The sequence below is a fragment of the Erpetoichthys calabaricus genome, chromosome 1 (assembly GCF_900747795.2).
Source record: "Erpetoichthys calabaricus chromosome 1, fErpCal1.3, whole genome shotgun sequence".
Classification (NCBI taxonomy): Eukaryota; Metazoa; Chordata; class Cladistia; order Polypteriformes; family Polypteridae; genus Erpetoichthys; species Erpetoichthys calabaricus.
In genome coordinates, this window is record NC_041394.2 from 24,611,241 (window position 1) to 24,683,329 (window position 72,089).

At 40.4% G+C, this 72,089-nt stretch overlaps 1 protein-coding gene and 1 non-coding gene across 4 annotated transcripts; one reads left to right on the forward strand and one right to left on the reverse strand.

The window, feature by feature from the left end:
* The first annotated feature begins 17,902 nt into the window (after nt 1-17,902).
* Nucleotides 17,903-17,975, forward strand: trnak-cuu (transfer RNA lysine (anticodon CUU)). The gene has a single exon. It is a non-coding gene; the product is annotated as a tRNA-Lys (tRNA).
* Nucleotides 17,976-34,877: 16,902 nt separating this feature from the next.
* On the reverse strand, nt 34,878-57,248 carry sertad3 (SERTA domain containing 3). 3 transcript variants are annotated; one of them, XM_028796403.2, is made up of 2 exons: nt 57,170-57,248; nt 34,878-38,684 (listed from the first exon to the last, which is right to left on the reverse strand). In XM_028796403.2, exon 2 carries the CDS (start codon nt 38,674-38,676, stop codon nt 37,780-37,782), a length of 897 nt encoding a protein of 298 aa, XP_028652236.1. In that variant the 5' UTR covers nt 38,677-38,684; nt 57,170-57,248; the 3' UTR covers nt 34,878-37,779. The 3 variants fall into 3 exon arrangements, with proteins under 3 accessions (XP_028652236.1, XP_028652221.1, XP_028652229.1); XM_028796388.2 differs by lacking the exon at nt 57,170-57,248 and adding an exon at nt 55,705-55,912; XM_028796396.2 differs by lacking the exon at nt 57,170-57,248 and adding an exon at nt 40,625-40,875.
* Between the last annotated feature and the right edge of the window lie 14,841 nt (nt 57,249-72,089).

Here is a 72,089-nt window from a genome sequence, read left to right on the forward strand (position 1 = left end):
TTTTTCACAGATGTGTATTCTTGATTATTTTTTTTTTTGTTATCACTGGTGCAGTATATAGTAAGTTCACTAGTATTATGATTTTTTTTTTTTTATTTTATTCATTAATTTTATTGTAATCATTCCATACAAATAGATCAATTTATAACAAAAAAAAAAATTGAAGACAAATCAAACCCCACCCCTGAGAAGGAGAGCTTAGCCAAAGGAGAATTGCTTAGGGCTTTTTAATAAGGCAACAATAAACAAAAGAAAGGAAGAAATATATATATAGGTAAATAAAAAATGGAGAAGGGAATTAAATGCGGTAATAGTTATTTCTCTTATTCTAAAATAATATTGATTAGATCCTGCCAGGTTTTTAAAAAATTCTGTACAGTACAGTAGTATTATGATTTGTTTGCTGTGGGTTTTCTTTTTTGTTGTTTTCACATTGTTGTTTGTTATAAGATTCCCAATTCCAATCATTATCATGGTTAGAACTGACTGTAATAAATAATTATATTTTATTTCTGGTGCTCCTATTGGTTCTTTTATTCATTTGAACTGGACCTATTCAGGGTGGATTAAATACTTAATTCAGCCCCCAGTTGTTAACATTAACGTTAAATTCAGATACATATCAGCTTAATTTCAATAGAATATCAGTTTCTCATAGTTACTTAGATTATGATATGGTCTCTTACCGCCTGTAAGTTAACACGAAACAGAACATTCTTAACTATACCTGAATAACAACAGAGTGTTAATTAAGCCAGTTAGGAAACAGTGACACTTCTGGAAGCATTGACTTTTAGATACGTTTGCAAATCTGATATTGGCATAAAGTTTTCTGATTGTTTTTGATATGAACATTTGAAACTATGACTATATGATCAAATTTAGTTTGAAATGAAACAAAATACTGCGGTGGGTTGGCACCCTGCCCAGGATTGGTTCCTGCCTTGTGCCCTGTGTTGGCTGGGATTGGCGCCAGCAGACCCCCGTGACCCTGTGTTCGGATTCAGCGGGTTGGATAATGGACGGATGAAACAAAATAAGCATGCCTTAAACAGAACTTTCTTTAACCAAGAACTTTTCTTTGTAATACCTTTTTTTTCTATATTTTTGTGTGAGCTGTTTTGCTTTGAATTTTACTAAAACTTTTAAGACAAAGATATTTAGATTATGGAATTATTTGAAAACGCATCCTATTATTGCCTGAACTGTCCTAAGAAGTAAGCTAAAAGCTGCAGAACTTTGGTAATTTTGGACAAATGCAGCTACACTATGAAATAAGCTATTAAAAAATGTACCACTTCACGTCTCTGCCACTCACGTCGTGAAAGATGGGGTGGGGGGTTGGGGGGGTAGGATCCTGAAAGCACGCCAAGGATAAGCGGTCGGATCATCTTCTGGCTTTCTCCTGCTGGCAAGCTGCGTGTTCTGTTTGTCACTTGTCGTTGTTTTAAGAGCTGGGAGCACATAATGTCTGTCTGCCAAAAGCATTCCAACAACTGTTTGGTTAGATGTCCGTGAACTTGTTTTAAATGTTGTCTCACTGCCTTGTCTCACGGGATGTTAAAGTGTCTCTCGCAGGACGTCAAATTGTCTTCCGAGAAGATCACGTCTCGTCACCCTAGTCTCCCTCCCAGGATTTTTTTTTTATAATAGAGAGATATGCATAGGAGCAGAGAAATATTAGTTGGGTGGGATACTGTTTAGGATTCTTGAGATAATGTTCAATAATAAATGCACTATAAAATCACAAGGGTAATTGTTCAGGTCCAATTTGGAGGCCTTGTGTTACTCAGTAAACTAACATGTAAAAATATGGAAGTCCTGGGAGGCCAAGTTTCTTGGTGGAACAACACTACATAAAATCAAGTATGATGTGGTGTCATGTTCAAAAGTGAAATTTAAATTTTCTGGAGTGACATAAAAATCTATTATTTGGGTGACCTCCAATATCACCCCCACCCAAACCCGCTGTATATTATATAAAGCCTTAGTTATTAAAGGTGCACAATGCGTTTGAGGCTTGGTCCAGAGATGGAATTGGAAGCCAACGACATCACGATTCATAGAAAGGAGAGACTTCTAGGCAATCCTCCGAATACCGGTCCCAAATTATTTAACAACTCTTTTCCTATAAAGCCGCGAAAAAACATTTATTGCAAGACAATAACATGTATTTCTAATATTTTGTATTAATTCCAGCACAACAGCTGCAACGTCTCTTAGTGGTAACGGTTCAACACGGAGCAACTAAATGTTGTAGTTATCGCTGAGCAAATGCATATAATTGCCGAAAAGATTGCGTGGCAATCCGTTACCACTAAGAGACGTTGCAGCTGTTGTGCTGGAATTAATACAAAATATTGGAAATACATGTTATTGTCTTGCAATAAATGTTTTTTCGCGGCTTTCAGTGTAGTATTGTCCACTCGATAGGAAAAGAGTTGTTAAAGAATTTGGGACCGGTATTCGGAGGATTGCCGACTTCTAAAAAGAGCACTTACAATCAATGGCTGTGTTAAAGGCGCCATAAAAGTTATGGACTGCTTGACTGTGGCAATTGCCATTCTCTCGTCTCTAGACATCCATCAGTTAATCCATTTTCTGTTTCTGGTTTGCCCAGTTCAATAAACTATGACGGCAGCATTCAGAATACTGTTGGGACATCCCATGGCGCACTCGTGCATATACCCGTATGAACTCACAGCGATTGGACCAGATGACCTTACCTGTGCGACACTGAAATGAGGTCAAAACGGCTGTACACGCCAAACATTTGCGTTGGAGAGAGAAATATCTAAGTAAAAGAAACTGAATGTCTGCATTTTTTTTCTGGGAGATCCTGCTCATAGAAGATTTTTTTATCTGACAGCTTTGACAACGGGAATTATACCACTATACGTCAGGCGCCCGCGTCGCCATGACAACGGCCATACAGAGGCGTGGCGCATTAGGCGCAACGTTGTCGTGCTGACTCTACGGTGACTGAAAACAAAGTGCAGAGGTCGAAAGCGGCTGTGAATTGTAAGTAATATACCAGAAATCGATAAGACGGCCTTGAGTTCGAGTCCTGCAATAACCGCGCTCTGACTCTAAAAAAATGTTGCTGTTTATTAAAATGAATAGAAAATATGCGCTATAATGAAATAGTTACAACGTGGCAGACACCGACTGCACTCATGTATTTTTTTAATATATGACTATACCAAACAAATTGTAAAGTTGTATATTTACAAAAATATCGGTAAAATGTAATCATAACGAAAAATGAAACTGTACAATAATGAAAGGGTATTTTCATAGCGGGCATAGGAGGTGATTGGCCCAGGCAAAAAAAAGTTAATTTGGCCACCCAACTCAACCTCCCCGAGCCCCCAACATTGTAAAATGTATTACTATTATTTTAGTGAAAAGTCTAAATTAATAAGATAAGTGGGAGAATTTAATAAACACAAATCCTTTATTTAAATTTTATGAAATACATATAAATAAAATGAACACATTTGTATAAAAAACAAAAAAAAAAATGAAAATGTAAATAAAGTGCAAAATAAATGTAAAGTGCATATGGTAATAAAAAAAAATTAAAAAGTTGACATAGTAAAATTTAAAAAAAAAGGTATATTCCGCACTATAGAGTTGCCTGTTATGGGCATTTTTTTTTTGTTCTCAGCTACGAGAGATGCGCTGCTGAGTGGCAAGTATTTGTTCTGGGTTTGAATTGGTGACGTGGGTTGTTGATACTGATTTTGGTCATGCACTGGCAACTATGGAACCTGGAGATACTGAAATTGAATCAAAAATGGCCAAATGGTCTAAACCAGGGGTGTCGAACTCCAGGCCTGGAGGGCCGCAGTGGCTGCAAGTTTTCATTCTAACCCTTTTCCTAATCAGTGACCAGTTTTCACTGCTAATTAACTAATTTGCCCTTTGTTTTAATAGCCTTTTTTTTAAGGATTCAGTGCTCTGACTTGATTAATTTCTTCATTAAATGACAGCCAAACAGAAATGAGATGTGAAACGAACCAACAGATGACCAGCTAAATTGGGTCTTCAAACCAATTTCACTCCAACCGGTTAATTAAACTCGTTCTTTAATTCCTTGACTTGTTGCTGCTTTCATTCTGCCACAACACACATTTCCAAAATTGTTGATTTTCTGTTTTTTCTAAGAACACCGTCAAAATGTTTTGGTGATCTGAGAGATCAGTCTTACTGAGACCTTCACCTTTCTTTATTTTCAGATATTGTGGATAGCTTTCGTGTGGGCAGCTCGTTTTATGTCTCATTATTGCTTTGCTGCTAATTAAGGAAAAAGAAACAACAAAGGAGCTGAGTCAAGTTAATTAAAATTAAGGCAAAAGAAGTTAATTAGCAGCAAAAAACTGGTCACTAATGAAGAAATGAATACCTGCAGCCACTGCAGCCCTCCAGGACCGGAGTTCGACACCCCTGGTCTAAACAAACTTGAGTCAATCCAGTTTTCAGTTTGCCTAATTGCTGTTAGATTTCTAATGCACTCCTCCACGTCATGTTTTTTCCAAACCAACTGTAATTAAACATTTTGGTAGGCGAAGCTGTATGTACTAACAGCCGGAATACCCAAGTTGTAAATGCTGGATGACACATGACGTATGACCGTGTTGTCACGAAAGAGGACGCTGTCGCTAACATTATTGTCTTCCTCATCAGCTCGGAGAAGATGCCCAGTAAGGACAACTAACACCGCCCCCTTCGGGCAGCGTCCTATAAAGCCGGACATCCCCAGACAGAAGTGTCTCATAGTGACAGGCGAATCTGCTGATCTTCTTTTTGATCTGATACCAGGTGATACTGAGGCCAGTATTGCTGATACCGATACCAGTACTGTTGCAGTCAGAGTGTTGTCTTGCAAAAATAGTTAATCTTCTGTAAAACTTACCATATGTGTGGACATCAAAAAGTTACATTTTATAAAGATTTTTCATTAGTAGACTATTACATATAATGCCAAAGATCAGACTTCTTTGCTTCTTTATTAACAGAAATTATTAAACATGTTCAGTTCTTGCAAACAATTCGAGGTCATAAAAAAAAATGCTCAGAAATGACATTTTTATTTCTTACTGTAAAACATGCAAAACAGTAAAAGTACACAGTCAGAAATGTAGAAAGTATAATGATGCAAATACCAAGCATCACTTTCGATTTCACTGTTCGTTTCAATTTCACTGACTGAAGACAGATTCACTTCGTCATCACTGCTGATGAGAAGCTCCTTAACGTCACTATTTGTGTCACTGTCAAGAACATGCAACACTTAGACTATTAAAAAATGTTTTTTATGAGACCCATTTTTACTAGGCACGCCTACAGGGGAGAGGTGAAGACGCAAATATACCGTTGCCCAAGTAATACTCGGAACCACTGCTTTTAGTATTGATTTTGCAGCCTGAGTGACACTCAGGTCTGATTTTTGGGAATGGGATTTAAAGATAATATTGAGTAATCCTTATTTATTTATTTTTTTTTACAAAATGTACATAATAAATTAAGTTTGAAAATGTGTTCTAAGTATGTCCATTTATTTAGCTGTAAATGTAATATACTCCTCCCTAAAAACAGACATTGATTATTTTCTATTCAAACAATTACAACAACCTTGCATCAGATTACAATACTAACATTTCCTGGGTGCTGTCTGCTTTTATGGAAGACTTCTTTAAGAGTAGACTGCAGCCTGAGTGTCTGTGCACTCTTCTGATCGCCTTTGTTGTAATGTAACTCTGTGTGTTTAGCTATGTAACTGACTTTTATATGTTTTACTAGGTTTGTTTTGTTGCCACAATAACATACAGTCTTCTGACACGTATCATATTTTGCTTCATTATTGTTCACTCGGTGTGGTAAAATAACTTCAAACAATGCTTTGCTTTCTTTTTGCCATTGCCTCACATACACAGCTCCACTACTTTGGCTGGTGGACTGCAGCACTGCCAGTGCGAATGCAGGGCGGTAAAAAATGCATAAGGAAAAGCAGCTCCAGTTTTACACAATATGATACGTTTAATTTAATCATGTTCTAACCATCAAATGCTTTTTAAAAATAGTTTCAATAACCTTGCATATTATTGAAAATGTCTAATATTGATACTTCTATGGTGAATATCGATGTTTAAATTAAATGGTCAGGAACAGAAGCATCTCTGCCCATCCCTAGTGTCTCACTTTGGTACAAGCCAGACCCGCTCAACAGAGCAGCAGTCACGACTTAAAAGAAGGCTAGCTAGTATTTTGTTATTTGATGCCATCATGTGGTATTTTTTTGTATTCAGGCTTTTTCTTTCAGTTAAAACAGGATGATCTGGTTGCCGTTCCAATATTTTTGGACGTGATCATTATTCCTACCCAAAGACAGTGCTCTCAGTAGGCAGAGAACAAATGGCACTTACATTTAGCAAGTTCATCATTGCCTAGTGTTGTCAGTTTCGTCTGTGCCTTTATAGTTTAGCTATTTTGCAGCCAGACACTCGGCTCATCGGTTTGTTCTCCTAGTTCAGTGGTCCTCAATCACAGTCCTGGAGGGCTGCAGTGGCTGCAGGTTTTTGTTCTAACCCAGTTGCTTAATTAGAAAGCAATTCTTGCCAATAATTTAATTTCATGGCTTGCTAGCGCTTTAACTCTGCTATGTCAGGTCATTCTCATATCCTAGATTTTCTTCCCCTTTCTAAGGATATCATCCAAATGATTTGAAGGCTAAAATGGAGTAATTCTCAGTGTTTTACTTTTTTCTCTTCACTTTTCTTCTAAGTATTTAATTAAGCCAATAGTGCATGATAAATACACAGAGGTGTAAATGGTACAGGCTATATTGAGAAATGCTGGTCTCTTTTGTCATTTACATGTTATTGCTAATTAGTAGCGATTAAAAACCAAGAATACAGCTGTTTAAGACTAAAATAAGCAATAAGGGCTCAAAGTCTTAACGAGCGAGACCACTAAAGTGAAGCAGAAGTGTTACTTGAGCAATAAGTGCTTCTTATTAAGCAACTGAGTTAGAGCAAAAACCTGCAGCCACTGCAGCCCTCTAGGACCGTGATTGAGGACCCCTGTCCTAGTTGGATGTCACCTTTTATTCCAAATGTAATGTTTTATTTTTCTTACGGATTCAATTGCTTTTTTTTGCTCCAAATACGTTATCAGCTCTTCTCTTCTTGTTGCTACCATAATCACTCTGTCTATTCATTAGGAATGTTTGAGATGCTTCTGCATGGGCATACTTATTTGAATCAACATTGCAGGTTTTCAGGATTAAGGGAGCTAGTATGGTTCTCCTTTAAAGTTAACTTGAATATGCCACCTTTCTTATTTTTTTAAGTAAAAGCACTGGTTCATTCACTGTTATTGATTAATAATTATTTAAATGTAAACATTGAATGTTTGTCATCTGTAGATTTTTACATTTGCTTTAAGTGGAGGAGCAAGTGTTAAAGGGGAAACCAAAAACAAATCACAACACATTCAGCTTCTGGGTAAAAGCCCTCATTTCAAATCCTGAGGAGGGTGACTGCTTGTATAAGACATTTTACACCAGTTCTGCAACTTGTCAGTTGTACTAAAGGCAGATCTTGCTTTAAATAAAAATATAAATTAAAGCACATAATAAACCTTTACCTCGTCCACAACACAGTAAAGAAACGTGTGTAGCTGATCTTAATCTGCGCTTGTGTTTCCTCTAGGGGTTGCTAGTTCCCTAGTTGGAATAAGTTCTTTGTAATTGCGGAGTTTTAAGTAACCTGAAACTATACAGATATAATATTAAAAGGCGATATCCCTCCCATAGTGATCTGGTGATATAAAATCACATAAGAGAAAATAACTTAGCTTTCTTTAATGACAATTTACGCGGCATTACAAACGGAGGAAGCCAAATGGCAAAGCGTTTATCAAGGTGGGATCTCGGTGTATACTGTCTGCCATTTTCCATTGCTGCGCTGGAAGGATTCTCAGGACCGGATGACCATATCCCCTATCCGTCCATCGGCTTCGAAGACTTGGCTGCTGTCCAATTCTTTTATACTGTTTTCTCCACGTGCAGGCCCTTACTTAGGTTCCAAACAAGGCAAGGAGAATATTCAGTTTCATCTCTAACATACAGAAAGAGTACATTGCCCATTCTCACAGTTGTACCTTTCTCTCTTCAAATGCTTGCCTAGCAGTTCTAAATGCTGAGAGCCCTTGTGTGCTAACTTTGGCCAGGCCTGTACATGTAAGTGGATTTATAAAATAATTTTTGTACAGAGCACAGTGACATTAAATTTATTATTCTGATTACACCTTGTGCCAATCCACTGGAATGAGCCATTTCTTAAATTGTAGTGAGTATTGTGCCTGATGTTTATTCTTACTTTCACAAAAGATTCATTAAAGTTTTTTTTTTTGAATCAATAAATAAAATAAAAGGTTTTTATTCATATCACTGCATAGAACACACAATGGCTGTGGACTTGCATCAACATATGGGGTAGAGGGCAGTAATCAGCTGTAAACATTGACAGAACACCCTCTTACGTTATAGTTTGGTTGCATTTGCGAGCAGTAGGCAGCTAGCGTTATGTTTTACACTGGGGCCGCTATTTCAGGTGTCTGTTGCTGCATACTCTGACTGCTGTCGCCTACGGCTGCTGCTGGCTGCACAAAGACAGCTGGTCAAAGATGGCCACCACTGGCTGCGTGAAGATGGCTGATCGAAGATAGCCACGCAAAGATGGCTCCCGCCAGTTACGTGAAGACGGTTCCTGCAGGCTGTTCAAAAACAGCTGATCAAAGACTGCCAACAAGGACTGTGCAAAGACGGCCGCCTCCAGTTGCCACAGCGGTCACAGTATGCAGCAACAGATGCCTGAAACAGCGGTGCCAATGTAACACATACTGCAAGCAGTATAATGTGGCAATGCACACCATTGGCTGCTTCTACCATTACCAAAGCTTATAGGACTATGCTGTGTAATAGGTATGTAAATTCACATAGTGTAGAGGCTCCAGGAACATAAAGCACAGGAACATTTGTCATAAGTAAATATTTTATATTGATTTATGTGTAAAACTATGGCTTTGTGTGCTTTTCAGAAAACTGAGTTTTTTGGAAAACTAGGGAGCTTTGCACCCCTGCTCGCTTCGCTCACCCACCTGCCACTTGCGTTGTGAAGAGGGGGGCTGAACGCACCCCAAGGAGACGCGGTCGCTCCTCCGAAATCCCCTCTTAAACGGTGATACAATGAGAAACACATACAGTTTTTTCTTTTACCTCCTCTTTGCTCGATCAGCTGCTGGCTTGATGCTACTGCTGTCATATCACCTATGTCCATATATTCGATCTCTTTTCATTTTTACATTTTCATCAATATCGCATTGAATTTTGATTCTGTGTTTGGAATTACATTGTGACAATGCAATGTATAACTGCCCGAGAGTGAATATCATTTCTTTCTCTCTACAAGAAATGTGTCTGACGTAACCACGCAGGACTTTTCCAAATCTCTTTGCATAAGCCCTTGTCTCGTGGCTCTTCTGTTCCCGGGCATGGTTACATCACTTGGCATGAAGACTCGTCTCATGGGACATGATAGTGTCTCTGAGACAATCACGTCATTTCTCCTTCCAAGATTCTTTTTTATAATAGAGAGAAATATTCAGCCTTGGGCTAAAATACAAAAAAAAAATTAGCCCTCAAAGAGTTAATACAATAAATGGAACATTATTTGTTCCCCAGGGTAAATTTGACTTAAATACTGTAACTCAACACACACATACATACTATGGTATGAAAAATCATTACAATGACTAAAAAGAAAGAAATGTTCTGACTTTACAGTCCCAATCCCAGTGAGGCATTATGCAGATCTAATGCTGTTGGTATAAAGCCGTCCCAGTTGCGTTTCTTGACACACTTCTGCTGAATAATTTGTTGGCTGAAAGTCCTCAGTGTTGGTGTGTCAGTGAGTGGATGTGCAGCATTGATCATAATGACATTCACTTTTGTTTTCATTCTCTTATTTGCTGTGACTTCCAGTGTGTCCAGAGTATGTCCCATAACTGAGCCTGCTCTTTTAATCCGCTTGTTGATCTAGTGGGCCTCTGTTGAAGTGATGTTACCGGCCCAGCACACCACACTAGAAAATGAAACTGGCCATCACAGAGTCATAGATGTGAATAATTTCACTACCTACATTAAAGGAACACAGTTTGCTAAACAAAAAGAGTGTGTTCTGCCCTTTTTGTATTGTTCCTCAGTGTTATGAGACCAGTCCAGACTGTCATTGATGTGAACCCCTAAAACATTGTAGCAATGTGCCATGTCTACATCCACTCCCTGAACAGTGACTAGGCGTAGGGGTTCTTTGTTAGTGTCAATAAGCACTAACTGGTCTGCTGGTGTTCAGTTGCAGACAATTCATTCTGCATCAAGAAACAAAGTTCTCCCCCTGACCCCTCTCCTCTGTCTCATCCCCCTTATCAATACAAGAAGTACAGAATTAACTGAGACATTTTGCAAGAGACATGACGTGGTGATATATTTATAGTCCGAGGTGTACAGAGTGAAGAAAAAAACAGACAGGACAGTTCCTGGTGGTGCTTCAACGTTGCTCACATCCATATTAGAGGATGCCCCAAAAATGGGCAAATTATGAAGTTGGCAACATGGTATTTTCAGTACTATACAGATGATCCGATTGTTATTAACAAATGTAACAATATTTTTTAATACAAATTTGCCAGCAAGGGTCAAGTTTGCTACCATAATTATTCGAAAGTTCAGATTTTCCATTTACTCTTAAATTCTGGCTATTTTTTGTTTGTATTTAGCCAGTAGATGTCGCTAAAACTCTACTCTTGTGCATACTAAATTTTAAAAGTTGTAAAGAAAAGCCAAGCAAAATGACACCTTTTATTGGCTAACTAAAAAGATTACAATATGCAAGCTTTTGAGGCAACTCATGCACCTTCTTCAAGCAAAATTTAATAAAGAAACTGGAGTGCCCTGTGTTTATATGCACACTATGACAAGTAACAACATTGGTAGATCTTTAAGTGAGACATCCTAAATGTAAAAAATTGATAGACCCCTTCAGGCTAAGGTTCATTTAACAAGAGAGAAGAGCAATGTATGGTCAAGATCTTTGGATAAGATAACTGTCCAACAAAGTCTTTTGAAGTTTCTGATGAGATTTCCCATACAATGTGGATCTATAGTCAGGTTGTCTGTGTCAGTCTGAAAGATGCAAACTATCTTAATATCTGGCCACAAAACACTTGTCTCTATTCAAGCCATGTTGTAATGTATTAAATTTTAGCATGAGTCTGACTTCCCATTCTTCTCTTTCTTGCTGTGTTCTGAAGTTTCCCATAAGGACTGTGACTTTAAAGTCCCTCTCACAGTGTCCATGGCTGTTGAAGTGGGCCGCTACAGGAACATCTGTGTTGCCATGTTTAATGTGGAACCTGTGTAAATTCATTCTCTGGTGGAGTGTTTGTCCAGTTTCTCCCACATAGAGTGCAGTGTCAGGACATTTCATGCAGAGAATTAGATAGACCACATTAGATGATCTGCAGGAAAATTATCCCTTTATGTGATATTCTAGACGGCAGTGTGGTATAACTATACGGTCTCTATTATAAATGTGAGCACACTTTTTACATCTTTTCTGTAGGCAGGAGATGTGCCATTTTCTGTTGGTTCACTTATGAAGCTTCGGACAATTAGTTGCTGCAGGTTTTGTTGTTTGTCTGTATGCCAGGAGGGGAGGTTCAGGAAATACATTTTTCAGTTTTTGGTCATTGTTTACAATTGGCTGAAGTTCTTTTATAATTTTTCAAAGTGCTTCAAGATGTGGGTCGTAGGTGACAGCAAGGAGGATGCGGTTCTTGTTGACTTTGTTTTTATATTCAAGAAGGTTGTCTCTGGGTATGGCAGTAGCTCTTCTTATTTGAGTGTCTATTGTTTTGGGGGTATAACTTTGCCTGATGAAATCTTGTCTGAGCTCCTACAGTTGTTGATCCCGGTTTGTCTCGTATCGGTTTGTCTTTGTATCGTATTGCTTGGCTGAAAATAATGGAGTGCCTTATATGCTTGGGGTGGAAGCTATCACTTCTCAGGTAGGTCCGTCTGTCTTTTGGTTTGTGAAAAACAGAAGTTACAAGGGTGTTGTCTTTCAGTTGAACGGTGGTGTCAAGGAAGCTGACTTCTGTTTTTGAGTAATTCAGCTTCGGCTTTAATGTTGGGGTGAAAAGAATTATATTCATTATGAAAATGGAGGAGGCCCTTCTCACTGGCAGTCCAGATTATGAAGATGTCATCTATGTAACGGAGATACAACATTGGTTTTAAGACGCACATTGACATAAAATCTTCCTCCAATTTTGCCATAAATAGGTTTGCAAAAGTTGTAAACTAACACAATTTTATCATTTGCTAGGGAGTTGTTGTTTCTTTTTGTACACAGTGAATGACATTGGGATATTATTAATACATGTGTGCCCCATTACATGTTTGCTCATTACAAGGATTTTGTTTTATCTGTGGTCCTCTGAACATGACACGTGTGAAAATTCTGCTAACCGACACGGTATCAAAAGGATGACATTGGGATATGGATCTACTTTACACATGTGCTTCATTACGTGTTGTTTTGATTTAGCACAGCTTTCTTTAAAATACCACAATGATACATGCGGAGTTTAATTCCCGGTCCGTTATTGCAATGTAGGATAAACTTTCTAATATTGTTCAGATTTACCGGAGGTTGTGAGAAATAATTATGAGGTATCTTCTTAATAATAAGTAAGTAAGAGAGCACGTGAAACTGTGGTTCATGCGAGATTCAAACTCGCGCCCATCGTGATAATGTGTGCTAAAATATTTAGCTTTAAAAGCGGTTTGCGGCAGACAGCTAGAAGTCCAAGTAATTCTTGGAAGCGAGAACCAATCAAATCAAGTTTCACCACCAAGAAGTGAAATCACAAAAGAACTGAAAATTGAAAGCTCGGGCCAATCATAACGTATCTGTACATTGGTCATCCTCGCTGCTGTCATATGTTTCTTTCGTAAGTTTTGCGCGTGTTTTTGTTCTTTATGTGTTTATTTGCTCTTTTGTTTATCCCAAAATTACATATTTAAGCCTGCCAATTTCATGACGATCGTTCATTGCAGTCTTTAGTCTGTCACACATTATTTATATATTCCTTTATTTTTAACCCAAAAGTGCATGGGATATGCAGTTGTTATTTACAGTGCATCTGGAAAGTATTCACAGTGCATCACTTTTTCCACATTTTGTTATGTTACAGCCTTATTCCAAAATGGATTAAATTCATTTTTTTCCTCAGAATTCTACACACAACACCCCATAATGACAATGTGAAAAAAGTTTACTTGAGATTTTTGCAAATGTATTAAAAATAAATAAATTGAGAAAGCACATGTACATAAGTATTCACAGCCTTTGCCATGAAGCTCAAAATTGAGCTCAGGTGCATCCTGTTTCCCCTGATCATCCTTGAGATGTTTCTGTAGCTTAATTGGAGTCCACCTGTGGTAAATTCAGGTGATTGGACATGATTTGGAAAGGCACACACCTGTCTATATAAGGTCCCACAGTTGACAGTTCATGTCAGAGCACAATCCAAGCATGAAGTCAAAGGAATTGTCTGTAGACCTCTGAGACAGGATTGTCTCGAAGCACAAATCTGGGGAAGGTTACAGAAAAATTTCTGCTGCTTTGAAGGTCCCAATGAGCACAGTGACCTCAATCATCCGTAAGTGGAAGAAGTTCAAAACCACCAGGACTCTTCCTAGAGCTGGCCAGCCATCTAAAGTGAGCGATTGGGGGAGAAGGGCCTTAGTCAGGGAGGTGACCAAGAACCCAATGGTCACTCTGTCAGAGCTCCAGAGGTCCTCTGTGGAGAGAGGAGAACTTTCCAGAAGAACAACCATCTCTGCAGCAATCCACCAATCAGGCCTGTATGGTAGAGTGGCCAGACGGAAGCCACTCCTTAGTAAAAGGCACATGGCAGCCCGCCTGGAGTTTGCCAAAAGGCACCTGAAGGACTCTCAGACCATGAGAAAGAAAATTCTCTGGTCTGATGAGACAAAGATTGAACTCTTTAGTGTGAATGCCAGGCGTCACGTTTGGAGGAAACCAGGCACCGCTCATCACCAGGCCAATACCATCCCTACAGTGAAGCATGGTGGTGGTAGCATCATGCTGTGGGGATGTTTTTCAGCGACAGGAACTAGGAGACTAGTCAGGATAAAGGGAAAGATGACTGCAGCCATGTACAGAGACATCCTGGATGAAAACCTGCTCCAGAGCGCTCTTGACCTCAGACTGGGGCGACGGTTCATCATTCAGCAGGACAACGACCCTAAGCACACAGCCAAGATATCAAAGGAGTGGCTTCAGGACAACTCTGTGAATGTCCTTGAGTGGCCCAGCCAGAGCCCAGACTTGAATTCGATTGAACATCTCTGGAGAGATCTTACAATGGCTGTGCACCGACGCTTCCATCCAACCTGATGGAGCTTGAGAGGTTCTGCAAAGAGGAATGGGCGAAACTGGCCAAGGATAGGTGTGCCAAGCTTGTGGCATCATATTCAAAAAGACTTGAGGCTGTAATTGCTGCCAAAGGTGCATCGACAAAGTATTGAGCAAAGGCTGTGAATACTTATGTACATGGGATTTCTCAGTTTTTTTATTTTTAATAAATCTGCAAAAACCTCAAGTAAACTTTTTTTCACGTTGTCATTATGGGGTGTTGTGTGCAGAATTCTGAGGAAAAAATGAATTTAATCCATTTTGGAATCAGGCTGTAACATAACAAAATGTGGAAAAAGTGATGCGCTGTGAATACTTTCCGGATGTACTGTATATAAAATAAACATGTACAGTCGTATAACAACTACATATATAGCAATATTGCATAATAATTAAATGAAATAATTAAAAAAAGACTGAAACATTATATATTACGTTCATTATGTGCTAACTGTATAAATGCATATTTCAATCTTTCCATTATCGTATATGCTTTTATATTAAATGCATAATACATATACATTCATATGCATAATACATATTATTTTGATCCCTCTGTTATTGTATAAATTTAGATTTTATTGCATTAACATAGCCTATTATGTACCTAAGCATTTTCTTAAGTACAGTAGATCCAGCAGCAATGCAGGATTCACACCTGGGCCCGTTGCTGCAGTTTGGGGTAAATCGTCTACTTTTTAACATGCGGCTCCAGCATCCTTTGATGACTGATGATTTTTTCTTGTTTTAGCAATATTTTTTTCAAAGCAACAGTGTGGTCCGAGCGGGATTCGAACTAAAGTCCCTGTTGTAGATTGTCCACCAGCAATCGCAGCCACATCTCCGAATAGCCGTGAGTCAAGGTAATTCTTTGTAGCGAGATCCAATCAAATCTCTTTTCACTACCAAGATTCTACCAGGAATTGAAAGCTCTGACCAATCGTAGCCCGTAACGCCTACCAGGAATTGGCCACTCACAACCCGTTTCGGCTACCGAGAATTGGCCAATGACTGCTCAATCGGCTACCAAGAATAGGTGAATTACGGCTCGTGTCGGCTACCAAAAATTGGAAGGGGCGATCCAGCCTTTTGGCTATTAATATATTTTGCAAAAGCTTGTTCGAGTCGGCACACACATGCTTTGCGTTTATTTTTGAGCTTTCAAAAAATGTTATTCACGAGTCTCGTTTTGTGGAGATAACTACCCTTAAGTAAAAAATGTATATTTAATTTTGTCATAAATGTATTGATTATTGTTTTTTAACCACCCATTGATATATTTTTACTTATGTGACATTTTGTTTGTAATCTGGTAGTCTAAATGGATTAGAAAAGGTATCTACTTCTCAAATTTTATAAATACATACAAACACATGGCTGTGCACTATTATTTATTCATTCTTATTGTGCTTTCATTTTTATTGTACCCCTCTTGTTTATCTGTGCAGCTATCTGAGAGCTTGGTAAAAGTGTTATATAAGTAAGTGAAATGCATTATTATTTGTTGTAATCCTGATTCAGTAGAATGGGTAGGCAGTTTGTTTAAGCATGATGTTCAACTATACTTGTTGTTCATGTGTTCCTTTCACAAATCAGTCATTCATTAAATGATTTTGTTTAATCAAACAGAAAACTAAACAACTACCTATGCAATTAAGGATTTAAAGCATCGTTCGTTGACGAGAATTTTTTTTAATTTTAGAGATAATTTCTTACATTCAGCAATGTGCCGCGAGCGGGATTCGAACATGTATCCGTGCGGTAATTTGTGTCCTCTCTCTCTCTCCCTCTCCCGAGCAGCCGTGAGTGGAGGTAATTCTTGGTAGCGAAAACCAATTCGATCGCTTTCTGCTGCCAAGATTCTTCCAAGAATTGAATGCTCGGGCCAATCGCAGCCCGTATCGGCTACCAAGAATTGACCATTCACAACACGGTTCAGCTACCAAGAATTGGCCAATGACGGCTCGTTCGGCTACCAAGAATTGGCGAATCACGGCTCGTGTTGGCTACCAAAACTCGGAAAGGGCGGGACAGCCTCTTGTCAGTTAATATATTCTGCAAAAAGCTTGTTCGAGTTTGCACACAGACGCTTTGCGATTTGCGTTTCATTTTGAACTTTCTAAAAATGTTACTCACGAGTGTCGGTTTGTACAGATATATTTACATTCACGTACACATTTTTTGAATGATTTTTTAACCATTCTTGGTGCAGTTTTTTACTTTTATTAAATATGTGTGCAAAACGTTTAAAGACGAATATAATAATGTATAAATATAATAAACATTGAATTGTATAATCATTGTTTCATTTTTTATACTTAACACTAATTTCACAAATCATTCATATCAATGCTAATACAGAATAATAATTATTAATAGTTATACTCTATATTAACATTGATGTTATAAAATATGTTTATAAAATAGACCTACACCTTTAATACTCAGACGATTCTAATCGTGCTGTAGAACAGCATATATATATAAGATGATCCGTTGTGGCAATCCCTAACGGGAGCAGCCGAATGAAGAACATATATATATATATATATATAATTAACCAAATGGTGTGTGTGCTGTTTACTATAAGTATATAAACATTTCCCTTTGCAATATTTCCAAATATTTATTTTTACATACTTCAAATTAATTAAATGTCAGCATCAACTAGAATATATTACTTCCCAAATTTTATAAGTACATACAAACACAAGGCTGTGAATTATTATTTATTCATTCTTACTGTGCTTTCATTTTTATTGTACCCCTATTGATTATCTGTGCAGCCGTCTGAGACCATGGTAAAGGTGCTATATAAGTAAGTGAAATGCGTTATTATGTTATAATTATGATTCAAAAGAATTTGCAGGCAGTTTAATTGTGATTTTAACTATGCTTGTTGTCCACGTGTTCCTTAACAAATCAATCATTCATTAAACAGTTTTTGTTTAATCAAAAAATAAAAATAAACAATTAAATCTGCAAAGTAGAATTCAAAGCACCGTTCGTTGAAGAGAAAGTTAAGATAATAATTTCTGGTAGATAGTCTCTCAAGAATCGCAGCTATACCTCGACTAATACGCGATATCCTTGTCTGAGGATTGCACATGTTAGTCGAGGTACTGTGTGGCGGCGATTGTTGGTCAGCCGATAGAAGAGAACAGCGATTGACGCGTCGCTGTTGTCCGCTGTGTCTTTGAAAATGCAAGCACCGAGGAGAGACAAAATCGCTACAGGTCCAGGACAGCTTGATTGATTGCAAAGCAGAATCTCAATATCTTCACAATAAACCGAAAAAGTTTATTAAGCAAATGGAAGGAACATTTACCAGTGCCCGGCTAGCTCAGTCGGTAGAGCATGAGACTCTTAATCTCAGGGTCGTGGGTTCGAGCCCCACGTTGGGCGAAAGTTTTTTTTTTCTTTTTTTCGTAACTAAAGCCCGACCAAAACAAAAATCACTGATCACATTAGTGTATATGTCCAGTTTTCATGTTTAATATCGTATCTGTAAAATGTTTTCAACAAATCGGAGCACTTAGGTGTCAAATGGAGCACTTTAACTTCCTGTTTAAGAAATTTAAAACATAATTTAACAATCTATATTTGAACTCACTTAACCGCCCCTTATCACTGGGTATTTTGTCAGGTTTTTTATACCTGTCAAATAATCGTCCTTTCCACGTTCTATGGTTGGAGAACAGGGAGCGCCTACGTAAATCCGATGTGTACCTTTTGACTTTTTTCTGATTCAACAAGCATTCCCCGAAACTGGAATTTAAGAACATTCCGGAGCAAGTTTCTTTTAATTGCGTAATTATCACTTTGAACTAGGCACAATTTAACAATTAATTAAAATTAATTAATTAATTAATGGGCAAAAATGTCTGTTTTCCATGCGCGTCAATGGAAACACAATGTTTTCTGTGTCTTTACGCAAGTCAATATACTAATACTGCATTAATCATTTACTTGCATTTTACCTGAAAACTTGTCCTAGCGGTCTGCGATGAAAAGCGCTATACAAAACTAAACTGAGTTCATTTATTGTCTGTATTACAAAACTAATTTCTATATGTAAGTTGCCAGTTTGATTGTTTACCATTTTGTATATCGTTTTGGCAGGATAGCACGTTTTGCTTTATTGTGCTTTCACACTTTTCCAATAGTCTAATGCACAGGATTTTGTTCATTTTTGTTTAGCGCATTTTAAATTTGATCTCACCTTAGATACCCTTCGTTTTTTTAACGCTTTCTTTTGCTTTACTCATTTTTTTGGCTGTATCTAGTCTATTTATCCTACTTTCGTGTTGCCGTTGGTTAATTTTATAATCTCCAAGATTTTCCAGTACTGACAAGTACTGCCTAATATTTTACCGGACCGTCTGATGATGAGCCCAGACTACCACCATGGTTTGTTTTACAGATATAATTTACGTCTTTGTTCTTTTGCCTTTTTGTCACTTAGGTGCATTTATTAAATTTCCCGATGTATTGACTTCTTATCGTGACGGAATAACGAATGCAGCGGGAACACGAGAGAAACTAAACATACATTTGCTGCATTTCTCGGTCCAGTTTACGCGTTCAGTTGTTTTTCTGTTTACTTCAGTTTCATATCTTCATTTCATAATGTCATCACTACCGAGTCATTTGAGATTAAAGATTCCCGCGTTTTATGTGTATAGTACTGTATTTGGTTTGTAATTTTAGTCTGCATTTTGTCCACAGTGTTCAGAATGTTTTTTGAGAACGAAGCGCTTTGAAATGGGCTTGTTAAAGAAAGACGCAATTTCCTGAGCGAATCGCGTAACATCCTTGACGTATAATGTAAATGAGCGCGAATGTGTTCGATTTGATTGGCTCCTCCACGGAGTGGAGCTTTGAAAGGCTGTCGCAATACGCTATTGGCCGGTATTGATGTTTTATGCTAGTTTTGCAGAGCTGCAGCGCATTGACGCCGGTTTGCTTTTAGATGCTTCTGGGTTGTGTAGGTTGTACATGGAGTAAAAAAGCCCACGAATTTTCTGTCTTCCTCCAAGCTATTTAAATTCAATGGCGAACGAGTGCTGTTTGACTAAGCACAATTCGCTTCGAGGTGGCGTATTCTGACCTAGGTGATTGCCTAAACAGTAGTATTATGTTTATTAACAAGCTATTGGATAATGAAGGTTATCAGTTAGCCCATTCTCATTTTATATTAAATATTGGTGTTCCATTAAGGGCACAAGTTTGATCTTGTGAGAGAGACCCCTGCCTTGCTGTCTTTTAAATGTGTGTCTGCAACAATCCAATCTTACTCGAAATCCTCTTGGATTTTTCATTGGCTGTCTGAATATTGAAGATATCAAAATTGATAATGTCCATTGCTTTCCAAAGCCTGAGGGATCTGTTATGAATTATTAGATAAGATGTGTCCTGTTAACGCTTTCTGGTCAAAATTGTATTAAAATATGGAAGTTAGCTATTCATTTTCTATTCAGACACTGAAACATTGCAACATCTTTTCTTTCATTGTTACCTCACCTTGTGTTTCGAGAATGAAATGACCAGTCTGTTTACCTAGGCGTCTGCTTGGCAAATGTTCTTATAAAATTATGTTCAATCTTTTATGGACATTGGCAATTCTTTATTAACAAACATAGTTCAGAATATTTCAGCTAATAAACAATAATTTAATTATTTGAGAATACAGTATGCTGTTTATTGTAAATCTCAAGTCTCAGAAAGTACCATAATTATGTAAAGCCTTAAACAAAATACTCAAATGTATCCCCACTTAATTTGTTTTTTTATTTCTTTCCTGTTTTATATATTCAGTATACCCCTTGTAATTTTGGTATCAATATATATATATGAATGCTAAATTCGATCTGGAATGCAAACAATGTCTCTTCATTCAAAATGCACACACAGTGAAAAGATGCAGCAACAGATGGTGTTTATGTGTGCCGAAGTCGTGTCTCGCTCTTGCTGTGAAAGCATCTCTTGCGTTACACTCATGTGTTTTCAGTGCTTTTTTCTATTTATTTGCAGTGTGCTTGGTTACATATACAGTATAACCCCTATCTATTAACCATGACATCCAAGGGTGACTTCCCTTCCAAACAGTAACCTTTCTCTTCCTCCCCACCAGCCACGCAGGATATCACCAGTCCTCAAAAAGGTACAGTACATGCAATTTTCATTTTATTATACAGCATTTATGTATTTTATTTTTTAATTTTGTGCTTTAATTTATTATTTAGGGCATTTCATTGTTATTTTAACCTTAAATTATGTGTATTTTCTGTTTAAGTTTATCGAAATGGGTATAGTTTTTGGTTTGGGAACGGATTAATTCCATTATTTCTAATGGGGAAAATTTTATTTGGAATTTGAACAATTCAGAGTTTGAATGGCCTCCTGAAATGAGTCAAATTTGAAGTATGAGGCACAGCTGTATAGGTAGTATTCATGTACAAAAATAACTAATAAAAATTTTGTAATGAACCACACCACTTCAGTTTTATTTAACACCTGTTAAAATTAAAATGCATGAATAAATAAGTACATTCAAAGACTGATGCTGTACTCACTGCTTTCTTCAGCTTCTACACACCAAACTAAATAAAGCAAAATGAACAACACAGATAAGTATTTTGTTTATTATTAATTAAAATAAAATGTATTTCACGTCTCTTCAGATCGTAGGTTAATTTGAAACTCATTAAAATAAAATGTAAATGGATGATGGCAGCTAGATGGCAGCTCCCCTGGAGTGTAGTAGTGCCCTGGGATCCCGCAGGGCATCCTATGACTTGGAGTTCTGTTTCTCAGTCCAGTTGGGTGCCATGGGTGCCACTAGAGGGAGCTGTCGAAGGACCCGGAGACTCATCCTTTCTCTATAGCCCAGAAGTATGAGGTAGTCACGAGTATTTCTTCCGGGCTGAAGAAAAAAGCCAGTTCTTTATTAGTCCCAGAAGTGCTAGCTTGTCATGTGGTTGGAAGGACAGGAGCACTTCCGGGTCAAGGACTATTTAAAGGACTACTGGGAACCAAGCAGGCGAGCCAAAGTCGGGTGGAGGTGGGCAAAACTTGCTGGGAGGTGTGGAGAAGAGAATTGAATTTATTATTATTGGTATTCGTAATTTAATTGTTTGATTATTGTGGCTGGGGTGCTTAAGGCACTGTCGCTAAGAATACTTCTTGGGACTTTTACTTGATGTCCAGTGAGTGTCTGTTGGAGTTAATGGGGCAACATCGATGCCTAGCGTTTACATTATATATTTAAAGCAGGAGATCCACAAAGGGAGAAAATGAATCACGTATCATAAAGTAGTTTTTATTCCTGAGCTTTCAGCCCCTACCAGGGGCCTTCATCAGAGGATAATGCTTAGACTTACAACAATCAAAGGCAATATATAGCAAAAAATTACGTGGTTCTACACGCATACTAAATCAACAGGATATACATTTAACTGGGACAATGTACATGTAAGATTTAAGGCCAGTACCAAAAGTGCCAGAGAGCTGGCTGAATCTTGGCTATCAAATGAGAACGCCATCAACAGACACTTGGACATAAATCCAGCATATGCAAACTTAAGAAGAACATGTTCATAATAAATAAAATCTTTACAACCAGTAACCCCCCCTTCACACAATGCGCTCGTGCGTGACTATATATATATATATATATATATATATATATATTTATGGAAGCAAAGGTCTGTAATACGGTTTGCATATTTATAGCTAGTAATCCACAAAGGGAGAAAATGAATCACGCAACTTAATAGTTTTTTATTCCTAAGCTATCAACAACCTACCAGGTGTCATCATCAGAGGAAAATGGTTAGACATACAGGAATCAAAGGCAGTATATAGCAAATGAGGGGGTTGCGGTGCAAGAGGGGGGTTAATCAGTAAGGTGGGGTTCAGAGAGTGTTGGTCATAAAGTCTTGTTTATCATTTAGATGTTCTCCTTTTTAAGCTTGCATATGCTGGGTTCTTCTCCAAATGTCTGTTAATGCCGTTTTCACTTGAAAGCCAGGATTCAGCCAGCTTTCTGCCACATTTAGTATTAGTCCTGAATTTCACTTGCACCGTGTCTCAGTTAAACATGTGTCCAGTTGAACTTGTATGTGCGTATATCAGAGATCATGGGTCCTTCCTTCTGTCAGTGTTGCGGTGTTCTTGTATGTATATTGCAAGTAATTTTAGATGTTTGTGGCACGTATACAGATGGGCATGCACTGCACAGTATACTGTATACTGCGTTCTATGTCTCTGATGTAGATGTCTTGCTTTTGGCATTAAAAAACCAGTCTGTAGAATGTTTGCAGGTTTATAGGCTATTTTGATGCCTGATATGGAGAGAATGTGCGCTGTGCTTTCTGATCCACCACTGTGATAGGGAAAGGTGTGCCAAGTAGGACATGAGATCAGGTTAAAGTTGATCCACGGCAGGGTCACAGAGGAGTTGAGGCCTATTCCTAGCAATTGTCGTGCACAAGGCAGTAAGAAAAACATCCAGAGAGGGTGTCAGTCCATTGCAGTGCTAACACACACAGCAAGTGTCAATTGAACAACACCAGTCCACATAACCTGCATGTATTTTGACTGTGGGTTAATGCCAGAGGAAATCCACGCTGGCCCAGGGGAGAACATGCAGACTCTTTGTAGTGAGCATCCAGAATGTGAACCAACACTCCACCGCATCTCCTGCTGCGAGACAGTAGATCCACCTGTGCTCCACTGTAATAAAACTTTATTACTTCATTGTAAAACTGGTTTTCTGTTTCAAAAATGGGTCTACCATCAAGCAATTAGCCTATTATTATTATGTTACATTGTTATATTTATGTATTTATTATTTATGTTTACACATTGTTGTCTTTGGCATTATTTGCCAAAAATAATTGTGAAATTTATTCAGACACATATACATTTACTGATCACTTTATTAGGTAGACCTCACTAGTACCAGGTTGGAGCCCCTTTTGCCTTCAGAATTGCTGTAATTCTTCATGGCATCGATTCAACAAGGTGCTGGAAACATTCCTCAAGGATTCTGGTCCATATTGACATGACAGCATCACACAGTTGCTGCAGATTTCTCAGATCTATTGTGCAAATCTCCCGTTCCACCACATCCCAAAGGTGCTCTATTGGACTGAGATCTGGTGACTGTGGAGGCCATTTGAATACAGTGAGCTCATTGTCATCTTCAAGAAACCAGTTTGAGATGATTTGAGCTTTGTGAAAGGGCACATTATCCTGCCGGAAGTAGCCAATTGGTACTAAGGGGCCCAAAATGTGCCAAGAAAATATCCCCCACACCACTACACCAGCACCACCAGCCTGAACCATTGACACAAGGCAGGATGGACCCATGCTTTCATGTTGTTGAGGCCAAATTCTGACCCTACCACCCAAGGGGCACAGCAGAAATTGAAATGTTTTTCCAGTTTGCAGTTGTCCATGTGTCGTGAGCCCATGCAAATTGTAGCCTCTGTTCTTAGCTGCCAGGAGTGGCACCCACTGTGGTCTTCTGCTGCTGTTGCCCATCTGCTTCAAGGTTTGATGTGTTGTGTGTTCAGAGATGCTCTTCTGCATACCTCAGTTGTAGTGAGTGCTTATTTCAGTTGCCTTTCTATCAGTTCAAACCAGTCTGGCCATTCTCCTCTCTCCTCTGGCATCAACAAGGCATTTTTGAGCAAAGAACTGCTGCTCACTGGATATTTTCCCCATTTTTTGGACCATTCTCTGTAAACCCTCAAGATGGTTGTGCATAAAAATTCCAGGAGATCAGCAGTTTCTGAAATACTCAGACCAGCTTGACACCAACAACCATGACATATTCAAAGTCACTTCAACCACCCTTCTTCTCCATTCTGATGCTCAGTTTGAACTTCAGCAGGTCATCTTGACAATGTCTACAGTTGCTGCCTTGTGATTGGCCAAATAGATATTTGTGTTAATATGGATTTGAACAGGGGGGTATTTTCCGTATGTCGTTTAAATCATCCGAGATCAGATGCCTCATCTTGGATGAGTTAATGCCAGTGAAATTCATCCGGGATAAGTCGGTTTTTCAAATGCAGCCGTGTAATAGATTAGTCTAGCTGGATCTAATCATCCGATATGAATGCGCGCCCGCGCCGATTGAAAAGCCCATATATATTGAATCTAAAAAACATGATCAATAAGTCTTTGATAGGCTGTAACAAAGTGACGACAGAACGGGCGCATTTTTTTTTTTCACACAAGCGGAACAAGACCTTTTATTCGAAGGACATGAAGAATTTTAAGATTTAATATGCACAAGGCGTAACACTGCAAAAGCAGCCCAAACCAGAAAAGACGGCTGGCAAAAAGTGGCCGACAAATTAAACGCATGTGCACTGTACTTACTGAAAGCAGCGTTTCATTTCCTATGTGTGAGATTAATTATTATCCATCCAGTTTCCAACCCGCTGAATCTGAATACAGGGTCACGGGGGTCTGCTGGAGCCAATCCCAGCCAACACAGGGCACAAGGCAGGAACCAATCCCGGGCAGGGTGCCAACTCACTGCAGGACACACACAAACACACCCACACACTAAGCACACACTGGGGCCAATTTAGAATCACCAATCCACCTAACCTGCATGTCTTTGGACTGTGGGAGGAAACCGGAGTGCCCGGAGGAAACCCACACAGACACGGGGAGAACATGCAAACTCCACACAGGGAGGACCTGAGAAGCGAACCCAGGTCCCCAGGTCTCCCAACTGCGAGGCAGCAGTGCTACCCACTGCGCCACCGTGCCGCCCTTAATTATTATTTAATATGTCATAATTCCAGATCAAACGTGAGCACAAGGAGAACATGGGAACAGATTAAAGTGAAGTCCAAGAATATACTTCAAACTCGTAAATATTGGTATATAACTATTTAAAGAATTGTTGACATAAAGAATCATATATAATGTAAAGAACATTCATTTTAAAGCTAATCAGAAGGCAGACAAGCAAAAAATAGGTGGAGGTCCATGCGGTCCAGACCTAACCCCTGCAGAAGAGTTGGCTCTCCAGCAAAATGCCCATCTCCCTGTTTCTGAGGGCATTCCAGGGGGAAGCTCCTCCTCAGAACCAGTGGCAGGATGCAGTGGTCACTTCATTTCAGGTAAAGGATGGTCATTGCATATATTTCTCCTCAATGTGTGCCATAGGTAGGTTCCATATATCCCTCTTTTTTTGTTGGGTCAGTTGCAGGGAATGTCATATCCCTAGAACCTGTGTCTGACCAACAAGATATTGACAAAGGTCAAATATTTGATGAAGACACTGTGTCTGATTATTCATCAGGAGGAGAGGTACATTTTCCAAATAATGTTTGATCAAACTCCACTGTGATCAGTCCCATGTGCCCCAATCACATTTGGAAATCCTTGGGTAATGAGAATGTTAGGTTGATTGTGAGATTCTTTATGGAGCTGTGGGTGTTTTTATCTGTGTATTACCTACCTGCAATGGCATGAAACGCCTCTTTTGTCTGTACACGCAGGTGTCCAGGAAACACTATGAAAACCTGAAGGAAATATTTCAGAGCCAAACAGACTTTACGAATTGCCTGGCAAACTGTACTTTTAGACAGATTTTCCGCATCGCCTACAGTATATAAAAAAAATGCCGCTTGCAAAAAACCTCAAAGCAATGCATACTGTCTGTGTGGTTGTGAGAGCCCGACTTCGTCAAGTTTGACTTTGAATATAAGGTGCTAATAAATTTTTGAGGTACAATATTCCCCCTCGGCTAAAGCGGTATCTTTTGAAAATAATTTCCTCATGGAGCAATAAAGGATCTTGCCGATCACGCAAAACCCTCTCTATATGAAATTCTCTTCTTATAATTTGCGTACCGATATATCAATTGGTCGCTCATTCATGTACGGTGAAGTCATGACTAAATGAATTCCACGCACGGACACTGATTAAGTGTGTGAGCTAATCCTTGTTTACATCGAACAAACCTGCTCCGAGCAGGTTTGAGGATTAGGATGTGTTGCTATGACAACACATCCAGCAAGAGTTTCGAAAAACCGACAGATCCAGGATCAGGCCAAATCATCAACAATTACATCCGGCTAAACGAGTAATCCACGTACGAAAAATACCCCCCAGGTGTACCTAATAAAGTGGCCGTTGAGTGTTTAACAATAGTTCAAATAAAATGCACAGAAAGACCAACAACCAAGCACAAACTGAAGGCAGCTGTAGTTAAAGGCCTGGCAAAGCACAGGTCTGTGAGTGTTTCCCCATTGTTAAGTTTTTGTTATTTTAGCCTTTTACCCAAAAAGCATTGGCCTTGAAGCTGTGCAGTGATTGTGGGCTTGAAAGCACAGACTGAGGGGGTTGACATCCAAGTTGGGTGAATGGTTTAGAAATTCCAGAACTTTTAATGTGTCATCCTTTGCTTCTCAAGTGACCAAAACTAACTGAATAATTGACTGAGCAGCTGTTCTGTGGCAATGTATGAGCAGGTCCCTCATTATTTTATTAACAATTAAGCAAGTGAAAGGTTTGGAGATTATTCCAAATGTGGAATTTGCATTTGGAAGCTGCTGCTGTGAACTTTCAATATGAGGTCAGAAGAGATGTCAGTGTAAGTATATAAGTAAGGCAATAGTTAGGTTGTGAAAGCAAAACAACCCCATCATAAGACATACCTAAAACTATTGGCCAGATCAACAATTTGTTACAGAAGGAACAACACCAAAAAGGCCTGGATGATTGTAGAAATTGTTTTCTTGGTAAAGAGGAATACCCTCACAACACGTCAAACAAAAACTCTCTTCAGGGGGCAGGTGTATCACTGTCAAAGTCTTCAATCAAGAGAAGACTTCATAAAAGTAAATATAAAAGGTTTACCGCAAGGTGCAAAACATTGGCAAGCCTCCGGAATAGGAAGGCCATGTTAGACTTTGCCAGAAAACTTCTAAAAACATCTCTTTTCAGTTCTGGGACATTATTATTTGGAGAGATGAAACAAACATGAACACGTACCAAAATGATGAAAAGAGAAGAGTATGGAGAAGAAAAGGAACGGCTCACAATCTGAAGCATACCACATCAACTGTGAAACAGTTAGGCCACCATATGGACTCCACACCAATCAACACGTTCATGATGGCTTATCGGTAGTTCAAACACAGACACACACCACAGCGCTCTGATGTTAAGTCTAATTGAAGCCAAGGTCAAATGAACATGGATGCCCCATTGCGGGATTGCACCTTAGTTGAACAACATGTCAAATAATGATCATTTAAAAAATCTGTTTTGTGTTTACTCAGGTTGTTTTGTTGTACTCTACTAAATTTGTTTGGAGATTAGAAACAGTTAAGTGTTAAAAGAAAAATAAACAAAAATAGAGGAAAGCAGTAAGGGGGCACATACTTTTTCACAACACTGTGATTTGATGTATCCCAGCAGTGGTGAAATTCTACAAAAATATGTAGCTGTGATGTTGTCCCTCTTTCTGAGAAGTGTCTGCCAAATAAAGTGTATATCCCAAAAATATTTTCTTTTACAGTGGTATAGAAAAAAAATTTTCTCCTAACATCCTGATTTTGCATAATTTACACAATGAACGGCCACAGACCTTTAGTCAAAAACACAGTATGAGAGAGAAGAAAGCCGAGTTTATTTTCTCTCCATTTTTAAATATTCTTTATTGAAGGAATCCATCAGCCCATCATCCATGTGCAAAAGTTAAGTGCCCTCATGGTTACCAATATGTGGTTGCATCTCCTTCAGCTGCAATCATCACTCTTTCCATAGTTTGATGTCAGTCTTTCACATCACTGTGGAGGAATTTTTGTCCACTGTTCTTTGTGAATTCGGACACATTGGTGGGTTTGTGAGAGTGAACTGCTCATGTCACGTCCTGCCACTGCATCTCTTTTGGATCAGGACTCTGACTGGGCCACTCCAGAACATCAATTGTGTTTCTTCTCATTTGTGTTCAGAAGCCATTAAGAAAACTAACAGAATGTCAGGTTATATAGTGATGTGTGGAGTACAAGTCCCAGGAGGTTCTGCTGACGTTTTATAACTCACTGGCGAGGCCTCATCTGGTGTGCCGTGTGCAGTTTTAGTCTCCAGGCTACAAAAAGGACATAGCAGCACTAGAAGAAGTCCAGACAAGAGCGACAAGGCTGATTCTAAGAGTACAGGGGATGAGATATGAAGAAAGATTAAAAGAACCGAGCCTTTACAGTTTAAGCAAAAGAAGATTAAGAGGAGACATGATTGTAGTGCTTAAAATTATGAAGGGAATTAGTCCAGTGGATCGAGACGGTGACTTTAAAATGAGTTCATCAAGAACATGGGGACACAGTTGGAAACTTGTTATGGGTAAACTTCTCACAAACATTACTAAGTTTTTCTTTACGCAGAAAACCATAGACATATGGAATAAGTGACCAAGTACTGTAGTGTGGAAGACAGTAAGACTTTAGGGGCTTTCAAAACTCGACTTTTTTAGAAGAATGAAGTGGATAGGACTGGCGAGCTTTATCAGACTGAGTGGCCCATTCTCATCTAGATTGTTCTAATGTTCTGAACCATTCAGTTCCAAACTTGCTTTGGTGGTTTGGGTTCATGGTCCTACTGAAAAACACAATGACACTTCAGCTTCAGGTCACAGACAATTGCTTCCTTCAATAATGGCAGGTCTTCCAGGTCCTGAGACACCAAAGTATCCCAGCATCATTGCACTCCCATGTTTTATTGATGGCCTGAAGGTCTTACTGTCAAAAGCCTGACACTGTGGGATTTGTGTTGTCCAAACAGTTCTACTTTTGACAAGAACATTATTACTCCAAAAGTCAATGGAGGCTCTGAACGGGGCTCTCAAGAGACTGAGTGTCTGGGCTTGCAAGTGTCCTGATAAAAAGCCAAGATCCGGGCCTTTAATGACCTCTTGGGCACAGCCATCAGCAGTGTGTGTCTGTCTGTGGGGAGAGTGTCGATTGAATCGAAACGTCTACTTACCTCAGCAGAGACATTTATTTCTCTGGTGACTCTTCTTATGAAGTCAGTAGACTGATTAGGAGAGCATGGGTTGGGGGGGTTCATGAGGTTACTGGAAAGGGGTATGTGGCACTCCTGATATCTTTTCAAATGGATGAAGGTCCAAGTCTTTAGGGTCCTGGTGCTTCCTGTCTTGCTATATGGTTGCGAGACATGGATGCTATCCAGTGACCTGAGATGAAGACTGGACTCCTTCATTGCTGTTTCTCTTCGGAGTATCCTTTGTATCAAATGAGCAGTTGCTCATGGAGTCCTGAATGATGCACATTACTTGCATTATACGGGAGCATCAGTTATGGCCCTTAAATGTTTAGCCATGTGGCACGATTCCCAGAGGGTGTTCCGGTTCACAGGATCATCTTTGTTGGGGACCCGAGTGGCTAGACTTTGCCAAGGGGATGCCCCCGTAACATCTGGCTGTGGCAGGTAGGTCATTTCTGGTGGTGTGGGACTGGACCTTATGTTTGCCTGGGGGGTTGCCAATGAGGATCCAGAGCTATTCAGTTGTGTGGTGGGTATGGCCACAAGCTGTTACCAGTGCGGGCGGCACGGTGCTGCAGTGGGTAGCGCTGCTGCCTCGCAGTTGGGAGACCTGGGGACCTAGGTTCACTTCTCGGGTCCTCCCTGCGTGGAGTTTGCATGTTCTCCCCGTGTCTGCGTGGGTTTCCTCCGTGCGCTCCGGTTTCCTCCCACAATCCAAAGACATGCAGGTTAGGTGGATTGGCGATTCTAAATTGGCCCTAGTGTGTGCTTGGTGTGTGGGTGTGTTTGTGTGTGTCCTGCGGTGGGTTGGCACCCTGCCCGGGATTGGTTCCTGCCTTGTGCCCTGTGTTGGCTGGGATTGGCTCTAGCAGACCCCCGTGACCCTATGTTCGGATTCAGCGGGTTGGAAAATGGATGGATGGATGTTACTAGTGCATTCTCCCCAACCTGACCTGATTATTCCAGAAGGTTTGGGATCATGCAGGTGTTTCTTTGCGAATGTTAGATGAGCCCTGATGCCACTCTATGATATTAGAGGTTTCCACCTTTCTACTCTCCCATAAATCCTTTTTTTTCTCTCACAGTCTCTTTATCATGGAATCTTAAAGTAACGCAGCATTCCATTTGAACGGAGAAAACTAGCAACTTGTATATTCCAATTGGAACATTCCCACAAGTCAGATTTCCTACTCGGAAACTTGGGGCTGGTCTGTTAAGTCTGAGTTTGTCCAACTTCAGATTATGACAGCAATCCAAAATGGCAACATACAGCATAAACTTTAGTGAAACCTGTAGTTAATATACTGTATATTATGACTTCCATTCGTGTTTCATTAAATCAGTTGTACACATGAGACCTTACAGCCTCTTATCTATGGATATGTTGTTATAGTGCTTGGATGCACACGAAAAAAGAACATGCAATGCATTGTTCAGTAATACTTCAAAGCACAACAATGGTTGTCTCGGAGGCACTGGAGTTCTGTTTCTGAATGTTAAACTGGAAGGAGGACAACTCAGGTGTGACATCATTCCCTACTCCGACATCAGAGGAAAATGGAATACAGCAACTGACCTTAGCTAAGGTTAGAGAGGTCTGTAGAACTTTGGATGTTCTTTTGGGATCCTCTGTAACTTCTTGAATGAGTTATCACTGTGCCTTTGACGTGACAGCCTATTTTCAGGGAAAATACCCCACTTTGCCAAAATGTTGTGTTCTATACTTGGAGATGATTGCCCCCACTGTAGGGCAGTGGAGTCCCAGAACCTTAGAAATGGCTTTGTAGTTCTATGTATGTAAACAAAACATCTAAAAGGGTTTAAAATACTGGGCAACCAATTATAACATTAAAATATCAAAACTGTATTTAATAATTTGTCAATACAGTATAGTATGCCAGTCATATAAGAGGAGATGCTGCAGCAGATTTGACAACTACAGCTATTTCGTACTTACAGATCTTCAATGCCCAGTAAAGGCTTCTTTCAAGTGATTTCAAAAAATGGAAATATAAAAATTGTGGTCTGTGTTTCATGTAATATAAAACAAAACACTAGTATGGTGTTGAAACATAATGGCAACAAAATTAATTTGGCATCAAATGAAATACAGTAGACCCCCGCGAAGATGAGGTTCAGGGTTCACGTCCTCAGTTGTTTGTGGATTTTTCCTTAGAACCAAAACAATAATTGTTAGCATAAACTGCAAATATCCTCCGCAATTTTGTATGGCTTTTTTCATGTCAGTACTGCACTGTAGAGAGAATAGGAAGCAACCATAGAGGAAAATGCGGCTTGGGGTGGTGGAAGTAGCCAATCAGAGACCGTATTCTACTAGAATTTGAAACTGTAACTCCCAGCAGTCCCTGCAATGGTTCCGATTGGCCTGCTGAGGGTGCAGGGGCTGTTGGGTTCAAAGGATGTCAGCGCGGCTTTTACAAAGGGGGCCGGTGACCAAAAGAAAAAAAAAAGTTTTTGTTATTTGTGTTTCAAGTTCCTGTCTCTCTGCCTGCCTTCTGTTGGGTTACCTGTACTTATTTGTTTTGTCCTGGATTGTTTCGTGGTTGAGGTCTGGATTGTCTGCCATGATTGTGGATTTCCCCTTGGGATTAATAAAGTATCTATTAACCCTAACCCTATCTATCTATCTGCCTGTGTACATGAGGACTGTAAGTGGATTCATTGCTATCCTGAGAAGAAAGGAGCACCCCTGAACCCGTCCACCCGTCTTCACCATTTCAGGAACTAGCAGTAGGACTATCTTTACATTCCCATTCAACGTGCGGATCTCTGGACTATCTTCATCATTACATTTCATCCCTTGCCATTTTTCATGGACTTTACTGTGTGTGTTTTGTGTATTTAATGTATAATCGGCGTAAGGGGAACAGGGGTGGTATCGTTTTCATTACATTCTTTATTTACTGTTTGCTTTGTTTTTGTCTCTGTTTGTGAGTGCGTGCGGGTCGGGTCAAGGCTGGGTGCATCCCTGGAATCTCCACCATAAAAATAAATAAATCACTGTGTTCTCAACGGTGTGAATTTTAGTGGCACTGGACCGCTACAGCGTTATTCATTTCTCCTTGCTGCTGATTGACTGCAGCCCTGTGATGCATCTCCAGCCGAGTGTTCTTGTGTTTTCCGTTTTGTTGTTCTTAATCCTTAAACCGCCGCAACTGGCTGTAGTCATTTCCCATTGCCATTTGCCAGCACGTTGGAGCCGAGTATATTTGGCGACGTACATTCATTGAACGCCGCAACCAGCAATTGTCAGTTCCCAGTGCAGTTTACCAGCATGCCGGAGCTGATCAGTCAGTGCCGTACATTCGTTGAGCAGCCAGCTCATGACCACTGCCGGCCCCTGCAGTCTCACTGTCCCTGGGTTTCAGCTGCTGCAGTAGACTAGCCTGCAAGTATTAGCGTTTACCTCTGAGTGCTTGCGCGCAGCCAGTTCAAGCGCAGTTGGCTCAGTGATTTACTGAATTTCATCCATGGCGTCAGTTGCACTTTGTACATATTGTTCCAGTAGTTTTTTTTTTTTTTTTATATATAAATAGTTTTTACAGTTCATTGGTAGTGTGTAAAATGATCAGTGTTGCAGTAATTGTGATGCTCTTTGCAGGAAAAAAAAAATACATGTTCCATTAAAATTTCACTTTTTCTTTGTGAATTGTGACGTTTACTTAAAGTGCAGCAAAAAAGTATTTGGCGTCCAGGATGCATTAACCCCCAAGTATGTGGCAGTTTAAGGCTTAAAGCCCCAAGATGCCGTCGAAACACCCTACACCTTCTAAGGCGTCTGGCAATGAAAACACGCTTGCGTGAATTACAGTACATATAGCGGTAACATCGGTATTTTACGTTCTAGCACTGCAGGAGACATAGCAGTACAGCACTGTGCAGTATACGGGTTTACCTTTTTTTTTTTTTTTAGGTAATGTAGTAAGAGGAGGTTGAAATGAAATTAAAAGTGTTTTGGGGGCATATTTAGGGCTCGTTTATACTTCACGCTCAGAACGCGTACGCGCCCGTATCATGGCTGCCTCGCGTTTGTTGCGTCCTCCGAGCAGGAACTCAGAAATTAACGCGACACGAGTTGCAGTACCAGCAAAAAGTCGGGGGGCGCAGTGTGCTAAAAGTTGGAATGTGATGTCCGAGTCTGTTTACTATCTACATGGGACAGAAAACTTTGCGGATCCTACGAGATCAGTGTCGCGCTTCGATGTTTGATGAATGGTTCAATGTGGTGAAGCAAAATGCCGACATACAGATGCATTCGTGGTGCTTTTATATTCAAGCGTCGCATATTCCTGATCATAATGACACGATACGTTTTAAAAGTCTCACATACCGTCTTCTGTGCCGTCTTTTTTTCTAGGGCTTCCATCCGGTCCTGACAGCAGCAGATCGCCAGCTATAGATCGCCACATCAAGCACATTAAATGTATGATATTCTAACTCTCTGCACATATAGAATCCTTAGATTTATACATGATATCACATTCATGATGAAATGCATTAAAGTATGTCTGTTACAGATAAATCGGTAATTTTGTTTAAATAATGAATACTGCTTATGATTACACACATGGGGGTTACACAGTGGCGGAGCGTTAGCGCTGCTGTCTTGCAGGGTTGTCACGTTGCTGATATTCCCTGCCTGGAGTTTACATGTTTTCCTGCTGGGTTTCCTCCCAAAGATATGCAGATTTGGTTAGACTAAAATGACGCCAGTGTATGCGAGTGCTTGTATTCACCTTGCGATGAGCTGATGCCTTGTCCAGGGATTGTTTCTGCCTCGTGCCCAATGCTAGCTGAAATGGACAAATTGATGGATTTAATCATTAAACATCCTTTTCAGAGATATTGCGGTAAGGTGTCATCGGAATTTAATGGGTATTCCAGGCAATTCACAACACAGTGAAGCCGAACCTGTTCTCACCGTGATAATATCTCGCACTGCCACCTGGTGGATTCCTCCAGATTTATGCAAAGTATGCACGCAAGTATAAACACTACAACGATTGCGTAGCAGGAGCATCCGCTGCAGCATGCGTCGCGTGAAGTATAAATCCAGCCTTAGGGTTGAAACTATAAAAATAGGTATTTTTAACCACATCCATAATTTGCGGTTTTTCACAATTCGTCGGTGCTCTAGGAACTTCACCCTCGCGAATTTCAAGGGTGTACTGTAAACCATTACATACCATCCCATCCTTATGCTTTTTTTCCTTAAGGGGCAACAAAAATAAACCAACATCCCAAATCAGTAATTTGACAATTTATTTGCAGAAGAGAAAATACATGGCATCAAATCCATTTTACATTATTTGCATAGTTTGGGCACTTCCACCAGTAGTGCTCGAATTGTCCTTATTTAAAAGCTGTAACATTTTGTTCCCTGGCTTACGCCAGTAAAATGTATCCAGGCATTATTTGCATATCAGTCTATTGTTAGAAACATGTGAAGCCATTGTTCCTCTTTGCATGTATTATAAATAAACATTAAATATAACTATTTGAAAAGTAAAAATAAATCTGAAATACTTCCCTTAAATTACACTATTTAAATATAAAAATGTAAAAGCCAACAGTTTTCTGCCAAAAGTCGAAGCCCTTCTCCAGATACATTGATTAGGACAACCAGATCCCAATCCCACCCCCAATCCCCCCTCCTTCTGTTAGCTGGACAGGATGTCCTGTATGTACAACATGGCTAACCGTAAACTAAACAGGTTGCCACTTTGCCTGCAGCACTTTTTACCAAAGCGTCTAAAATACTGATCAACAACTTTAAGGTGCAAGCCAAAATTAATTCTGCATTTTATTTTCATGGGATTTCTTCCATTGGAAACTACATAGGCAGCAAGGCTTTAGCACATCAAATCCACAGGACATTTTTTTCTAGAACAGGTATCTCAGAGATCACAGCTTTCTAGCTCCTACTGTATAACCGTGCGCAACATTAGCCACATCGTGGTATTGGATAAATTAAAAACAGAGTTGTAGTATTAGGCAAAGCAAACTTAAGGCAGCTGTCCACATGAGACTTTCCACAATAATGGGAAAAAAGCCAAAAACAAACAAAAAATAATTTATACAATTAATTTGAGAAAATTCTAAGATATCTGAAATGCAGATAGAACTGAGCTTTAAATTCATCCATGAGAAGATCTCAAATAATGTAAAAGAAAGAAAACTATTAGATGTCAACATTGGGATACTAGTTACCTGAAAGTGTGCCACACCCAGTGGCCTTTAAACAGTTACTGCGTAGCATTGGCATTTTGATGTACAGGGTTAAATTTACATGAACATGGTAAAGTGTAGCATCCTTACTCTAGTCCATTTGTATTAAAAAGTGTAGCAGCAATGGGAGCTCAAATGTCAGGTTGCAGTTTATTTTCAAAAGAAAACACTTCAGTGGATCTTACAGTAAAAATTACACTCTCTACTACAAAAATGCATAGGCATTTGACCTGGACACTGCCCTTTTACATCAGAACTGTGCCTTTAGTACTATGGACATTCTTTTACCAGCCAAAGGAGCAAGAGTAAGAAGACAGACATAATAGGAAAGAATACAGGCAGAAGCATTGATGTTTAAAAACCATTGTCTTTCAAACAGTTGTGATCATTAATGTAACCAGACCAAAGCGGCATAAGAATGCTGGACCCTCATGCCACACCATTACCTCTTACTGAACTGCCATTTTAATTCTGAAACCTTCTATAATTCTAAGAATTACTTAATAAATATTGTTATAATAATCTATTAGGAACTTCTATATAAATATTAAAATCTCTGGGATTCTACACCCCTTATCTTTTTACATACAATATGTACTATTTTTTAATATAAAAAATACAGGCTAAAAGACTTTAGAAAGTTAAATGCAGAAACAGAAACTTTTAGTGGGCTGAGCCCTATGCTACATTTTTGTGTAGATGCTTACCTTCCACATACATAACTATTAAAAACATTGCAGCTTAGTGGATTCTTTGGATCAGAATATTTTATCAGCTGAAAAAAAAATGGACTACTCTTTCCATTATATATGTTAAAAAGAGACGTATTAACTATGAGGTAGCATGCACATTATTAGCGTATGTTGTAGGTCTAAACTACCAGAACCTGAAGTATGAAAATGCATGGGAAAAAGTGACAGATGCCAATTAATCTGTTGTCATTTGTGGTTTCCTCAAAGCATACCGCAAATCTTGTGAAGAAGGGTGCTCTTAATAAAATTAAAGGTAGGCTCAATGCCACACGAGGAGGCAGCTGCAATGTAAGTACAATTTAAAAATTTTGCAAGATGAATTCAGGAATCAAAATACACTGATGTTTAAAAATATTGCTCCACTGGTTTGTTTGCACAAAAGCAAAATGGCAGTGGTAATCTGAGGTCTGTGATGTTTAGAAGGTCCACTTTCAGTGCTGCAATGCTTTCTAAAAAGGCAAACATTATAGTCTTACAAAAATGGTCTTGAACAAGACACAAGGTGGACCATAATCTAAAATCAGAGTACTTTAAGCAGTTAACTATGATGGCTTTCTCTTTAAACATGACTGAAGCAAACATCTTGGAGATCTTCCTCCTATAGATCAAATCACGGTTGGCAAAATAACCTCTGCTCTTACACAAGAGTTCATTGGACTTTATGAAATTATTTTATCAAGATCAACACTGATATTTCCATTGGATGCACAAAGCAGAACTTTGAGCTGTCAGGATAGGCTTTGGCTCCCCCACACAACCTAAACAGTGAATAGTGGGTGGTGATGGATAATGGATTTCATATTAGCCCAATATTTACAAAACACTGTGGTGCTAAAGTTTATAGTACAATTTCATTACTTGCCAACAGTTACAATAAAATGGTCTTCACAGAAGACAATGTGTAAAGAACCCTTCTAAAACATATTTGTTCTAAAATTTTGTTCCAAAATTCACGGTTAGACTTAGTCTAAGGCCACAATCTGCGTTACAGTGAAGCTGCAGGATCAAACTTACTGCCATCCTGAAAAATTCAAGTCCTTATTCTGAAAATGGGATTACAGTTTTCTGCTCAGGGTTCAAGTTGTAACACAAAATTAATTTCATAAATTTATAACAGTCTGTAGTCAAAGTGGAGACATCTATCAAAATATATTGGAATACTATATCTATGAACCCACTAAAATTTCCATGATGTGTTCAAGCTCATTCAAGTCTCTACAACTAGAGTTTGTTGTGAAGGATGGACTGCAGGAGGGTAAATACTTCAAGAGCTCCTCACCAGCTGTAGTGGAAAAGGTCCGACCACTGAGAACAGATCCAAGAGATCCAGATTCTCTTTCATACACTGAGGTATCTATATCTAGGAAAAGATCATCCAGAGGAACATCATTCAGGTAACTAGAGCTCAGGACCTCAAAGTTGCCAAACACAGAGTCGCAGAGTTTATACCCATCAGCATAATTACCAGATCTGTCTGATTTGAAGACTAAAGTGTCTAGCTTCACAGCAGGGTTGCCTTTGGTTTCAGTTGTCACATTTTCAATTGAGCTAAGAGGTATCCTAGGTGGAACAGGACTTGAACTTCCATCAAGGACCACATCCAACTCCTTTAAAATGGACGAGATGGCAGAGGATAACGAAAAGTCTTCCTCAGAAGAAAGCATCATCCAATCATCCCCCTCACTAGAACTTAAAGGGTGGTTCTCCAAGGACAAGCGCTGAGGAGGCACTTCTCGATTGTTACTGGGTTCTACTACAGGTGGCACAGAATGGGCACCATTAATTGTACTAGAACCTGTAGTGGAATTAGAACAGTTTTCCGCTAGCACACCAACAGAGTTTTCTTGTCTTATTTCATCTTGGATTTGGCGCAAGGTATTGGCAATTAGTACACTCCTCCTTAAGCTGGGCTCTGCCATCATTTGACCACGGTGAAACTTGTCTAGAGAAATATTCAGTACAGACTGCCTTTGGTCCAAATACAAGCCTGTACCTTTCTGCATTACAGCTGTCTCAAGTAAGTCATCATCCGAGAGCTTCCGCTTTAATCCTTTACCAATCATTCTTTATCCTAAAAAAATAAATAAATAATCACTTAAATGAATTGAAAACATAAACAAGGTTAAACACAACGTCTAAAAATGCAAAATATTCAATCCAACTTTTCTGTAATCAAGTTTTCATAACAGTACATAGATTACAGATCAATAAGGCTCTATCTATATTTTATCTTTATACTCGCTCTGAGAAAATTGTATTGTTTAAATTGTTAGCAGCAGTTCAGCATGCCCCCTTAATTAAGAACAACATTCAAAAAATGCCAGCCAGGTTTAATGTTTCTGATGTTAAGCACAGTAGCCACTACAATAGACAGCTATTAAGAAGTAATGTACCACTGGAATAAATTATTTGCCTATTCCTCAATACCTAGTCAGGTTTAAGCAGGAAACAGTACTTAAAACGTGAAAAAAGAAAGCAAGTGCCTGCCAACATCTCTCACAAGTAGACCCATAACTCAGTCTGGGTAGAGAAAAACCATGTGTGCCATACACTTTTAGGTCATATTTCAAAGATACGGAGTACAAGTGCATTTTATATTCAGCCGATATCCGTCCATTAGCTGAAAATATTATTAGCAAAAACATCCTTTCCCAAGACATCTTTTTTTGAATTACATTACCAGGGATGTTGGGAAGTCAGTATGATGAGGGACTATTGCTAGACGATTCATAGGAACATACCAGAATTATTGTAGAAAATCAGGGTTACCAAACTAAGTTTTTGTAAAAAAAAAAAAAAAAGCGGTTATATGTAAATCAATGAACATGCATGGTTTTCTTTACACATTTATATTTATAAACAGAAAAGTGTGTACATGGCACTTATCTTGTAGAATTTCAGGACAAGTTTACTCTTTAAGCTAAAGCTAGGGGCCATCTCTCAGTTTCCTCTGCACACCTAAAAAGAATTTGAAATACGTTGTGATTTATATTCTGTACATTTCTGTTAGAGCAATGTACAGTTTCCTGGTCCTAGAAGCGGAAAAACTAAGTATTTTCCGCTTTTAAACCGCTTTACTCACATTGACTGCAGTCTTTACGCCGTGGTAGCCAAGTCCTTCACTGACCGGCACCGGCTTAGAAAATATCGCGATCACGAAGCCATTAGTTTATTAATATCTCGACAATGCAACCAAAATGCATGGACCACGAACATATACAAGTGTAATGCAGCCAAAGTTACAAACGAAGTTTTCGTTTGTAAAATACAGGCAAGTGGAGTTTAAAAGTATACGCTGCGCCTACGTGCATTTCAACGCCCACTCCCGTAGACCACTGGCAGTATTAGCAAAATAAGTGTTACAAGCCGCTGAAATGAGAATCGTCCAGAGTGATTCAAACGACACCGGAAGAAAACTCTTTGCATCGCGTAATTTCGATACACCGCTAGACACTCCCCTCCCCCAAACAGGAAAGCATTAGGGAAGAAAAAAAATCTTGCACCTAAATCACTCTCCAGCCGATCGAAGCAAACTTTATTTATTTATTTTTTTTTTTAAACGAGCCGTCGCCACTCCACGGAATCACAGATGAGCCGAAATAATTTCCGACAAAAAAAATGCACCCGATAAGTATAAGGACGTAGGGCCCAAATAACAATTCCTCCCCCCCGCTGAAAAGTGAAAAGAACACGGAGACAGAAACCCGGGAGGCTAGCGAAGATCAAATGCCACATCCACAACTTATAAAACATGGATTTAAACTATTGTTTACTTCAGATCGTAACCTTAATATTAAATGGTAAGTTGTTGGTGCCTCAATACGCAGGTTTTAATTGAAAAGTAATCAGTTTGATGTAGAAACTAAGTATACTTTAAGGACAGATCTACTACAGTATCACCGTTTCAATTTAACACGCACAACCACATCTAGTCGTGGCAGATAAATCAAGTTAAAACGTAACTAGACGAACTGAGCAAAAGTACATAAAAAAAATAATAAATCGCCTTACCGTTCGCTCATCCAGTAATGTAAGAGTTCCAAAGCGAGTGCAAAACTTTAGTTAAATACTATTAAACCGCGCAATAAGAAAATAATAACCACCTTCGTGTTTCCGTCATTGAAATAAATAACATTTAACATACGCGTTAAGCAAAATTGAAGTTAATCCCTTTCCCTGGGCAAAGCAAATGACGCCGCCTCTTTCCCGCCTGCAAATTTGAGCTACAATAGGTACCACCCACTCGCATGCGCAGATGGCCAAACGCGCAATGCATTACGGTAACTGTAGTTCTTCAAGCCATTACTAAAAATAAAGGTATTAGCAGAAGCAAGCTGTACTTAAAACAATATTCGGCGTAAACATAACTAATTCTTATTTTAATATAAGAAAATTTTTATACGTGCTACTGCATCTGTTTGTTAATCATGTGAACACAAATATTCAAGATATGCATTATGAATGTTTACTGACTGACTGACCTCTGTTTCTGATTCTCTTCTTAATATTCAGCATTGGCACATGGAGACTGTACTATACTACAAAGCTGCTACTCCTGCTCATAGGAAGTGACACAGTGAAAGTGTTAGCCTTGCAATACAGGGATGGAAAGATTTTGTCTTCATAGAGTGCACAGAACACGTACTTGTATATATTACTATACAAGGTTCTAAAACTTTTTAATCGGAGGACTCAGAAAAGAAAATTTGTACCATACTGGGACCCAATTAATGGGTAATAATGATAGTGCAGCTATAAACAGACAAATAACAATGACCTTATAATATAAAACCATGCATGCTTTTGTTTCATTTCAAGCATTTACCTTACATGAATAAAGTCAGTGTAAAGCAAATGTATTGTTAATAACACATTTAAATAATGCCTTTCCCATGCTGTTAATAAAACAATAATTATCATTCAAAACTGGAAGTAGATCCCTGAGGTACATCACTGCTAATGTAAATACTTTTGAGCAAGCTTTAGTAAAACTGAAAGAAATATATTCTTTGGCTGCAACACAACGATATGATGATTTCAGAAAAGAACATTCCAGAAATGAGTTCCATCCTTAACACAATATAATTTTATAAACGAGTTTGCAAATCCTTCAACATAATCCTAGTTTTCATTTAACAGTTTAATAAATGGAGAAAAAAGTGCATAAATTATTCATAAAAAAATTCACACACTATTAATTTATGGGTGAGAGGATACATTTTTAGTTGAACAATTAGGCAAACAGTCCAGTCTTTAAATGTTTAATGCTACCAACTGGCATTGTGCTGAAGCTATAGCTGGTCACTATCTTTTGAAATTGTATATTCTTACAGTTCTCAATGGTCCAAACATGTCCTTCACATTACAAAGTAGATTTAAAGTTTATTGACCCATTTTAAAATAGTGTTAGGAGAAGGAATTCTTCCTCCCCAAAGCACATTAAACTTGATGCAATTAACTTCTTTGCACCTCTGTTACAGATTCAAACTGTGCCAAATATGGACCAACCAGTTGTCCACACCAACCACGAAAACTGCTTTTAATTTTAATATACTCCACTGTCACTGCACTATATACATGCCCACCCTATTCAATCACTCTTCATAACACCCTGAAAATCATCACATTCTTGTGCCGCATTTTCATTTCAGTGCCGAGGTTAACTCACCACACAAGCTCGCGTGCGTCATCTGCCCACCCACCCTTTTTAATACATGCGTTTTATTAGAACAATCAAGACGAGAACAAGTCATTCAGTCAAACAAGACACACCAGTCCTGTCCACTTAACTCTACCAAAAAAAACATCAAATTGAGTTTTGAAACTCCCTAAAGTCCTACTGTCTACCACACTACTATTGCGGGTCTATTGTTCTCTATGTAAAGAAAAACTTCCTAATGTTTGTGCGAAGTTTACCCTTAAATTTTCAGCTGTGCTACCATTATCTTGATGAACTTATTTTAAAATAAGATCCTCGATCCACTGGACTTATTCGCTTCATAAATTTTAAACACTTCAATCATGTCTCCTCTTTTGCTGTAAACGCTCAGCTCTTTTAATTTTTCCTCATAACTCATCCCCTGTAGCCCTGAATCAGCCTAGTCGCTCTTCTCTGGAACTTTTCTAGTGCTGTTATGTCCTTTTTGTAGCCTGGAGACCAGAACTGCACCCAGGACTCTAGATGAGGCCTCACCAGTGTGTTATAAAGCTTGAGCAGAGCCTCCTGTGACTTGTACTCCACACATCAAGGCGCTATATAACATAACATTCTGCTAGCCTTCTTAATGGCTTCTGAACACTCTCTGGAAGCTGGTAAGTGTCGAGCCCACTAGGACTCCTAAATCCTTCTCAAGTGGTGTACTTTCAATTTTCAGACCTCCTATTGTGTATTCTAACCTAACATTTTTACCTCCTACATATAATACTTTGTTTACTTACTTAGTCATCTGCCACAAGTTTGCCCAACCTTTTATGCTTTCCAAGTCTGTATCTTTGCTTGTCAGTCATCTCAGTCAGACTGTTTCACTGGCTATGAGAGAGGAGATACGTTTCATGGGGAGTATTTATTATAATTTCATATGAAAGAAACAAAAGCTCTCTCTAATGCTGTTTTATGTACAGCTTGCTTCTGCCAAGACCTTTGTTTGTAGTAATGGCTTGAAGAACTACAGCTACTGTAATGCATTATGCATTTGGTCATCTGTGCATGCGAGTGGGTGGTACCTGTTGTAGTTCAAATTTGCAGGCAGTGTCATTTGCTTTGCCCAGGGAAAGAGATTAGCTTCTGTTTTTCTTAAGGTGTATGTTGAATTTGCCATGTTTTACTGTGTGACCAAGTATGTAAATGACATATGGTTAAATTATTTTTGTAATTAGTTTACGGCTGCAAACTTGTGCAAGGGCTCTGAAGCAGTATTCAGTGAAGAGCTTTACATAAGGAATCAATTGCTGTATACAGTAATGCTCAATATATTAAATATTTAATGATGCCTTGTGTCCTGTGTAGCATGCGCCGCACTGGGAGGACTGGGGGAGCAAGTGTGGACAGAATGTTACCTCCTCCGGGACACTAGATGGCAACCCCCCTGGGTTGCAGTGGTGCCTCAGACTCCTGTAGGGCTTCATGGGAGTTGGAGTTTGGTGCAGCCCTGTTGGGATCCGCAGGTGCCACCAGGGGGTGCTGAAGCAGGAGCTGCTGAGCCCTTATGGGCAGTCCTTCCACCACACCTGGAAGTGCTGCAGGAAATGAGTAATCAAGCACTTGGAGCACTTCCGGGTGCCTTATAAAAGGAGCCAACAGCCACTACTCCGGGGGGACGACGACAACGATGATAAGGGCTCGTTTATATTTCACGCTCAGAATGCGCATGCATCATGGCTGCCACGCATTTCCAGCGTTCATTTGATGCGTCCTCTGAGCAGGTCCTCAGAAATTAACGCAACGCGTGCACGAGTTGCAGTACCAGCAAAAAGTCGGGGGGCGCAGTGTGCTAAAAGTTGGAATGTGACATCAGAGTCTATTTACTACCTACATGTGTCAGAAAGCCTCTATGCGGATCCTACGGGATCAATGTGCGTGCTTCAATGTTTGATGAATGGTTCGATGTGGTGAAGCAAAATGCTGACATACAAATGCATTTGTGGTGCTTTTATATTCAAGCGTCACATATTCCCGATCGTAATGACACGATACATTTTAAAAGTCTTTTTTTTCTAAGGCTTCCTCCTGACCAGCAGCGGTAAACAGCAATAGATCACCACATAGAACACATTAAATGTATTTCGACCCATTTGTCCTTGTAAAAGGCTTCTAATTCTCTAAGATTTTTGGGCCATCTTGCATGCACTGCTTATTTGAGATCTACAATATCCACAGATCTTCAGTGATGTGGATTAATAGCCATCTTTAGATTGCCAACAGGCTACACGGAAAGCAATCCCGCTTTGCCTGTAAAGGGTCGCCAATGATGACAATGCTGATGCAATATATGGCAATTCCCTTTAATAAATCCATTCAGCCACATTCTACATGTGATGCAATTTAAAAAACAAACTTCAACTTCTTTTATCCAAACACATTTTAAAGAATAAAAGAAGCCTCATATACTGTTAATCAGCTGTATAAAATAAACCATGACAATCCTGAGAAACCACCGTCAAAGAAGACTTTTCACATTTCAGTTAAAAAAAAAAAAAGTGTTGTGGAGTTCACACTAAATACTGAGGTGCTAAAGAAAGGAATGAAACAGCAGATCAGCAACTAGAGCTGTGAAATAATTTAATAAAACGTTCTTAAGCTACATGTCCTCAAAAAGTTTAATTTTCCTTTTTTTTTTTTTAAAAAAAACATTTGTAAGTTTTTTTCACGTCCTCCGACATACTTTACCAGGTACATAAAGTATCTTGCATTGCACCTTCTTACTGTCTGATTTCAATTATTGTTCTCTGTACAGATATTGATGGTGTGCCTTATGAAATGTGGTATAGTGCAATCATAATATGACTTTAAAACGTCAAAAATAAATCCCATTTACTATAACATGGTAAATAATAATTGGTTCCAGAAATACCACATGGTGTGTAAGGTGCCTTTTTCTCCAGGCTGTCCAACTTGCTGTACTCCTTGGCTTCTCTCAGTTTAAGGCTGGGTCTGTTCAACAGACTGATGCCTCTTTCTCTGGATTGAATTCATAATACACTAGCTGTGTAAGCCCGTGCTGTATACGGCCCGGGGTCCTAGAAACTTATTGAAATCGTCAGGAAAAAAAAAAAAAACTGAAATGTAGAGATGTCAGATAATTGAAAGGAACTACTCTGGGCGTCTCTCTCCTCGGAGGTTTCGTGTTGCCGATGTGCTCACCTCGCTTGTGTATTAGCGGCTAAGCGACTGTCTTTCTGTGGACGTTTCGTTTTGCTGACGAAATATGCATAGCTTGTGTATTAGCAGCTAAGCAACTGTCTTTCTTCGGAGGTTTCCTTTTGCCGGCATGTTCGCCTCGCTTGTGTATTAGCGGCGGGAGAAAAAGTAAAAGGGATACCGTTTTGCCGATGTGCTTGCCACGCTTCTGTATTAGCCGCTAAGCGAGTGACGCATTCTTCAGAGGTTTCGCTTTGCTGATGTGTTGGCCTCGGAGGTGGAGTCCTTACCCCAACTCCACCTCTCACTTCTGGGCTGGACAGACACACACACTTCCACCAGTAGACGTTTATATATAAGATTATATTAAATATGTAGTACTTAATGATTAAATTGGTTTGTGTTTCTCCATCTGCTATTTAACAACGTTCAGTTGTACACTGTTTTCGGTTAACTGGGTGTTTTTAACAGTATTTGTCGTACGTCTTTGAATTCTACATCTTATTAATTTGATTGTTTGATCTTTTACTTGTACATTTTAGATACTGTACATTTTAGATTTTAATATTTTTATATTGCACTATGACCAAAGAGGAATGAAATTTTCTTTCATTGTAGGAAACTATGTATCATACAGTTGAGATGACAATAAAGACCTTGGCCTGGACTTACAGCCCATTGACATGGCAGGTCCAGTTCTCAAATCCAGCACTACAACTGGCCCACCCCAAGTAAGCAGTTGAACCTGCTCTGTCACTTTTTTGTAAATAAACAAGAAACCTGTTGTGACCCGTAGACTGATTTGGGATGAAGTGCAATATTGCACAAAAATACAAGTATGTTTCCCCTCATCTAAAATATCGTACTGCAAGTTATTAACAGCAACAGAAGATCATTTAATGCCCATTTTTACGGTTTAGCCAAGTTGGCCAGCATCTTTAATAAGGTCTTGGATACTCTTAACTATCTGAGGCATTTCAGCATCCATTCAGCTCAAGTCCTCCTCTCTGAGCCTTGCCATCATACCATCCTCCCACTCCTTCATCCATTCAATCTCTGCTCATACCATCTCAACATTCTACATCTCACCATACAAATCCTCACCTCCAACACCAGCACTAGCCCCTCTCTTAAAAAAGCTCCAACATTCTGCCTCGGACTTGCTTCACCTGGCTGCCATGACGATACTTGTAAACCAGTGGTCTCAAACTCTGGTCCTGGAGGGCCGCATTGCTGCAGGTTTTCATTCCAACCCTTTTCTTAATTTGTGACCTGTTGTTTTCTTCCCACTATAGTAAAGTTTTATAGCTTACTATTAGCTTAGTATTTCTTGAAAGGCACTATAAAAACTCCTTATTGCCTATGCATTAAAATAAAAATCTGGCAGTGCCTGAGCCTGATGGTACTGTATATTTTGAGTGGACAATAATTAAAAGGAATATGTTCTGTACTTTAAGTCAAGTTATTTTTTCTCAGTAATGTTATATACAGTGTTAATTGCCACATGAAATTGAGTGAAGCATAGTTTATAAAATACAATAATTAAATAAATAACTAGCCTTCTTCTTCTTTCGGCTGCTCCCGTCCTCTTTCACCACATCCATAAACCTTCGCTTAGGCCTTCCTCTTTTCCTCTTTCCTGGCAGCTCTATCCTTAGCATCCTTCTCCCAATATACTCAGCATCTCTCCTCTGCACATGTCCAAACCAACGCAATCTCGCCTCTCTGACTTTGTCTCCCAACCGTCCAACTTGAGCTGACCCTCTAATGTCCTCATTCCTAATCCTGTCCATCCTCGTCACACCCAATGCAAATCTTAGCATCTTTAACTCTGCCACCTCCAGCTCTGTCTCCTGCTTTCTGGTCAATGCCATCGTCTCCAACCCATAAAACATAGCTGGTCTCACTGCCGTCCTGTAGACCTTCCCTTTCACTCTTGCTGATATCCAACCGGACACTCTTCTCCACCCATTCCACCCTGCCTGCACTCTCTTTTTCACCTGTCTTCCACAATCCCCATTATTCTGTACTGCTGATCCCAAGTATTTAAACTCATCCACCTTCACCAACTCTACTCCTTGCATCCTCATCATTCCACTTACCTCCCTCTCATTTACACACTTGTATTCTGTCTTGTTCCTACTGACCTTCATTCCTCCTCTCTCTAGAGCATATCTCCGCCTCTCCAGGGTCTCCTCAACCTGCTCCCTACCCTCGCTACAGATCACAATGTCATCAGGAAACATCATAGTCCACGAGAACTCTTGTCTAGTCTCATCTGTCCATCACCATTCCAAATAAGAAAGGGCTCAGAGCCAATCCCTAATGTAATCCCACCTCCAACTTGAATACATCCGTTACTCCTACCGCAGACCTCACCACAGTCACACTTCCCTCGTACATATCCTGTACAGCTCTTACGTACTTCTCTGCCACTCCTGACTTCCTCATACAATACCACAGCTCCTCTCAAGGCACCGTCATATGCTTTCTCCAGGTCCACAAAGACGCAATGCAACTCCTTCTGGCCTTCTCTAAACTTCTCCATCAACATCGCATCTGTGGTGCTCTTTCTTGGCCTGAAACCATAGTGCTGCTCACTAACCATCACCTCACTTCTTAACCTAGCTTTCACTACTCTTTCCCATAACTCCATGCTGTGGCTCATTAATTTTATCCCCCTGTAGTAACTAGCCTGTTCTTTTGTTTTATAATGAAGCTAATGGGTACCAGGGTCCCAATGTGGAAAAAAAGCCTTAAAAATGAACTGAACACAAACACTTTAAACTAGCAAAGGTTTCGATTGAAGAAGCTGTCCATTTCACATTTCTGAGGCATGCTTGTGACAACAAAAGTAAACTGGAATTAATACAGTTTATCACAGATTCTTGGAACAATTTTCTCAAGGATACATCAGAGTGGGTGTCATGGGTGGACAACCCTCCATCAAAACACCTATATTCAGGTGATTATCCTACTTTTGCTTCTGCAACTTTGTTTATTCAACGGTTATGTTCTTCCATAGCTTCTAACAGATAGACATTCAAATCGTAGGACTATTTACTCCAAAACGGCACCTACTTTTCATGTATTACATTCTGTGTGATTTTACATAACCCATGGAGCGAGATTCACGCCGAGTCCCAGTGTGGCGGTGAAGAGTGTACAAGAGAGATTCTTTATATAATAATTAAAATGCACTGTATTTATAATAAAAAACAAAAACAACCTGCACTTTCCATGGTGTGTTGTGTGCATGCATAATAAAAAAAATGTAAAAAATGAAAACAAGGCAGAATGTACAATATAACAGTAAAAGAGTGAAATGCCATAAACCAATTAATGGATTTTATAGAGCATGCCGAGTTGCTCTTACTGAAGATATAATAAAAAAAAAGAACTGAGGACACCATTTTAGAGTGAGTAAACTCACTGACACCAATAAATTTGTAAATGCACATGGGAAGAAAGCGCAAACTCCATGCAGACCCTGGCGCTGTGGGGCAGGAATGACGGCACAGTTGCTACCATTCTGCCTATTCTAAAACATCTGCAAGTAAAACTAAATGTATCCCCAAAACATCTGTTCAATTTTGGTCACTTGATTGCATACTTCGTCTTTCACTCACTAAACCACAGAGGAACACACATGCATTACCATACCAGAAACAGTAGACAATTTCTCTGTGTAAAACCTAAATAAGCTTCTGTATCGTAAAAGAATAGGAGTAATTTTAAGTGTGACTTTTTTTTTTTTTTTTTTTTAAGTTATTGCCATCTATTTGTCTACGGAACAGAAACAGCAATTCACATCTGGGTATCAACAAGTACTGAGGGTAAAACAAAAAGTTCATACAATCTGAAAATGACACGGTAACCGCCAATGGATAGAACCGACGCAATACAACACATTCACGATGGCTTATGGGAGGTTCAAACACATACAGCACTGTGCTCTACTGTTAGTCTAGTTGAAGCCATGGTCAAATTAAAATGTACACTCCACTGCACGACTGCCCCAGTGCCAAAGTGAGATTTTTTTTGGGCAGAGGGGCTGAAACCTGAAATTTGCAGCAAAAGTTGGAGAATACTGTCAAAAACAGTCTTGTTGCTCCATGACAATTCTAACAGCTAAGCTGTCCCAATATCTCATCCAAATTCTTCTTAAAGGTAGTCAAGGTTTCCGCTTCACTACACAGTTTGAGCATAACATCCCTTGACTTAAATTCAACAGTTTTTATGATACAGAGGTTAGGAGCACACACTGATACAGCACATTGCCGCACCCACCACATGACAAACCACCTCAGGATCCCTGATTAGGACCCGAGTGCAGCCATGTGACAGGTGACACCTCAGCACCACACTAGTTCAGGTGGAATGGAACACTGAGTTTTTTTATGGTAGCTAGAGTGCCAATCCTGCCACCAACCCCCAAGTTTTCTCTGCAGGTTGGAGGGCCTACTTGCAGGACTGGATGCAGGTTAACGTCAAAGTGAACTTCATTGTCATCTCAGCCATACACAAGTATACAGATAGACGCAATTGCGAAGCTCAGGGTCCACAGTGTAACAACATGACGTTTAATAAATAAATTAAAAATAGAATTAAAATTTAAATTTAAAATTAAAACACAAAGACAAGACAAAAGAAGTAGCAGTAATATTGATTTGTAAGATACATAATATAAATAAATAATAGATATAGGTAACACAGAAATGATCAGTGAATGATAATAGTTGTTTAAGACGTGTAAACAATGACAGGTCAGAATGTTTCACAGCAGAAGGATATCAAGATTGTCAAAAGCCTTAAAGGTCAGTATCAGATTTTCAGTTCTTTTCTACATGCACACTCGTCTTTGCAGGACAGTGGCTCGCATGTATAAAAGTTCTGTTTTTAGTGGTGGTTGCAACCGTGTGTAAGATCCCAGGGGGCAGCATGGTGTTAAGGAGTCTAATAGCTTCGGGGTAAAAACTCTCCTGCAGCCTGGCAGATCTGGCTCTGATGCTGCAGTATCTTCTCTTGGATGGCAGAAGTGTGAAAAGTCCATGTGAGGGGTGCAAGGGGTCCTGCACAATGCTGCAGGCCTTGCGGACAATGCTTTTGTAAAATATGTCCTGTAGTGAAGGGAGAGGCACCCCAATAATATTCTCTGCTGTCTTCACTATCCTTTGCAGGCGCTTGCGGTTGGATATGTTGCAGTTGCCATACCAGACAGTGATGCAGCCGGTCAGAACACTCTCAATGGTGCCTCTGTAGAACATGGTGAAGATGGAAGGGGGAAGACTTGCTCGCTTCAGCCGCCTCAGGAAGTGTGGTCTCTGCTGGGCTTTCTTGATTAGTGATGGGGTGTTATGCATCCATGTAAGTTTCTCAGTTATATGCACACCGAGGAACTTGGTACTCTTAACAGTCTCCACATCTAAACCGTTGATGCTGAGTGGGATGTGGGCAGGATGTGATTTTCTGAAGTCCACAATTATCTCTTTTGTCTTGTCGACATTGAGAGGTAGATTGTTGTCTTCACACCATGCAGACAGCCGTTCCACCTCATCTCTGTATGCTGTTTCATCATCCCTGCTTATCAGTCCCAGCACCGTCGTATCATCCGCAAACTTGATGATGTGGTTGGTGTTGTGCGTGGCTGTGCAGTCGTGAGTCAGCAGGGTGAAGAGCAGTGGACTGAGCACGCAGCCCTGTGGCGCTCCAGTGCTCAATGTGATGTTGCTGGAAGTGTTGTAGCCCATCTGAACTGACTGGGGCCTCTCTGTCAAGAAGTCCAGGATCCAATTGCAGAGGGTGGTGTTCAGGCCCAACCTGCTCAGTTTTACAACCAGCTTTTGAGGGATGATTGTGTTGAAGGCAGAGCTAAAGTCAATGAATAGCATCCTGACATATGTGTCTTTTTTATCCAGATGTGTCAGGGAGAGGTGAAGGGCAGAGCATATGGCATCCTCAGTTGACTTGTTTGAGCGGTATGCAGAAGAGTGACTGAAGAGGGTCAAGGGAGGCAGGGAGATTAGTCTTTATGTGTGACATGACTAACCTTTCAAAGCATTTCATGATGATTGGCGTAAGTGCAACTGGTCGGTAGTCATTCAGGCATGTCACTGATGACTTCTTCGGCACTGGTATGATGGTGGTCGACTTGAAGCATGTTGGGACTGACGACAGGCTCAGAGATGTGTTGAAGATGTCTGTGAGGACACCAACCAGTTGACTGGCACATTCTTTGAGCACATGACCAGGTATGTTGTCAGGTCCTGCAGCCTTGCGTGGATTGACTCGGGATAGAGTCCTCTTCACGTCAGTTATGGAGTCATAACGTCATACCCAGGACAGAGCAATTGCAGGTAAAGGGCCTTGCTCAAGGGTCCAACGGAGTGGAATCACTTCTGGCATTTATGAGATTTGAACCAGCAATCTTCCGATTGCCACTAACATTTTAATTGCCTTTTTAAATGCTTCAGTGTATTACTTAGGCGATGAAAATGTCGTGTCAAGATACTCTCCTAAATTCTTTTCAGAGGTTGCGTCCTGCAACTCAGTGTCTCCCATCTTGTATTTATAATTGCTGTTCCTTTTGCCCATATGTTGCACATTGCACTTTTCTATATTAAACTTCACTTTTCCAGGTGTTTGCCCAGTTTTGAAGCTTGTCCAGGTCTTTTTGAAGTCTTTTTGCTTCTCCTCAGTGTCTGCCATCTGTGAATTTCACAAGTTTAGTCACTATACCAGAATCAACATCATTAATACAAATCAAAAAATGTAATGGTCCAAGGACAGACCTCTGAGGTACTCCACTGATCACCCTGCTCCGTGTATAGCATTCTTCTCTTATCTGTACCCTTTTTTTTTCCGGCTGGTTAACAAACTACAGATCCAGTTTTGTAGGTCACCTGTGATGCCTACAGCTTCTAGTTTCAGAATTAATCTTTGGTGTGGAACTGTATCAAATGCTTTTTGAAAGTCTAAGTAAAATATGTCATCACTATGCAGTGGCCACAGCTGCTGCTGCTTCTTCTTCTTCTTCTTTAGGCTGCTCCCGTTAGGGGTTGCTTCAGCGGATCATCTTTTTCCATCTCTTCTTGTCTTCTCCATCTTGATCTTTCGCACCCATCACCTGCATGTCCTCTCTCACCAAATCCATAAACCTTCTTTTAGGCCTTCCTCTTTTTCTCTTGCCTGGTAGCTCTATCCTTCACATCTTTTTCCCAATATACCCAGCATCTCTCCTCTGCACATATCCAAACCAATGCAATCTCGCCTCTCTGACTTTGTCTCCAGTGGAGGCGATTCAACAGTCAGACAGTCTGAATGTCTTCCACATCTCCTTTGCAGCAATGATTTAACACCAAGCAACTATGACATCTTTGTCCACTTAGAGGTTCTATGCAGTCTGATGATGCGGTTATGGAAGTGTTACGGACCGGGAATTCATAAGCTGCCAAAAAAGGTTCTTCTCCCAAGGAATAAAAAAAAAGTTAGTGGAATGATACAAGAAGTGTAAAATGGAGACTATGTGGAGAAGTGACAGAACTGTTATATTCATCTGCCCACAGTTAATGGTATTAAGGGGTAAGTCACATTTACTTTTAGATTCTCCCTCATAATAAACATCAAGAATTACATTTGGCAACAACTTTCCAGAGTGAATCCCCACCCCTGGCCCTGAAAGTGTGCAGCAGAGGTAGTCAGGCAGCACAGTGAAGCGCGCAGCCAGTCTCCTTTTAATTTGGCTAAATCTGACAAAAATGTTTAAAATGGGGAAAAACAAGCCAAACAACATGGATATGCTGTTTTGCAATAGGTGTGCAATCTCAAAATATACATCAATAACATTTAAGGTTTAATGTTTTTTTTTCCCCCACATTTAAACCATGGAATCTATTATCTCCATTGTAAAATGCACGAGTAGGCTAGAGTTTGTTTGTTTTTTTTAATTTATTAAATATGTTTCACTTTAGAAAACTGTTTCATGTGGCAAATTAACATATACAATGATTGAAATAACGGTGTCTGGAAAAATACTGAATGTATCATTTAAAAGGAATAAGGATTTATAGACTTCATAGAATTGCCCATGGTGACAGTTTACATAAATTCCTGACTGCACATGCATTACAAATACCAGGCTATCAATTTAATCTATTCTGTAGTACACATTCACTGCAAGACCAAGCGTATGTCACTTAACCATACATGAGGTTATTTGAACGGTTTACTGCGGCCAGTAGCTATAAACACCTATAAGCCAACCACTTTCCTGTGCTTAACAGCACTGGTATTATGACAAGAGTTAGGTGTTAGGGTTAGATGCATATCCTGGAGGGGCCACTGTAAATACACGTTTTTCACCCAGCCACTTTCATACTTAATAATCAATTATTTCTGTGGTACTTGTGTACTAAACGACTGGCAGTGAAACCTCGCCCATGGAGCCCAACACTAGAAAGGTTAAATAAGGTTTTCCCCTACCCATTCTATAATATTCCAATTTCTGTAAATTTCAATATTTTTTTTTATCCCAATAAATATGTTATGAATTCGTCAGAACACTTCTGTTATCCTTTGTCACGCTGTCCGTCCGTTTAGAAAACAAGCACCATCTCTGCTAATGGAAAACAATTTGTTTGCAGGGTGACATACTAGTTAAGGCTTTGGAGTTCAAACCCTGATGTTGTGGGTTCAAATCAAATCTTGCTACAGACACTGTGTGACTACAAGCAAGTCACTTCACCTGCCTTACTCCAATAGAAAGAAGAAAAAATGACAATAAATTGGATCTCAAATGTTGTACAGCGCCTTGAATAAAGGTGTCAGTCAAATAAGGATTTACACCTTTATTTTTAAGATTCAGAATCCTTTTTTCATCTTAGATAGATAGATAGATAGATAGATACTTTATTAATCCCAATGGGAAATTAAGCAAATCTTAAACAGCAGCCAAGCAATAATCCGGTGCATGGCCACCTACCTGATGACCAACTGACTAAAGAGGCCTGAAACTGTGGAGACACTCCATTTTCACGCTACAGTTTCTCAATTAGATGCCACTTCTTCCCATCAGTGAAATGCAATACTTAATTCAAGTGCTTGTTTAAGCATCCATTCTGCCACAACAGGAATGTTTAAAACATTTTTTTTTATAAAAGCAATATTTAAATATTAAGGGTTTGGGGTCTTAAAGAGCATTGCAATTAAGGGAAAAGAAGTTAGTTCTATTAGCAGGAGCAATAAGTTACTCGTTAAGACATTAGATGGGAAGAAAACCTGCGGTCACTGCAGGCCTACAAGATATCTGCAATTGTCACCCCTGTGTTATACTGTGAAGTACAAGTCGACAGGGTCACACTGTGACTGCGTGAGTCACAAAACTTGACAGCACACACACTGCAGAAACGTAGATTGACCTGCAATTTGTATGTCGCTTTGGACCGACGTATTTCCAGAATGCATTTTGTTTTACCCCCGTGTCCACAGAACAAAATTATAGACATGAAAAAGCAATCAATGCCGATTATGCGATATTCAGAAGTATGTTCATATGTCCAATTTCGCCAGCTTTCAATACTAACGTTGTAACACTACAAACGTCGACATGTTTCATTAATAATACCGCTTCTTTAATCGAAAAATACCTTCAGGTGCAAAGAACGGACAGACAGATAATTCCAAAAAGAAGAATTTTAACTGGAATAATACATCTGATTCGAAACCAAGCAATTATTCAAAACGGACGCCTCGGACATTAAAAAATAAAAATCAACAAATGCTGCGTTACACTTCAAACAGCAGACATCGCTAAAGTAGTTTATGACCGCTTTACACCAGCGAGTTTTGAAAACGTCAAAAAAAAAAATCGTCAACCTTAATGTGTAAATGTAAAAGAATAACACACTGCTGAAGTCTTAATAAACCCTGAAAACGAGACGCGCAGTTCAGAGCCCGTGGAACAGCACCTGCTGTACTGGATGTGGGGGAGGGATTTTGTTAGGTTTTTAGCAGCTACGTGTCAAATAATAAGGAAGGTCGGATCGCGACTTTTTCCAATAGCCACTATAAGTTTGCACTCACCAGTGTCTTCCTATTTAAGTTACAGAATATAAACTCCGCAGTGTGAGGCTAAAGTGCATTACATAATCGTATAGCTTCTAAGCTCCCTTGCGGGGAACAACACTGTTAAAAGTACAGCATTTGCAAAATTCTAAAGAAACCTATTCGTACTTACTTGGACGGTCTGGAAATTTTCACATCTGCACTTTAGTTGCATTCAAGGGCTACCGCGCGAAGACTGTGTTTTTAAACACTGCCAGTCTTGAAGCCACTTTCGTGTCCATCTTCCGGACCTTCAACATCTTACTCTATCCCGTGTTGTTTGCCATTCAGCTCAGCTTTGTGATTGCGACTTCAGCAAACAAGCTACGCCCTGCCTCCAAATGGGGCGGTTGCATCAGAGTCAACTTCTATTGGTCGCGATATCGCGAGTTTTTGCAATTCGCTATTACTATTGGCCAAAGTAGATGTCAGTTAACGATCAAGTAGCGACTGACGGACGAATATTTTTTATGACATTGAAAGTTCAACCAATAGCATAGCTGGTGTCTGTGGTTTTCCGTTCTTATTGGACAGCCACATACAGTACAAGGAACGCAAATGACAGTAGGGAGAACAAATAACGCCGGTCATGTTCACTAAATAGACGAGGATCCACCGCCCACTTCTCTCTCCACCCAGAAGTCCAAACAAGGCCATGAACAGAGTCGAAAGCCCATTGAAGGTGGGGTTATTGTGACGGCGGTGCGTGGGTGCTTTTAAAATTAGGAGTATATAAAAAGTATGTAGACAGGAAGCTAGGCAGCTGCAACGTCAAACTTTTTAACTTGAAAAAAAGGTTTATGTAGATTTTTATTTTTTTAGATGTTGGCTTATATAATAAAATAATATTAACAGACTAGTGGTGGTTCAAAATCAGGCTGTTATATTTATAATCCATCAAAGGATATTACTGAAAACGAGAATGACGCCTGTCAAGGTTATTTGAACGACCTACAGCTACAGATCTTGCTATGGTGGAAGCACGAGTTACCATTTGCGAGTGGCATCAGCTCTCACCCCCGAAAGCTGCTAAGTCGCCTGTTCCCTTTTGTCAAAAACCCCAACTGAATCCCAGTGTGATTTCAGAACATCCCAAGGCGCTTTTGCTATGATTATTTGTTTCCTAGATGATCAAAGAGAAACGTTCGAAGCTGCAACAATAAAAGTTGGGGATATAGCGTTCATGGTCCAGATTATTTCCTTTGACTACATTTTTGAGGATAGATAGATAGATAGATAGATAGATAGATAGTGAAGGCTAGGGACGCCAGTGAGCCCCAAACACAAACAAACAAAGACACTTCAGGGTTCAAAAAAAGACCTGTTTTATTATACAATACCTCAATATAAAGCACAAAAACACAGTTATCTTTCCTTCAATTCGCCTCTGCTCTCTCCACCACACTGTTCTCCTCCAGTTGAGTGTTGCCTTATTTCCTGCCTGCCTTTCTTCCTTCCTACCTCCCAACTTCGTCTCGCCTGAACAATTCCCAGCATTCCCTGACGGTTCCAGAATAGGTGCCGGTATTGAGATCCTCTGTCATCTAGCAACTGAGTGGAATAAATACCCCCCAGAGACAGTTCTTCTCTGTCCTTACCTTTTGTCCTGGCCAGGGAAGGTCCTAGAAATCTGTCCGTTTATATGCCTATGCATCTGCCTGGGGCATCACTCCCAGGTAAGAATTTTTTTCTTCCTGGTAGGGATGTCTGTCCATCCTCCCGAGAAGATCTTTTCAGGTCTGGCACCTTTCTCTTTCTTGGCCAGGATGTCTGTCTGTTCCTCTAGGACTGTGGTCGCCAGCTCCAGTCTACAGCCTGCAGGTTTTCATTCTAACCCTTTTCTTAATGAGTGACCTGTTTTTCCTGCTAATTACATTTTTTTGAACTAATTGTAATTGATTTGCTCTTGAAAACCCGGACCCCTTAATTGTTTCCTTTTTCTTAATTAGCAGCCAAACAATAATGAGTTACAAAATGAACCAAAACAGGACCAGCAAACTGTGACCATCATACAATATCTGAAAATAAAGAAAGATGAAGGTCTCAGGAATGTTGATCTGCTCAGGTCCACTAAACATTATAACAGTGCTCTTAGAAAGAGAAAATCAACAATTTCGGAAATGTCTGCTAATGCACCTCGAGAGCAGCAACAAGCCATGGAATTAAAGAACGAGTTTAATTAACGACAAGAATCGGCGCCTCATTAAGCAGCTGGTTGGAGTGAAATTGGTTGGAGTTTGAGGCCCTGACTTAGTTGGTCTTCTGTTGGCTCACTCAGTTCATATTCAATTTCTGTTTGGGTGCAGTTTAAGGAAAGAAATGAAGAAATTCAGGGGAACAAATCTTAAAAAAGCAATTCAATTAAAATGAATTCACAAGAAGTTAATTAGCAGCACAAACAAGGCACTCAATTAAAAAGGGGTTAGAATGAAAACCTGCAGTTTTCCACTCTCCTGATTGGGATGTCCATTCATCCCTTGTGGCACTTACAATAGATAGATATGAAAAGACACTATATTATAGATAGATAGATAGATAGATAGATAGATAGATATTTGTCTCCTGGGGGAAAATTTGTCTTTTAACAGATGCTTAATAAATAAATAAATAATGATATTGAGCACTTGCAGCAGTTTTCAGAGGAGACCTACCAGATGCATCCCAGGACATAAGGACATGTTAACACACTCAAGAGAATTAAACCTGTTTAGTCTCAAGCAGAGGAAGTTTTCAAAATTCTCAAAAGCATTGATAAAGTGGGTCCAGCAGAATTCTTTCAAAGGAGAATTACGTACTTGAGGACAACAACAGAAATTAAGGGGAAGTGCATTTAGGACTGAAGCCAGAAAGCATTTCTTCATGCAAAGAGTTGTGGAAGTCTGGAACAAACTACTGAGTCATGGAGTTGAAGCAGAAGCTTTGACAGCCTTTAAGATGTATCTGGATGAGATATCGGGACAGCTTAGCTATTAGCTAAACAAACAAGCTTGATGTACTGAATGGTCTCCTCTCATTTGTCACTTAGGATGTTCTTATTATATTATGACAAACAATAAACTTGTCTCAGTGATACACCAGAATGACTTAAAAGAAAGAAAACTGAAATGAAAGAAAACTTGTGGCTTGGCAGTTACAGTCACAGTGAAGCACAGTTCAGGAATATTGGAGTCCCAGGTGCCCCATTAGCATCTCTTGACACAACGTCTGCTGAATAATGCATTAGTGTTAGTGTGTCATAGAAAGGATGTGCAGCATTGTTCATAATGGCTGTCATTTTGTGTCCTCATTCACTCCTCCACTACTACCTCCAGGGGGTCGAGAGTGTGTCCCATTATTGAGCTTGCCTTCTTAATTAGTTTGTTGATTCGGTGGGCCTCTCTTGAATTTATGTTACTGGCCCTGCATGCCGCAGAGTAGAAAATCACACTGGCCATCATACAGTTGAAGAAGATGTCACTACCCACATTAACTCTTATAGGGCTAATTATTTTTTCTTCCTTTTGTCTTAGGGCTGAATATTTTTACAAAAAAACACAGTTTTCTAAAAAAACACACAAAGTAATGGTTTCACGCATAAATCAACATAAAATTCTTATGTTGTCACTACAGTATGCATTGTGACAAAAAGAAAGTCCAGACATGATAAAGGTTTGGGGCAGCCACCCATATAATATGTTCCTGGCTGCAAAAGTAAATTGTAAGACCAGAGTAGTTTACAAGACTAAGTCCAAAACAGAACTGAAATCCAGATGAGGGGAGAGTGGCTTTATAGGGAGTCTGGGGGAAGTGATGTCATCCTCGGGGCCGGAAGTGATGTCATCCTCAGGGGGCAGGGCCGGAAGTGACATGCTCTGAGCTGAGGCACCGGCTACTGGCAGGATTTCCTGGGAAAGGTCTGCAGGAGACTTAGAAAAAGAGTCAGTGCACCCCGCCGCCCCCAAGGCGGACACGTTAACAGTATTCCTTCAGCTGCCTCCTATTCGCACGTGTTTCTCCCATCACTCATAATCTGAAAGGCACTTTCTGGTAAAAAAATGGCTTGAAGTAGTTGAGTGGCTCCTTATCCATATTGTCTAGCAGCAGGCAGCGTCATTTGGTGAAGTCCAGTTGCAAAGCTGGTCTCGAAGTGTCTGTGTAATCCTCCTAGGGTGAACGTTTTCATTGGCGTGCCAGCTGTACGAGCGTGTCCAGCACTACAATCAGCTGGTTTTCGATCTCCAGATCACTTGTACGAAAATCGGAGTTTGATAAATCGGAGTCCGATTCATCAATAATATGCAAAAAATAAAGAAAGAAAGAAATCATATGCACAGAGTATTTTGCTTTGTGCATTTGCTTCGCTCTCTCGCTCGATGTCGATGCCATTCTAGATGGTGCTTACTCTGTGCTTACTCTGTGCTACTCAGGGTTTCATTGTCAAGTCAACGAGTCTAACAGTCCTCCGAGCAAAGAGGGACTACCTATAACGTAACAGCGAGTTTTATCAACATTGACAGCTTTCTTTTGCCCTCTGCCCCTGATATCCATCCTCAACCCCTTGTGTCAACAGAAGTCGACATCCGCCCTAAAAGAATTTAAAGAGTAAGCGTTTCCCAAAAAGAAGAAGAGTCTGCTCTGCCCTTTCTTCTATATTTCCTCTGTGTTGTGAGATCAGTCCAGCCTGTCACTGATGTGAACCACCAAGTACTTGTAGCAATGCACCACCTCTACATGCACTCCCTGTATAGTGACCAGGGGTAGAGGTTGTTTGTTGGGGTGAGAGTCAATCACCAGTTCCATGGTTTTGCTGATTTTGAGTAGCAGACAGTTCTTTAGGAATTGGCTTTATTTATTGGCCAGGTACCCTAAAGTGTACTAGGAATTTGACTTGGCACAATAGATGCAACATGCAAGGCAAACACAAAATGTAAAATGATAAGACATGATCAAATATACAGTAATCCCTCGCTATATCGCGCATCGACTTTTGCGGCTTCACTCTGTCACAGATTTTATATCACGGATATTATATGTCACGGATTTTTCGCTGCTTCGCGGATTTCTGCAGACAATGGGTCTTTTTATTTCTGATACATGCTTCCTCAGTTGGTTTGCCCAGTTGATTTCATACGAGGAATGCTATTGGCAGATGGCTGAGAAGCTACCCAATCAAAGCACGTGGTTAAGTTCCTGGGTGCTGATTGGCTCAGCGACGGACAGCAGCATTCGATCCCGCTTTGCGTTAGCCAGCATCTCGTCTCACTCATTCAGCATCAACGTGTTTCGCTGTGTAAAGAGTTAACTTTTGTGCTCTTTTGTGTTTATCTTTGTGCTTAGTGATGCCCTTCGTTATGTCTCCAAAACGATCTGCTCCTGCTTCCGGGCCGTGCCCAAGCGCCAACGGAAGATGCTAACGATTGCCGAAAAGGTAAAAGTTTTGGATATGTTGAAGGAAGGGAACAGCTACACCGCTGTAGGATGCCATTACGGCATCATTACGTATTAAATAAAACTCAATGATATACGATACATATGTTTGTGCGTAGTATATAAATAGTGTGCTTACATGCATAATTTCAACGAATCTTACCTAATATCTAAGAGAATGTAAAGGGTTTATGCTGTATAACTGCGCGGGAAATGTTTATGAGTGTGGGAGAGTTTATAAGGGCTTAAAATATATAAAAATAACCATATAAACATATGTTTTTTCCACCCATCCATCCATTTTCCAACCCGCTGAATCCGAACACAGGGTCACGGAGGTCTGCTGGAGCCAATCCCAGCCAACACAGGGCACAAGGCAGGGAACCAATCCTGGGCAGGGTGCCAACCCACCGCAGGACACACACAAACACACCCACACACCAAGCACACACTAGGGGCAATGCAGAATCGCCACTCCACCTAACCTGCATGTCTTTGGACTGTGGGAGGAAACTGGAGCGCAGACACACTTCACACACTTTGATTTGGGGATTTTCCTGAGATTCGTCTCTTTAGATCCTCTGAAGCTCTGTTAGGTTGGATAAAGACTGTGGGTGGTCAGCTATTTTCAGGTCTTTTCAGAGATGTTCAATTAGCTTGAGGTCTGGGCTGTGGTTGGGCCATTCAAGGACATTCCCACTCCTGTGTTGTCCTAAGGTGATTATCCAGTTGGAATGTAAACCTTCAGCCCAGTCTGATGTCCAGAACACTCTAGAGCTGGTTTTCTTTGATGATATCTCTGTACTTTGCTCTGCTCCGCTTTTCCTCAATCATGACTAGTCACTTAGACCTCAACCCCACAACATGATGCTTCCACCACAATGTTCACCATTGGAGAGGTACTGCACAGGTGATGACCACTGCCTGGTTTCCTCAAGACATAACACTTAGAATTCAGACCAAACAAGTCCAGCTTGGTTTCATCAGACCTGGAAATCTTGTTTTTTATAGTCTGAGAGCTTTTTAGGTGTCTTTTTGCAAAACTCTAATTGGATTTGAGGTGTTGTCTGGCCACTCTCGAGATTAGTGGAGTGTTGCATTAGAGATCATCCTTCTGGAGGTTTCTCCCGTCTCCACACAGGCTCTTTTGAGCTCAGCCACAGTGACCACCAGATTGTTAGTCACCCCTTTTACCAAGGACTTTGTCTCCTGATTGCTCAGTTAGGCTGGGCAGTCATCTCTTGGAAGAATCATGTTTGTTCCTGACTTATTCCATTTAAGAATTATGGAGGCCATTGTGCTCTTGGAAATCTTAAGTCCATCCATCCATTATCCAACCCGCTATATCCTATCTACAGGGTCACGGGGGTCTGCTGGAGCCAATCCCAGCCAACACAGGGAGCAAGACAGGAAAGAAACCCTGGGCAGGGCGCGTACACAGAGAATAGAATTGCCAATCCACCTAACCTGCATCTCTTTGTGCTGCAGAAATTTTGTAGCCTTCCCCAGAACTATACCTTGACACAATCCTGTCTCTAAACTCTGCAGGCAGTTCCTTCAACCTCATGGCTTGGTTTTTGCTCAACAAGCAGGACCTTCTATAGATACAGTAGATGTGTAACTTGACAAGTGATGTGCAATCGATTAAATTGACCTCAGGTGGTCTCCAAACAAGACGCAGAAACATCTCAATGAGGATCAATAGAATGGGATACTCCTGGGTCAAATTCCAGGTGTCATAGCAAAGGGTCTGAATACTTGTGTCAATGTGAGATTTCAGTTTTTCATTTTTAATAAATCTGTAAAACTTTCTAAAATCTCGTCTTCACACTGTCATTCTGGGTTATTGACTGTAGTTTGATGAGCAAGAAAATTAATTTAAATGATTTTAGCATAAGACTGAAACAAAGCAAAATGTGAATCAATGAAAGGTCTGAATACTTTCTGAAGGCAGTGTACCTTATCACACACGTATGCATGGGAGATAGCTAGAGGGTCCAATCAAAGGTAATTCCATGTCTGGCCAGGGGGCGGCGGGGTGCGCTAAACTTTCCCCTGATATTCCTGCAGATCAAATACAGGAAATTCTGCCTGAGACCGATGACATCACTTCCGATTCCGGCCATGAAGACATTGTAATTAGTTTATATGTTTAATATGTCACTGTGCTCTGCACAAAAAATATTTCATAAATCTGCTTCTTCTCACATGTACAGCTAACACAAGGCCAGATTTATCACACAGGGGCTCATCATTTAGAACTGCTAGGCAAGCATTAGAAGACAAGAAAGGGACAACTACGAAAATGAACGTTGTACTATTTCTGAGTGTCAGAGTCATTATGACATTGGATCTTCTTTTCCTTGTTTGGAATGGCATGATTTATCTAAATTAAAGCCTGCACCGGTATAAAACCTTGGAACATTGCCCGGCACAACTTTGAAGCCAATGGATGGATGGGAGATAACGTCATCCGATCCCGAAAACCCTTCCAGTGCAGCAAAGAAAATGGCAGACTGTATACATCGAGATCCCACTTCGGTGAAAAGTCTTGTCATGGCTTCCTCGTCTGTAATGCCGCATAAATCGTCATTAAAGAAAGCTAAGTTATTTCTCCTATGTGATTTCTTACCACTGTATCACTAAGGGAGGGATATCATCTTTTAATATTATATCTATAATATTACTTTGGGGGGCGGCATGGTGGCGCAGTGGGTAGCGCTGCTGCCTCGCAGTTAGGAGACCTGGGTTCGCTTCCCGGGTCCTCCCTGCGTGGAGTTTGCATGTTCTCCCCGTGTCTGCGTGGGTTTCCTCCGGGCGCTCTGGTTTCCTTCCACAGTCCAAAGACATGCAGGTTAGGTGGATTGGCGATTGTAAATTGTCTGTAGTGTGTGCTTGGTGTGTGTGTGTTTGTGTGTGTCCTGTGGTGGGTTGGCACCCTATGTTGGCTGGGATTGGCTCCAGCAGACCCCCCGTGACCCTGTGTTCAGATTCAGCGGGTTGGAAAATGGATGGATGGATATTACTTCGGGTTACTTACGACGCCACAATTAAAAAAGAACTTATTCTAACCAGGGAGCTAGTGCCCCCTAGAGGAAAACAGACATCACTCTTGGTTCTGGCCACAAAGGTGTCACTTCTGGTTCCAGCCACCAATGACGTCACTTCTGCTGACCTGCCTTAAAACCCCAACAACTTCCCTCTGTAATCAGCTCGATCTTGGACTCAATTCTGTACACAACTGTACTACAAATTTTGCCTTTTGCAGCCGAGATTGAAGTACACGAGTGGCTTGCCCCAAACCTTTTCCTTAGTGTCGAGTTGTATCAATTTCAAAACTTATTTTACTCAGCTTCTGATCTTTAGCTGTTCTCCATGTGGTGTCAAGATCAAATACTGCTCTGATGGGAGTCTCTTCAGCACCTTGCTCTTTTATTACTACAGTCATGGCCGAAATTATCGGCACCCCTGGAATTTTCCCAGAAAATGTACCATTTCTCCCAGAAAATTATTGCAGTTACAAATGTTTTGGTATACACATGTTTATTTCCTTTATGTGCATTGGAACAACACAAAAAAACAGAGAAAAAAAAATCCAAGTCTGACATTATGTCACACAGAACTCCAAAAATGGGCCGGACAAAATTATTGGCACCTTTTCAAAATTGTGGGTAAATCGTTTTATTTCAAGCATATGATGCTCGTTTGAACTCACCTGTGGCAAGAAACAGGTGCTGGCAATATAGCAATCACACCTGAAGCCAGTTAAAATGGAGAAAAGTTGACTCAACCTTTCTGTTGTGTGTCCGAGTGTGCCACACTAAGCATGGAGAACAGAAAGAAGAGCAGAGAATTGTCTGAGGACTTGAGAACAAAAATTGTGGAAAAATATCAACAATCTCAAGGCTACAAGTCCATCTCCAGAGATCTTCATGTTCCTTTGTCCACTGTGCACAACATAATCAAGAAGTTCACAACACATGGCACTGTAGCTAATCTCCCTGGACGTGGACGGAAGAGAAAATTTGATAAAAGACCGCAACGAAGGATAGTCTGAATGGTGGATAAACAACCCCAATCAACTTCAAAACATATTCAAGCTGTTCTGCAGACTCAGGGTGCAACAGTGTCAGCTCGAACTATCCGTCGACATCTGAACGAAATGAAACGCTATGGCAGGAGAGCCAGGAGGACCCCACTGCTGACACAGAAACATAAAAAAGCCAGACTGGAGTTTGCCAAAATGTACTTGAGGAAGCCAAAATCCTTCTGTGCGAACGTCTTGTGGACAGATGAGACCAAGGTAGAACTTTTTGGTAAAGTTCATTATTCTACTGTTTACAGAAAACGGAATGAGGCCTACGAAGAAAAGAACACAGTACCTACAGTCAAACATGGTGGAGGTTCTAAGATGTTTTGGGGATGTTTTGCTGCCTCTGGCACTGGATGCCTTGACTGTGTGCAAGGCATCATGAAATCTGAAGACTACCAAAAGATATTGGGGCGCAATGTAGGGCCCAGTGTCAGGAAGCTGGGTCTGCGTCAGAGGTCACGGGTGTTCCAGCAGGACAATGACCCCAAACATACCTCTAAAAGCACTCAGAAATGGTTGAAGACAAAGCGCTGGAGAGTTCTGAAGTGGCCAGCAATGAGTCCGGATCTAAATCCGATTGAACACTTATGGAGAGATCTCAAAATTGCTGTTGGGAGAAGGCGCCCTTCAAATCTGACAGACCTTGAGCAGTTTGCAAAAGAAGAGTGGTCGGAAATTCCAGTTGAGAGGTGTAACAAGCTTGTTGAAGGTCATAGGAAGTGCTTGATTTCAGTTATTTTTTCCAAAGGACGTGCAACCAAATATTAAGTAGAGGGTGCCAATAATTTTGTCCAGCCCGTTTTTTGAGTTTTGTGTGAAATGATGTCAGATTTGGCTTTTTTTCTCCGTTTTTTTTGTGTTGTTCCAATGCACATAAAGGAAATAAACGTGTGTATACCAAAACATTTGTAATTGCAACAATTTTCTAGGAGAAATGGTGCGTTTTCAAGGAAAATTCCAGGGGTGCCGATAATTTCTGCCATGACTATACTTTCCTCTATACTAGTGTGACCTGTGTTATTTATTGTTGTTACCTGCAAACTGTTAAGATTCCACCAGTGTTGCCTATGGAAGATTCTCACAATCAGCTGGGAAGATCACCAAAAAAATTCCAGAGTCCTCACCAAGGCAAAAACAAGCAGCATCAAAGCTATGATCTGGTAAATCCAGTTCTAGTGGATAGGCCCCTGAATCAGAATGCCCGACTGCCTTTTCTTTGAGATAGTCTTCTATTTCTAGATAAGCAAAGTAAAGAGAACCCAGGGTGGCCGGAGAAAGAGGTTCAAAGACAGCCTGAATGCCTAAAACAAGTCCAGATTAACATTAGCAGCTGAGAGACCCTAAACCACAGAATGTCCTCATATGGCACTGCACGATTCAGCAGTACTTCATGTCGCGACCAACTGCCTCTCTGATGAAGCAGGTAAAAGATGATGGAGAGAGTGCTGTGCAAAAAATTTGGACACCCCTTTCTGAATTACATGTTTTGTTGACATTTGAAGTAAAAAATTGTAAACAAAGCTTCGACGGCAAACAAACTCAAACTATGGCATTTTTTTAAAGAAAATGTTAATGGCCACCACCATGGGGTGCCTGGACTTTTACAGGGCCCTATTAGGCAACACTTCCACCAAACCCGGAAGAGCTGCCAGAAGAAGCTTGTTGGGCACCTGGATTCCTTTCGGGTGCCCTATAAAAGGAGCCAGTCACCATCACTCAAAGGCCTGAGTCAGGAGGAAGAGGACAAACCCTGAGGAGGAGTGTAGGCAAAAATTAAAGTAACACTTTGAAAACACATCAGATCTCAATGGGAACAAAAAATCCTGCTGGAAATCTCTACTGATATGGTAATGTGTTAGGAACGAATGGATGCCACATCGTTTGATGGAAATGAAAATGATCAACCTACAGAGGGCTGAATTTAAAGACACCCCGAAAATCAAAGGAAAAAAATGATGCAGCAGGCAGGCGAGTCCATTTTGCCCAAATTTCATTGCAGCAACTCCAAATTGTACTCAGTAGTTTGTATGGCCTCACATGGTTGTATGCATGCCTGGTAACGTTTTGGGGGGGTTGAGTCATCCTGGGGGATCTCCTACCAGATCTGGACCAGGGCATCACTGAGCTCCTGGACAGTCTGAGGTGCAACCTGGTGGTGTCAGATGGACCAAAATATAATGTCCCAGAGGTGTTCTATTGGATTTGGGTCAGGCAAGTGAGTGTGGGGAACAGTCAATGGTATCAATTCCTTCATCCTCCAGGAACTGCCTGCATACTGTCACCACATGAGGCCGGGCATTGTCGTGCACCAGGAGGAACCCAGGAGCCACTGCACCAGCATAGGGTCTGACAATGGGACCAAGGATTTCATCATGATATCTAATGGCAGTCAAGGTGCCGTTGTTAGGCCTGTAGAGGTCTGTGTGTCCCTCCATGGATTTGCCTCCCCAGACCATCACTGACCCACCACCAAACTGGTCATGCTGAACGATGTTACAGGCAGCATAACGTTCTCCACGGCTTCTCCAGACCCTTTCATGTCTGTCACATGTGCTCAGGGTGAACCTGCTCTCATCTGTGAAAAGCACAGGGCACCAGTGGTGGACCTGCCAATACTGGTATTCTATGGCAAATGCCAATCGAGCTCCACAGTGCCAGGAAGTGAGCGCAGGGTCCATTAGAGGATGTCAGGCCATCCTCATGAAGTCTGTTTCTGATTGTTTGGTCAGAGACATTCACAGCAGTCGCCTGCTGGAGGTCATTTTTTAGGCTCTGGCAGTGCTCATCCTGTTCCTGCTTGCCCAAAGGAGCAGATACCGGTGGGTCCTGCTGATGGGTTATGGGCCTTCTATGAGGGGCCCAGTCCAGCTCTCCTAGAGTAACTGCCTGTCTCCTGGACTCTCCTCCATGCCCTTGAGACTGTGCTGGGAGACACAGCATATGTTCTTGCAATGGCATGTATTGATGTGCCATCCTGGAGAAGTTGGACTACCTGTGCCACCTCTGTAGGGTCCAGGTATTGCCTCATGCTACCAGTAGTGACACTGACCGTAGCCAAATGCAAAATGAGTGACAAAACAGATGAGGAGGGAAAAATGTCAGTGGCCTCCCTCCACCTGTTAAACCATTCATTCCTGTTTTGGGGGTCGTCTCATTGTTGCCCCTCTAGTGTACCAAAGCAGCTGAAACTGATTAACAACCCCCTCTGCTGCTGAACTGACCAGATCAATAGCCCAGAAGTTTCATCAACTTGATGCTGTACTCTGATTAAAAAGTGTTCCTTTAAATTTTTGAGCAGTATATATTGTGCTCGGTTCCATCCCATTTGCTATAATTCTCATTGAGGTGTGTCTAGACCTTGTTTGGAGTCCACCTGTGGCAACTGATTGGACATTATTTAGAAAAGCAGACGTGTACCTGTGTATAGAAGGTCCAACAATTCACCCAGCACGTTAGGACAACAATCAACTCGTAAAGCCCTAAAAACTCTCTGTAGACCTCCATGATGAAATTGTGGTGATGCACAGATCAGTGCAAGCTGCGCATGAAGTGTAACCGAATTAATGGTGGTTCTTTGTTAACATTTGATCAAAGAGTGAGGGTCCTCTTGAGCACAGCGATACAGAAACATTTGACTGAAGAGTGTGCCACATGAAAATTGAAGCACCGTGATACTCCACTATGTTAAGGAAAGGTACCAGTACTCTAAGTAGGTCCCCTGTGAAACTTCGAGCGGTGCAATATAGAGTCAGAGGGGGACATTTTTTGTACACTGGAAGGTTCCATTAGGCGCCCATTGTTGGGACTGGGGGTGAGAAGTTAAAAGGCTGTCTGCAGGATGTCGGTATTTGCTGTCTTGCAAAGGAGTCATCGCTTTGAAGTCTTTGGCTAGTTGAGATTGCAAACAATACCAAGTTGTGATAACAGAACTGCTCCTTCCTTGGAGGATGTCTGTATTTACCTGACTTAAAAATTAACATGTTTGACAATATTGGTTTCTAATCAGCACATCTGTACTCATTAATGGTTGGTAACAATACATTTTGTTAACTTGTGTTTTCATTAATTGTTAAACCCAGGAAATTTAGACGTGCCATTGATTAAACCGATTGTCCAGGACTGACAATGGCAGGGACTGAAGGAGATTTAAACTACTGGGCAGGAGAAGGCATAGAAAGGGACGGTCCACTCAGAACGCTGCCAAGACACTCGGACAGAGCACAGGGGCTCGTAGGCAGACGAGGGTACCTGACTGGCACGACGTGAGGCACAAGGATGGCAACACTTACTTCCAGGGAGGAAGAGACAGCTCCACAAGGAGACGCCAGTTGTGGGTCCAGTGAGAGAGGGAAGCCGCATGAAAGGACCAAGCAAAGCTGGCAGATGAGTAATGAGGCGTGCCTAGGTCACAGCAACACAAGAGGCCGAGAGTGGAGAAAAGGAACGACGAAGAGATGCTGACAAGCATTCAACGATTTGACACAACTTCTGTTGAGAAACGAGTGTCCGGTGAACAGAGTGCATCCGTGGACAGTTGAATGATTAAGTGTTGGGGTAACACAGTGCGCAAACTGGACTCTGCACCACTAAAGGTTGTATCCTCCAGTTCTTGTTTTTAACGGACTTTTAGGGTGTGGACTGTGTGCTTTCCTTTTTTAAAAAAAGGAATTTCGTACCTTGATTTTTTTGTTATGTTCATTTATTTTTTTAATGTACTTTATTGTCTTCTGTAATAGAAGTTACTGTTGCTTTTCCTGAAATTACTGTTGTCTTTCATTGTGTGTTTACTCACCGCCCAATTTAAAGAACCCTGTGTGCTATTATCAGTAAATTTCAACAGTTCCCAGTCTCTTAATAAAACTGGGTGGCGTAGTCGGATATTTTAATGGTGTCTAAGTTAGATATCCTGTGAGTGTGACCAGACACCTGTTACAATAGTGTTAGTAGTGATCACCAATACTCTAAAAAAAAAAAAAAAAGGTGCTGGTACTCTAGGTAGTTATTCAATGAGGTGCCGGTACCACGTACCAGTGAGTACTGGCCCACTTCAAGTCCTGATGGCAAGGGTACAAAGCCATTTGGAAAGCTTGAGTGTTCCCAGGTGCACACTTGCCTCAGTAATTATGGAATGGAAGAAATTTGGAACTGCCAGGCCAAACTGAGTAACTGGGCAAGAAGGGCCTTGTTCAGGGAGGTGACCAAAAACCAAGTGGTCACAAGTTGTACGCTGAGATGGGAGAACCTGTTGGAAGGATGACCATCTTAGCAGCATCCCATCTATCATGTGCTTATGGCAGAGTGGTTAGACAGAAGTCACTCTTGGATAAAAGACCCAGAGAACATTAGGACAAAGACTTTATGGTCTGATGAGACAAAAACAGAATTTTAGACAGACACCCAAGCATTATGTCTGACAAAGACCAGGCACTCCTCATCACCTGCATGGTTTCCCTTTCAGAATTGCAGCTTAAATGGCCCACCTTGACCAACCATGACACACTTTGCAAACCATTCACCACCCATTCCCAATAAATGCAATGGTGATTCGCAACCCAAAGGCGGCAACTCTTGAACTAAAATAGTTTAAAAAACCCTGACCTAGATACTGCACATAAAGGCTGACGCACCTATTTTTGTGTCCTTGGAGATGACCTACTGTAGATCTAAAGGCTAACAAACCTTGATCCCCAAGAATAACCTAAACACATGGAGACTGATACACCTTGGCTATTGCCACTTACCAACCAACGATGTGCAATTCTTTCTCTGTGGTTCTCTGTTGGGGCGTCTCCTTCAGCCAGCTAACCCTGTAAGAAAGAATGTAGAAATCTCCCCACGCCAGGGGTCATTTATTTACTTTTTTATTTTAATCACTTAAGATGTACAGACAAAATATAGAAATGTAAAGCGCTATTTTTTTTTTTAATGTCAATGTCAATTTACAGTAATCCCTCGCTATATCGCGCTTCGACGTTTGCGGCTTCACTCTATCGCGGATTTTATATGTAAGCATATTTAAATATATACCGTGGATTTTTTGCTGGTTCGTGGATTTCTGCAGACAATGGGTCTTTTAATTTCTGGTACATGCTTCCTCAGTTGGTTTGCCCAGTTGATTTCATACAAGGGACGCTATTGGCAGATGGCTGAGAAGCTACCCAATCAGAGTGCGTATTACCTATTAAATAAAACTCCTCAAATATATTGTGTGCACGGGGGCTCTTTGCACCCCTAGAGGATACGGCCGCTCCTCAAAAAACACTGAAAGATTACCTTCACATTGCTCTCTTCTTTGCTGGGCTTACATATGGTTACTTTATCAAGCGATATGTTTCCTGCACGGTGCTTCGCATACTTAAAAGATCAAACAGCACGTATTGATTTTTACTGTCCTCTCTCTCTCTTGCGCTGACTTTCTCTGCTCCTGACGGAGGGGGTGTGAGCAGGGGGGCTGTTCGCACACCCAGACGATATGGGCGCTCATCTAAAAATGCTGAAAGATTACCTTCACGTTGCTCCCTTCTGTGCAGCTGCTTTGTGAAGCGACATGTTGCACGGTGCTTCGCATACTTAAAAGCTCGAAGGGCACGTATTGATTTTTGATTGTTTGTTTTTCTCTCTCTCTCTGACATTCTCTGCTCCTGACGGAGGGGGTGTGAGCTGCTGCCTTCATTGTAACTGCTTTGTGCCGCGGTGCTTCGCATACTTAAAAGCCAAACAGCCCTATTGATTTGTTTGCTTTCCTATGTCTTTCTGACAGACTCTGCTCCTGATGCGCACTCCTTTAAAGAGGAAGATATGTTTGCATTCTTTTAATTGTGAGACGGAACTGTCATCTCTGTCTTGTCATGGAGCACAGTTTAAACTTTTGAAAAAGAGACAAATGTTTGTTTGCAGTGTTTGAATAACGTTCCTGTCTCTCTACAACCTCCTGTGTTTCTGTACAAATCTGTGACCCAAGTATGACAATATAAAAATAACCATATAAACATATGGTTTCTACTTCGCGGATTTTCACC

Bases quoted from the DNA above. Each gene is read 5' to 3' on its own strand.
- sertad3 (XM_028796403.2), bottom strand. From the start codon at position 38,676: ATGATTGGTAAAGGATTAAAGCGGAAGCTCTCGGATGATGACTTACTT.